Raw genomic sequence first — 72,089 nt, forward strand, 5'->3', positions numbered from 1 at the left:
TTGTGTTCAAATGGAGGACATTTCATCACTCCGCCGAAAACACAATTAAAAACACGCGCACGCTGCAGTCGGCGGCCCTCGAGAGCCAACCCCTGTCGCAAGTTTAGTTACTTTGAGCGTGCCTCATCCTCTCAGATATTTACTCCCTGCGGTTGAGTGTTTGTCAGTTAAGTTGGAAAGTGCTATTTTAGTGCAAACAAGACACTGAAAGAATAAGAGAAGAGCGGACCGGCTCAAGGCTGTTCTGTCTGACAGACATTTGCTTCCTTTGGTGGACATGTAACTTCAACAGGTAGCTGATAATAGTTAGTTGTTTCATATATACTGAGCTCATGCAACAAAATTTCTCAAATTTACATTGTATAAGTGTCTGTCTAAGTCTAAGTCATGTGATTTACATTGTATAAGTGTCTGTCTAAGTCTAAGTCATGTGATAGTGTGCTAGGTTCTTTCTTTTTTTGGTGCTTATGGGTAATTTTGGTACACACACACACACACACACACAGTACACACACAAACACACACAGCGAGCAGGAGCACAGGCAGACTGATGGCTATTAGAGTGCAACGATGCTCCCTCTTATCTCGCACCATGATAGAGATCTACAAAGAGCTTGAGAGAGATTATGAATTCATTACCTTGATACACAAGTGAGCGCTGCGATAGATGGGAGTTTGAGAATGGAGATGGGAGCTCGCTGGGTATACTGGGAGAGGAAGGGATGGGAATGCATTACATGCTGCCGTGTAGAGAATAAATCTGTCGAATCTTTCTGTACTTTTAGGAACTTTTGAGCTCTTCAGATGCCTTGATGAAACACACACGTGTATGTGTTTCATCATGGAGTTCACTGTCTTGCTGAGCTTCAGCTTCAACACAAAGAAAATGTGTGTGCTGTTGCAAAGTTAAAATCTCACCTCTAATCAAATATAATCAAAACAAACATCTGGCCTAAATATCACACGATTTGACTCCACTGAGTCAGTCTGACCAGTTTGCATGCTTCACATGTTCAGAGCAATGTGAGCAAAATACTATTTCTGTGCAGTGAATGCATCCTGACCGAATGCACGATAAGAGTCCTGTTTAACAGGTCTAAAATAACCTTTGTGGAGAAGACACTGAATAAACATCTAAAATATGGAGTGTGATTTGTTAGCATACACTATTAGAATCAGTAGAACTTTTCTGTTACCAAACACTCACCGACTCCAGCCTCGCTTTCTCCTTCAACTCATGCATTTCTTTTAACCGGCTCACTCTGAATAAGGCTTTCTCTCTTTCTGAGAGTGTTTTCCCTCCAGCTCTGTTGAACTCAGCTGGCATTTGGAGGCAGGTGAAAGAGTGCAGCTAAATAAACCAAAGAATTTCAGAAGAAAGAGTGAGGGCAGAGGGAGACAACAACACAGACACAGAGGGAGTGTTTTGTATTACTGTGTTTAACTGTGTGTCCCATGAATCCAGTTAAACTGACAAGCATTGTTTTATATGGTGCCCAGTGCTGCTTGCACGATACATTTCAATTTCATAGTTGGCATTACAGCACTGAGCAGACAGTTAGTTTAACTGGGAATGTTGTAAACTAGCCATTCATATGTTCTCCACTGGCAAGTATCATGTGGTGGGTTAGGTTAGTATTTGCCTTTTACAACTCCCTGTATATCAAATAGTCATGTCAATACTTGATGTTGATGTTCCTCCATGACTGCAGCTACTGTTTGTAGAAGAAGCGTCTTTAAAAACTGCAAGCAAATCAGATTTTATTGATTCATTTGATGAGATAATGCAGTATGGTTTATTGAAAAGTGGCAAACATAGTTAATAATAATTTAATTTGTCTGGAATTTATATCTAGATCAGTGGTTCTTAACCTGGGTTCGATCGAACCCTAGGTGTTCGGTGAGTCGGTCTCAGGGGTTCGGTGGAGCCTCCGCCTTGGAATTTTTTATACCATTTGTTACAACATATCTTTGTGAGCAATCGTTTTTTGAGGATGCTGGACATAAAAACTAAGAAAAGGAACAGACTTTGCTGTGAAAATGACATGAGACTGGCACTTGCCAAGGTGAAGCCACGCATATCTGAACTGGTCTCTCAAAGGCAACAGCAGAAGTCACACTGAGGTAAGTTGTTGTGAGTTCATGCACTGTGTTGGTTTTGTTATTTGAACAAGGTGATGTTAATGCACGGTTCATTTTGTTTTCATATTTTATTTTTTACTAAAGAAGGGTTCGGTGAATGAGCATATGAAACTGGTGGGGTTCGGTACCTCCAACAAGGTTAAGAACCACTGATCTAGATCCTGTATGAGAGACCCTTTCCTATCAGTTTGGGATGAAAGTGACTCCATGTAAAAATGATCAGATATCATTGATGTAAAAGTATAATTTCTGGAAACGGCCATCTAAAAGTCTTATTGCCTTATTATGTTCAATATTTCCTGTGCTGGCTTGTTTTCCATGTGGTAATAAGGACTTTTACTGGCTGCTAAGTACCTGTAATGGTATAACATCATATACATCCATCTCTCAACAAAATTAGAAACACATCTTTGATTGTTTGGTGGCCTCCGCTCCAACAGCCTAGTGTATAATTTATGTTGTGTGTAGGGGTGTTTTTATGGCATCATATATCATTACTCAGTGTACATGTTGTGTGTAGGTGTAGTATCTTGTGAATATGTCTTTTGTACGTACGTGTGCCTCTGAGCGATTTTTAATGTGCTCTGTGCCTTTCAGTGTGTGTACGTTCAAGCATATGCGGCTTTCAGTGTGTGTCATTCATTGTATACAGGGTACTGTGTCTGTGTGCATTTGAGCCCCTTTAGCGCTTTCGGGTTAGTGTGCACGTGGTGCTGTGCACAGAAATAAGTGTGCCTTTCAGCGACCGTGCACATGACATGCGTGTGCATTTGTACACAGCCGGAGAGGATGGTGAGGCCAGAGAGGCTGGGAGTGATGAGTGATGCCAGAGGTGGTTTTCTACCAACCTCTCTGCTGACTTGCTGGCTCACTAATGGCCTCCTCAGTGGGTTGGCTGACCGACTTGCTGGCTCTCACAGGCTCCGTCTTCCTTATTTGGTAGTGGAGGGATGGGGGGGATGGTGGCAGCAGGGTAGTGGATGGGGGGAGCAGCGGTGCTCTGTTTACACGTGGGGTCGGGAGGTCAGAGCGCCAGAGTGCCATGGAGCAAACACAGATCACTTAAAGACAGTAAGAGAGCGAGCGAGTCATCGCTTCACGGCCGTCAACCGGATGGATCGGGCCAGATTCACTGTGAAAGTGTGTGAAGGAGTGTGTGTGTGTGCGAGAGAGGGAGGATTGTGGATAACAGTACATAGTTTGGTGAAGCCACTAGAAAAAAAAAAAAAGATAGCTTCTTCAGGTAATTTCACACACGTACACTTTGTTCTGTCTTTACCCTCTCTTGCTCTCCGGCCCTGGACAGTTGAAGGGAGTCAGTAGAAAGGAAATTAAAGGCAACCATCCTTATAGTTTTTCTCTTGCCCGCTTGACTGCCTGCATGCCTGCCTGCGTTCCCTGGGCAATGTTTATGCTGTGCCCTGCCCAGGACAGAATAGATTCGCCCACACAGCACTGTGCTCTCAACCAGAACCTAAGTAGGTCTGGCAAGCCTGAGCCACACTCCCATTCACTCTCACTCCTCTGGATTAGGCCCTACAGCCTGGGGCAACACAGTGATGATTGCATTAATAGACTCAAGATAGCATCTCTCCACCCCACCCTAAAAATATATATATCCAAGTCTTTTATATTAGTACACATCAGCAGGTTGTTTATGTTCATCCATCAGCTTCCACAAAGTTTAGTATCCAAATTACTTTGGCCAAAGTTTGTTCTGGGTCTGTAGCCCTCCAGGTGGTAGAAAATGCCATGTAAAGATGTGCTCAAACTCAAGAGTAACAGGTTGTCAGAATTGATGGTTGAGCTGCTCTGAACAAGCAATTACAGGAATCAAACTTACGTTTAAAGTTTTTGGAGCAAAATGGAAAATTGTGTCATTATCATACAAAACATATATAAAAAAAGAGGACCTTTATAAAGCATCAAACTGCACACTGCTTTCACTGTGAGGAAAGTGTAATAGGCAGAACATCTTTCATTCCCAAATACCATGAAATTACATGCGCTGGCATAATCAAATTTATTACCTCCAAACTTGAGGTCAATTTACATTTCTTTAAATGCTGCTGCAAATAAGTGGAGCGAATATAATTGAATAATGCAAACTCATTGCTGTGTTTTTGTTTTCTGTTTTTATGATGTATATTAGGGGTTGTTTCTAGTACAGTCGGTGTGTGCAGTGAAGGCACTGCTGTGATGAGGGTGGTGGCAGCTCGCAGGGCACATTATCCAGCCTGTCAGACTCCCGGTGCCGTGCAACGGATAACACCGCTTTGCGAGAACACAGTGCCTCTTGACGCCAGCTGTAAAGATTAGCAGAGCTTTGTTTAATTGTGCTTCTAACATCCTAGCAGCCACTTAAAAGACACTGCTCACTTTTCCTTAGAAATTCTCTTTAAAGCTCAGCCAACAGTTGCTGCTGCCTGTTCGTTCAGGTGCAAAGGCCTTAGGGATTTGCCCGAGTCAGGTACACTCAAAGAAACTCTCTCCCTGCAACAATTGCAGCGCTGACATAAATTGCCATCCTTAGAACCAAACACTCCTCGCACTAGTTGGAATGAACAACATCAAACATTATAGTCAATGACATTTTGTCCAATTAGACGTTATTTTTTTCTCTCTTAGAGGTGGATATCTCATTTTTAGGCAAAATGCAACTTGCAAATTACACCTGCTGGCGAAGTGCAATTTAACACGTATGACCTTTATCAGTGGACCACCAAGGGTATCCTCAGAGGAGACTTAATGGCAAGGTTTGTAAAAGACCTGAAACAGATCATCAAAATTGTAGTCCTGGTTTCTAGAATATTAGTCAGGAACCTGCCACATTTTTCCGAGACGTGTGAACGTGTTTTGTCTGTAGGCAATTAGGGTCATCAACATGGAAGGCATGCATGACTATCTAGATTAGCCATAACTAACCTCTACAAGGCAAGACAAGCCATGACAAACATTTTTTCAATTGCTCTGGAGAGAATAAAGGTGAAACTAAGATATTAATCAAACACATTTCCAGAGAACAGCTTTTCAATAATCACTTAAATTGAAAGAAGTGCAAATGACACACGGTCAGGCAGTAAAACCCATCAGTGGATCTAATGTGCATTGTCTTCCCTCTGTGCTCCTACAGTTTCCAGCTTGTTGAGCCCATGGTGGGGGGTCCAGATGTGCTATCTCGCCTCTGAAGTCAAATGAAGCAGGTCACTGAGGCTTCACTATTATCGTGGCCCAATATGTCAAATACAGCTGTTAATATGAGGCTGGTGGCCTCCGGCGGCGAGGTGACGAGAAGCAGGCCACCCCCTGCAAACAGAGAGGGGATGGCTAGGCCCACATCTGGTCTGACACCCATTAGCTTACGCTCATCCACAGTTTCTGCATGTCTGCCGCTCTGCCAGCAGCACTAATAATCAAGAGATGATATGGAAATGAGGATGGGGTGTGCAGTGTTTGTAATGGCAGTGGAGTCAACTACAGTAGATAATTCAGCTCAAAATGAAACTCTCCACCAGACTGGAGCTGTGGAGAGGAGGACATTGACATTTTGCCAAGTATTTTGACCTGGTGGTGTAATATCTGGATGGATGAGATTAATCTGCACAGACACATAGTGCACACATGTGCAGTGGATGAGTCCAAAATTGGATATGGATGATTCCAAATACATTAGAATAAACACAAACAGATGAGACGATTGTATTCTTCTGTAAAATGATACCAGTCTGTGACAATAGGTTGTCTTTTTGTGCATGTATTTAATTTTGGAGATTGGCCATGAAGATGAGTGATAAGAATGTTAAGATGATCAAAGGGCAAACCATGACTTTTCAATTAGTCCTGCTTTAAGTTAAGTTTTTAATGCTCTGAGGTTGCGTTTTGGACTTGAATAAACTGAAGTGTTATGCTGAATTTTCGTGATTTTTTTAACTCAAGAGACGATAGGATGAAAGATAAAAATAAAACATGCAGAAATATTCACATTAAAAGAGACTGAAGAGGATATTTTAGAAAGCTTTCAATCAATTTCAAAACCTAATTTTTCGAAAAACCTAAAAAAAAGTTCTGTACTTGTGGTATGTGTGTGGTATGCATCAACATTGAGAAGAGTGAATATGAATGAACTTGGAAAAAGTTAAGCAGCTGAGTACATTACTCTTCTAAGCTGATGCGTGACAGCTTCCAGGTCTGAAAAACCTCAAATGCGGCGGGTTGAATGAAAGAACTGCACAGGTACAGGGGGAGCTCCTCAGTTCCAGCTCGTTGTGACAGGTAGATGATAGCTCTCTCACATCCTCAGCTCAGCTGTCAATATGGATGGATGGGTTTAGTGCCGGGAGGCCGGAAATACATGCAACATGATGACAGTTTATGATGTGTCATGTTATGGTGATCATTAGGAAGTAAAAAATAAGGACACTGGGCCTGCACTGTCACCTTTCAACCAGACCATGATAAACTTTTTGCAAAGTTTTGTGGACACAAAATTGTTTACATGTTTACACACAAAATCTACAGAGCATACATTATGAATTTAATGGTGACTAAGCAGAGGAATTGATTGTGGATATGTCCATCTTTCTCTGGGTAGAACCCAAGAGTGCATTTTGTATTGTCTGTTTTTCTCTGCAACGTGTGAGAGTCCATTAGTGACAACAACACTGTAGTTATTACAGAGGTTATCTGCAGCTTCTCAGTTAGGGCATACGATGCTCTGTCGCAGCCCCACTTTGTGAATTACAAATAAACAAGTGTATTTTAACATGAAAAGGAATGAAATGAAATCTGTTGTTGCTAAACAGATTCAACAACATAGAAGCATAGTTTTGCTTCAGACAAGTATTAAATGTGATCAGTGCAGTGCAGTGGTGTGAAACCAGAGATGGACATGGATAGAAAATATCTTATTCACCATGGGCGACACTGTGAATATCAAAGGCAGAGACAGAAAGACAGAAAGGCAGAGCAAGGAAGGATGGAAGGAAGGACGCAAGGAAGGATAGACTGAAAATCAGACCTGATAATTAAGAAAAGCACAAATTTATGCCTCACAATGTAATTATGCAGGCCGTGAGACTCCTGGAGAACAGAATGACTCTCCTAATATGATGGTGCACTCACCGCTGGGTTGTTTTCAAAACCTCTTTAGCTTCATATCTTCAGCTGCTCCAGCGGCTTCTTCTTCTTCTTCTTGTTCCTCGCTCACTTGTACCTTTAAAGTAGATAGAAAAAAGGGGTAGAGGGAGAAAAAGAGGGAAAATGAAAGAGAAACATTAATGAAAGGGACTACTAAATGAACTGCCTTCTCGAGTGGTAGGTGGGGGAATTCGACAAACTCTCAAACAATCTCTCTCTCTCTCTCTCTCTCTCTCTCTCTCTCTCTCTCTCTCTCTGTCTCTCTCTCTCTCACCCTGTGTGACCACAGGATGACAGTTCTCGGGCGAAGAGCAGGCTTGCCACTGATTGCCTGAGAGCAGTGGAGTGCAAATCTGCATGAAATCCCTCCTGACTTTTTTCTCTTTTTTTGATCATCTTCTCATTCACATCTCTAACGAGCCTGTTCCAGATCTGTGGGGATGTGTGTGTGTGTGTGCGTGTTTTTGTGTGTGCTTTAGGGGTGTGAATCGATTTCGATTCTTGACACGACGATTCAAAATTAGGGCCGCAACTTCTGATTCATTGTTTAGCAATTCATCAGATGATTGTTTTTTTTGGATCAGATATTAATGTAAGAACTAATTGATTATTCTAGTTTTAATATTTCAGTCAATCATGCTCTCTTAAAAACAAACAGATATAACAAGAAACATAATGCAATGTATGTCACAGTAGCCCTTCCCCAGAACTGGAGTATTTCACTTAAAACTTAAATGGTTATGGCATGAATTTATTTCATTGTTGAAATAATGTTCAGTAAAGATAACTGCTAGCACGTAAATTTTTTGCATCAGTGAGGGGAAAGAAAACTAATTGAATCAATTTACATACTGCAACAACAGTCTGAAAATTTAATTTCAGCCATTTTCTCACCTAAACATGGCCACTAAAGTAAATATAAAATGGTAAAACGGCAATGGTGTTATGTTACATTACTTTTAATATGGGGTGTGAGAGGAGCATTAAGAAATCCAATTTTAAGTGACTATTTAAGTGACTACTATGAACAGAAACACGAAACACGTTATTGATAATCCGAATATATCATACATGGGTGAAATGGGTGAGCAAAATGTAAACACGGTGTAGTCTTGCTTTCACTACTGTCTTGACAGAGCGCTCCGGTGATGTTGCTTTTGTCCGTGTATAGCCGTTGTACTACTGTGATAAGCCATTTCCAATTAGCAGAGTTCAAAGAGCACCACATTGTTGGGTCTCTGTCTAAAATACTACCATGATCATGAGCGAGGTGTTGTAAATGCAGCTTGTTCTCTGGAATAAACCCATGGATGGTGTTAGCAAATTAGCAGCAACTGACTAACCACTGCTCTGGATTCTATAGTAATATGTACTCTTCAGCTACAGATTCATGTAATCTACAACTGAGGCCTGAAAAGGGTGCGGGTAGGTCAACATTGCCAAGTTTTGAAAAATTGATTTTTGGAAGTTGTGAATCAATTCAGAATCGTAGAAGAAGAATTGAGAGTCTAACATGAATCAATTGCTTCGTAACACCTGATCGATGTGTGTACACCTATGTACTGTGCATATACAGATCCATAGATTCATATGGAGGGATGTAACCATATTTGTTTTTGTACGCTAGTAATGCTTGAATGTGCACTTCTGTTTGTAATTTGAACTGCTTCAATATGAGTGCATACTATATATTTGAATGTGATTGTACATGCGATTGTTTTTGTGCTTGTGTAAGTTTCTGTGCATCTGGAGGCCATGTCGACTGCGCCACAGCCTCACTCGATACTCAGTCGATACTCTCAGTCATGAGATGTGGGCAGCCATGAGCCCACCCTAAGGACCTTCCAGCTAAGGAAGGTTATCTCCAGTAAAAGGTCAGAGAAGCTTATCATTACCCTACACCCAGAGTCTCCTTCTAGATAACGAAATGAATATTACTGCTGAAACACATGACAGAGATGTGATCGATTAACATGGACACTGGGGCTCCTTTAGGAGAGCTTCCTAACCTTACTTGTAGTTAAATAACAGAGTTTGGACTACGGCGCCAAGTTTTATGTTGAAAACGGGAGGTTAGAAATACAATATTTATGCAAGCTCTGCATACCGAGATCAAATTACTATGCTGATACTGTAGAGTGCAAGTAATGAGAACACATAATTCATACCAAGTGCTAATGCATAGCCAATGATATGATACGATATTCTTATCCACATGCATACCATCAGATCACTGTATGTTTTCATACTTTGATTCATGAATTATACTAACTGCTGTTACTGTCAAGTGCTCTGCATATTTAAGTAATTAAAATATGGACATTTAAATTATCTGGAAGTGACTGTGTGCTGAAATTGAACTTTGTCTGACATCAGTAAGACAACTTCATGCTGTGTTAAAGGAGAAAAAGGGAAATATTTGGCAGCAGAAAGTTCTCAGCCTGATGTTACTGCCTTCTTTCTACTTCCCCCCTCTGTTTTTGTCTCCTGAACTGGCCGCTGCTCCCAGCATCCTCCATAGGCATTATTACCTCGACAGCCGATGGTCAACATGATCCTTTATTCTGACAGGCCACTGGGGTCAGGTTGGCCCTTGCTGGCCAATCAGTGTCAACTAACAGGCTGGTTGCAGAGGGATCCCCTGATACACCAACTGCAGCACACAGGAGAGTGGATGCGTGAGTGTGCAGGGACACGAATGTGGGTGTGTAAAACATTTTGCATGGGGTGGGTTTGAAAACAAGCAACACTGATTTCTGAACAAAATTGTTGAGAAGTAAATGCGTGTGTGGCTTCTTACGCTTGCATGCATGTGTGTGTCAGTTAGCGAAAGAGACAAAGGAAAAAAAAAAAAAGTGGCCGATTCTGCAATACTCCCTCCTCCCACACGCCTGGCTGCCAAGACGAGCGCGGGGGAATTTGTTTAATGTACAGCATTTATTCACTGCACACACGCTGTTGCACTACCGCTTCCTCCGTCGCATGAGACACTCCCTTGGCTGGGCGAGTCGCCATTAATCAGCCGGAATGAAGGTTTAGCGGAACAGCGCGGAGGCTAAAATTCCTCCTAAATCAACGTCTGAGATAGTGGAAATCTCACCCGGCATCCTCACAATAGAGCGCAGGTGAGCGTGTGATGCTCAAACTCTGTCAGTGGTTTTTGCTGTGGAACAGGGAGGGTTAAGTTATGCTTTGGTCCACTCATGTGGAAAGCAGCTCCGGTTTGTTTTCTCATGACCCTGCAACATATTGGCGTTGAATTTAGTTACCGTGCTGAGACAGATGGCCAAGCATCATGGTGCATGGCGAATTGGGAAATGAAAACATGCACGCTCAGAAATGGGTCCATGTATTTTTCTGACCACATAGGGTACATTCAGAATAGAAGAACAGGGAACTCACGGAGCAGATACATAAAAAAAAATAAAAATAAATGGAAACACAAAAGTAAGAAAACACAAGACTGTGCTTCATACTACTGCGTAAATGTCAACAGATCTGCTACTTGAGAAGTAAAAAACATTGCACATTTCAACCTCAGATGATGAAATGTCAACGCTGATAGTTTTTTTTCTTTGAATGAATAGCAGCATAGCAGCACCTGGTGTCCTCCTGTCTTGTCCTCACCTCACCTCCACCCACCTCCTCATTCTTCATTGTTCTCAAGGTAAAAAAAAAAAATCATTCATATGGCCTATTAAAAAACAGATATTCAGTACAGGGAGAAGAGAACAAAGAGGAATACAAAAGAAAAAGTAAAGATGTGAGTGGAAAGGAGGGCAGGGATGCGAAATTCAGGTGATCAATGGACAAAAAAAGGAAGGGATGTCTCAGAGAAAAAAAACAAAACAAAACAAAACAAGAGAAGTCAGGAGGAGAGCAGACAGTGACAGGAGGAGGAGCACTCAGGTCAAGAGGAGAGGAGGAGGAGGAGTCGGGAGGAGACAAGTTGATGGAGCTGAAAGCTGCAAGGAAACGACAGACTTACACAAGCCAGAGGGAAAGACAGAAGAGAAGTCAGGAGGAGAGAGTTGAAAGAAACTAGGAGGAGAAGTAAGGATAAGTGGAGAGGAAAAGACAAGAGAGGAGATAATGGGGAAGGAGGTGATAGAGGGAGCCAAAAGGAAGAGAAGAGTGGTGTGGAGAGGAAAGGACAAGTTGTGAAATCAGATCAGAGGAAAAGAGAAAAGGAAGAGAGGAAGGAAGTCAGGGGAAATGAGGAAACAAGAGAGCTGAGGTGCTGCGTCTATGTAGGTGACTGAATCTGAGCTATCAGCAATTTAGTTCTCTCACATTCAAAAATGACTAAATTGAAGTAAGAAGTTATTAAATTTAGTAAAAAGATAGGTGAATTAAAGGTGCCATATGTACGATTGTCAGGCAATTTTACATATTCACAACTTTGTTGGTTGCATATAGCATCCTGTGGACTGATTTATGTTAACAAATTTTCCTGGGAAAATCCCAAGGATGTTATGTCAGCAGTATGCAACACTGATACTTGCAAATGGAAAGCTGGTTAATATCATGGAGCCAATGGTCCAGCATTCAAGCGTTCCTGTGTATGCCACTGATGTCCAGGATGATCACTTGTGCCTATGGAGTGCAAGCAACAGGATGCTGACTGCAGTTCACATAACGACCAAAGGTGTCATTATTAACAAGAATATTTCTGAATGTTACACAGAGAACTTAAAGTCCAGGCCATACATCCATTTTCCATAACCACTTATCCTTACAAAGGTCGCGGAGGGGCTAGAGTCGATCCCAGCTGACTAGGACTGATTGGGGCGAGAGGTAGGGTACACGCTGGACAAGTCACCAATACTTTGGCCATAACAGACAAAATGCACTGGATTTGTCAAGACATTAGAGTGGATCAGGTAAAGCTCCAAAATTTTGTTGACATTTACCTTTGAATAGTTTCACAATTTTATATCAGCGTTGTAATGTCGACACACATTCCAGTTTGCTCATCTGCTCATCATATTGGATCATACAAGTGCTGTCTTCACCTGACACAAAATGTGCTGCAACAAACACAATTGTAAGTCAATAATTTAACTAGCGGGTGTCGTTTAGCTCAGTCGGTAGACCAACCGCCTCATGTACAAAGGCTCAGTCCTTGCCGCGGATAGCCAAGGATTCGAATCTGACCTGTGGCTCTTTCCTGCTTGTCATTCCCCATCTCGCTCTCCCCATATTTCCTGTCACTCTTCAAGCTGTCGCTATCAAGGCAAAAAATATCTTAAAAAATAAAATAATAATACTAATTTACCTAGTAGGTTATAGAAGGTTATTAAAAAACACTTTCTGTATCTGGCACATGCATTCCTTTCTCTATCAGCAATGCAAGCTTCCTGACCTTAATGGTGCAAAGAAAGATGTACTTCACTGAATTCATAAATTAATTGACCTCAACCCATTTACAGCACAGTGTCTTGCTGCATTTATTATTTTCTGAAGCACTTTTTCTTTAGGTCTCACAAAACAGGCTGCCCACGTGTTAGGAATAAATGATAATAATAAGAACAAATGCAACACAAATGTGATAGGTCTTTAAGTGGTCATAATGTCAATGTGTGAGCTCTGCTGATATAGTGTCCTTGGACAGGTCTCTACCTGATCGCTCACTGTAAGCTGCTCTGGTTTAGAGCATTGGCTAAATGCCGAAAAATGCTAATGTAAAAGACGGAGAATCAACCTCATGGAAATTACTGTTTCAATTCAAAGCCATGTAGTAAGGCACTGAGGCACCAGTCAAGGCCCCTTTGGGCTCTGAGAAAGAAATAATGAGACATTCATTGGATAATAACCTCCTTTAGTCATTCAAATGTATTCCAATCTACTGCAGGCTGCATTCTGACCCACAAAATACTGGAAATGACCAAATGTCTACATGTCTTGCTTGTACTTTCTTTGTTTTGCACTATTACATCTACCCAGCTATATAGGGAATTAAACCAGCAGCTGTAGTCAAGTGCTGCTGTCTAAGATCACTGTAATACATTTATTATCAGAATCAGTATATCAACTAGGAAACATGAAAGAGACCATATAAAAGGTGCGCAGAGATCGATCTTCTCACATCAGATCAGTAAAAACAATTTTCCCCACATGGTGCAACACTAGAAGAGATTTAAAAACCCTCCTACAAGAATAAACATGCAGCATGTGAGCTATGGAAATTAACTGTTGGATATTGTGAAACAGTCAGCTGAAATCACTATCAAATAACTTTAAATGATGAGACGGATGTTAAAGTGCATCAGTAGATTCATTGTTAGAAGCGGTGGCAAGTGTCCCTAGCAGTCATGAAGGTCATTAAGACTTCAGCGGCTTCAAGTTTTAAAATCCATCAGTGATGCAGCCTGGGAGACAACAGATATGTGCTGTCATGCCTGAATGAAGCTGTAGGAAACAATAATGTAAAAGTCATTCATGTTTGAATGACAAAAAAATGGCATCACTTTAATGGACAGATAAAGCCAGCAATGTTATGTTGGTTCTTTTATCCACCAATGGCTCAATTAAAAACCATGTGCTGTTTTTCACAAAATGACCACAAACCTATCCAACATCTTAGGTTTTTAAGGTTTAAAACACTGTTTCAAATGGACTAAAATTGGCAAGAGCTGCCCTCAAAACAAACATCAGACTCAAGAGTTTATTTGTCCTGCAACCTCATTATTCTCCATGGTTGCTAACTAATCCTGTACCTCTGTGCTCTGTCAGTGAGCCACCACACACTCATACAGCACAATTCACAGATGAAACGCTCCAGCAATGAGCCACTCTGACTGAAGTTTCATTAGTGGGGCCTGTTTCGTGCAGATAAGTACAAGAGCCTCTATTATACCAACATGCTCTCAGCAGAGCTCCAGTCATGATTACTGCCATGCAACGTTGGTTAAAAAGGCTATAAGGTGACCTGTCTGATGTACACCTGCACACACACTCTTAATGCTTACTTAAGTTTAGAGTGAGGTCACGCGCGTCTTTTTTTTTGCATGTGTAGTTCAGCGATTTGTGTGTGTGTGTGTGCGTGTGCTTGTTCAGTAGGTGAGCGTCTATCGGCACGCTGTATGCAGTGACTGATATTCAATTAGTCCACCTGCCACCTCTACACGGCCCGGCATTCCAGCTCTGAGTAAATCAGCTCGCCTGACAGCACACAGGTCGATATTAATATTAACGCCTCCATAAATAATGTTATTGTAGGCCCTCATGTTAATGGTTCATGATATGATGGGCATGATAAAGTACAGCGCGTGTTCTATTGTGAAGGTTCGGGGGGTTTAACAGGGAGGAAGAGAGATAGACGGGCTAAATCCTCTTCGATGTCCTTCGATAGGGACGTTGGTGACATTGGGTTGGAAAGGCGCCGAGGTGGTCACAGCTGTGTTCCCAAGCCTTACTGACTAGGGGGTGGGGAGATTGTGAGAGTGTGTGTGTGTGTGAGTGTGGTGGATTGGTGGGGGGTTAGAATGGGCGGCTGTTGGGACTGGACATAGCGGATTAATTATGATAAATCATCTCCCAGGCCACATGTCTATGGCTGCTACTCAAAACCGTTGTCTGTATGACTGTCTCGTACACTGCAGTACACTGTGTGTAGATATTTGTGACAGGAGAAGTCTAGGGTTAAATAAAAGAATGCGTTTGCTGTTTTCTGACAGTGGCCCATATTTCATTCTGATAGCAAACATATCACTATAACAATTGCCTTAAAAGAGATAACTGTCTTTAAACAGAGATGACAGGGTATTTGAAAACTCCACTTGTTAAGTTGACCTCATGGTCAAATCTAGGGCATCAGTTCCATTTAGAGATGCCAAAGCTTAAGGACCAGTGAACCCCCTGTCTCTGCAACTCCCTGCTGATCTTGGAGTCTATCTATATATGAAGGTTTTGGTTTTAATTTCAGTCATTCAGGGCTAAACTTTGCAGAGGATGCATGCTTTGATTACCACTGCCCTGCTGCATATCCACATAGTCACAGACATCTCTTCCAAGTAACTTCTCAGTACACACAATCCTCTACCTGCCAGCCATCGAGCAGCGTTACTGGTTCAAATGTGGAGTTCAAGAGAAGCTCTTTTAGTAGTTGCTAAGGGAGAGAGCAGTTTGACTCATTCGCATGCTCCGCGTCCACACGGACGTGACTTAACTTCCAGCATGCAAATTCAAACTGTTGATGTTATGGTCACAAGCTTCTCCCAAGCCTCTCTTAGCTGTGGCAGAATTTGTGCTGCTGAATGGTAGCGCACTCAATTCATGCCTTAAAGGTTTAGCATTATCAACAAAGCATCCAAAAACACTGTGCATTCAAATCATGAAATAATCATTACATTCTAATTCCCATTCCCCCTGTTTTTATGCTCCTTCTTTATACAATGTAAAGAAATGAAAACAGAGCGACAAACATGTTTTGTTATCCCCTTGCAGGCAACAGCTCGCAAATAATTAAATGAATGAATAAATCACTGCGGAGGAATATTAATCAGCGCTTATGCTCATCTGCGAGGGAGGAGGTGGCCGATGCACTGCATGGTGATTGGTAGGGAGAGGATAAGATGGGTGTCCACACACAGACGCACACACGCACTCGGGGTCATCTAATGTATTATTATTACACTTATCTGGCATTGTGGAAAATTCTGGGAATGATTTTGAAACTGACTTTGGTGTGAGTCATGATGTCTCCTCCCATCGCTACACACACACACACACACACACACACACACACACACACAACCTCCACCAGCCCTAGACCAGAGGTTTTGCAAAGCCCGGATCATCCCCGCTAATCCACACTCATTAAGGATGAACTGCATGATAGCGTGCCACCACCATCAGCTTCCATGGGCCGCCCTGTTTACCCCACTTTCACACGTGTGCACACTCACCCCACCATCGTGGATAAGTGGCAGCTTTGATGGTTATTTTAATAAATTACTGCGGATTGTTGCATGCCCGTTTGTTGCCGCTGCTTGTGTATACAGAACACCAACCACACCTGTCGGCACTAATCATGCCCAAATTAATTAAGAGTGACAAAGCTTTTATTTCACGCAGGTGAAGGTGACGTGTTTGACCACGGGAAGTGAAGCACTCTTCACTACACTCTTCAGAGGAGCGTGTCTTCAAATGGTAGAGAAAATCAAGATGAGACCAGCTGCGCAGTGACAGAGCCGTTTAATCATTTGACTGTGGTAAAATGTAAAAGGATACAGAGTTTTAGCAAAACTTCAAATCAATTATTCAAACGCTTCCATTGTTCCTCAGGATGGAAGAGAAATAGTTTCTGCACTCAACATTTTTTACCCGAGGATTGCAACATAAATAGAATGTTCATCCTCAACGCTCCTCCACAACGCCGAGAAGGTCACTGCCGAGTGGAGTCTACCTACAAGCCCCTTGGGCTGAACAAAAAATGCCACACGGATACTTCCCTTTCAGCTCTCCGCCTCCAAAATAACTCTCCCTCTGTGGGATTCTTAAATAAATTACAGATATGCTATCCTCCCAAGATGTGATCTCTGTTCTCCAGCGCAAATTAAAAATTTAAGCCCATTTAGGATGGTGCCCAGTGTAACTTGAAGCAATGTGGTTGCAAGGGACGATATCCAACCAGACTTGTGTCACAGCAGTACATAGTAGTGATGCTTGTTGCTCTGGGCTCTGCATCCGGAGAGGAAGCAGGGTGGCCTTGATGTTAGAGAGAATATCATGTAACTAAAAAGGTCACAGGCTTGATCTCACAGCACAACAACATTTCTACCCGCAGCTAGTCGTCGTGTTGTGTCAAAGTGTCAAGACACCAAACTCTTGCTTGCTCATGCTGTGTGAATCACTGCATGCGACACCATGAGCTAAAAACTCCAAATGTAAAATGTGCAACTTCAAAGACTCTGCTTTGAGGATGACTGAACTATGTGCCAGTTTATTTTCAATCAGCCTACCCTCCTGCTCTTCAAAGTCATACTCATAAAGTTCAAACACTCAAAGTTCAAACAGTCACAGGAAAATGAAATGAAACCTCCCAAGCTGGCTTCTACGAAGATGACCCACTTTTTTTTTAAATTAATCACAATGAATCAACACCCACACAGATTTTAGTGCTTTCAAAATAGTTGGACATGATATCATTAAACTTCCACAATATTCAATATCCACTAAAACAATGGAGTAGATGTAGGTAGAACAAGAAGACAATGAAAGAAGACAATTCGGCATTAAACCATAGTGACTGATAAATAAAAACACACACTTTCAAACTAAAACTGCTGATCAACATTTCAAATAACCGAAATATAATGTATCCAAGGATCAAACCCACAACTTCAATGATTATGTTTGATATAGAAATGCTGGAAATACATAGAAAGATATCCAAATGCTCAAAAATAATTGATAAACTAAACAAACTCATTTGTCAATGCAACACGCCAAGAGTAACAAGATTACCACCAACCTCTAATGCTTAATTATTAAAAATAAATAGTCTATTAAATACACCAGAGGATTGCCTGGGAGGCTTGCATATCAGCAAAGCACATGCTATTTATTTGGTGTTTCAGAGATGGGTAGGGACCAAAAAAGCTAATTAGGTGGGAACTCTTTACAAAAAAAAAAACATTATCCAGTAGAACAGGAGACACTGTGTGAAGTTAATGTCCTACAATCATTAAGCAGCCATGTGCTAAATTGTGCGTGCGTGCGCACGCATGTGTGTAGACCCCTATAAAAGCACAGAGAGTGTTTTGTCATTTGACCTTCATTAACATTTTCTATTCATTGCTCCAACTCTGGTGATAAATCAGAAAATGGCTCCCATTGTATCTTCCAGTGGCGTTAAGTAAAGCATTCCCCCCTACCTGACTTTCATTAGCCTTTGTCTCTTTAAACAATAAGCAGAGCCTCGATCGAACACAGGCTTTAGAAGCTATTTGTTGTGTGGAAACTTTATTAACAGAAGTTAAAATGAAATTAAATCAAGAGGCCAACCAGTAGAGATCCAACCAGGGAAAAAAATAAGTCTACTTCAAACGCTTTTAAGTAAGGTGAGCCATGTGATTACGAGCAACACCTTTAACCTTAAAGATAACCATGAAAGATCAAAACGGAGCCTAAAGGAGAGAAAAGGGGAAATATATAAAGTTCTCTTGTGAGACAGGAAACTTTCCAGAGGAGGATTGCTTCCCTCCACTGAAGCATTGCTGGATTAAGCTAATCAGAAGATTAATCAGACTTGAAACACTAGAGGCTGTGCCGGTGGCCTCTTTATCCGACTGTGCCGGGCAGCAGAATTTGGATAGAGCAGGGAGATGGCGTTCCCACAACCCCTCTAGAGGGGTTCTCTAGAGCTCTCTGCTTGCCAAAAGGCCTCAGAGACAAAGAGGGAATCAAAAGCTCAGATTTTTGCCCCAAATGCCTTTTTAAGACTGTGTCCCCCATGCAAACGTCTCATTATCATTCAGACAAGATCTTGGAAATTTAGAATTTGAGCTTTACTGGTGGTATATCATGCAAGACAGGGGTATGATTGAGTATTGCTTGGGTTGGAATATCAAGTTCATCTTGAAAAGAAAAGAAGTAGCAGTCAGCAATACCCCCGTTTACTTGTGTTAAACACAGTCTAACACCAGGTAACACCAGTCATGTATACCACTTCAGCATCTTCAGTCTTATCTGACACCTGCCTACAATGCCTTACTTGCATGCTAACTTTTGAAAGGCAGCACTCTGCTGTGAGAGAGTATTAGCCACTATTTAAATACAATCCTCCTTACATGCAGGGATTTAGAGACATGATGAGCCGATTGCCCTCAAAACTGGCAGAAATTAGCTCTTACTGTGCCATGTTTGTCTGACCCTGTAATAAAGGATCAAATTAAGAGAAGGCCAGGCGTTTTAGATTTTTTTTAAGCTCGTGGCCACGTGTTTATGAGCAGCCCTTGAAAATTTGGCACGCGGAAAAAAGGTATTTGCAGTCAATCTCCATTGAATAAATAAATAAATAAAACTTAGTGAAGTGCTTATCTTTCTCCATCTGTCTGCCTTAAATTATGTTGCAACTAATCTCACCAACTAGGCTCAGCAAAGACAAAATAGGACTGTAGTGCATGCCTATGAGAAAAAAACAAGAGAAGCCTGCAGTGTGAACAGGGAGGGCATCATTGATCCCAGCTCTCTGGCAGCCAGGTCATCGATTGCAGGATACAGCTGTGATACTTGGCACACCTTGCTGACTCCAACCACAACTTCGAAGCTGCAGGTAACAGCGAGCATTTTTCTCCTCCTTCCTTTTGTCAATTGACCAAAAGACGCAGAGATGAAGGGGAGGGGGGGGGAATCCTACACTGTCCTCACATAATTGTGTGGGAACATCATTTTTCAACCACAGCTTTGCTTCTCCATCCCCAAGAGGCACTTTTCTCTAACAGTAATCATTATGTTATGGAAGCTGCTGCCGGGCAGGGTTGAAAACACAACTGGAGCCAATGAGTAGAGGCTTACACTCCTTGGGGTACACAGGCAGACACAAATGGAAGAGCCACTGAGGAGATCGGGAATAAGCAGAAAAAAGTAAAAAAGAGGCGATTTCTGATCTTTTTTTACTCCCTGGAGATTTATTGATCCTGGAATCTCATCAAGGTTACTTTTAGAGGGTTAAGTAAAACAGAGACATCAAAGATCAGCTTGTTTTTCTTCACACCCCTCCTCCAAACATGCCCTTCCTACACCCCCTGTTCTATTTAAAGATTTGTATCTGCCAACATTCAATATGAATACACTTAAAAGAGCATATGTGAGAAGAGAGGAGGACGAAAAAACACTTAAAACGAGGAGGATGCAGCTAATGGCCGTCTGATCAGACAGTGTTTCATCTTCGCCACATTATCTCCAAATTCAATATTGGTGCTTCAAACACTGAAAAGATGTTGTGTCTAAACTTTCCTGCTATTTGCGTATCCAGTCCACACTGAATTGGCACTCCTCTCCTGTTGCTGGTGTCCCCCCCGTGCATTCTCAATCCCTGCCAAAACAAGCCGTAATATATAGAGAGCTGGTGCATAGACATCGATGTGTAGCGAAAAATTGCAGTTTCACTGTACGTTAGAGACTGTCTGTCAATGCATAGCCAGTCTTGTTATTGACTCTGACAAATTCCGGGATGCTACTGATAACTGCTTGACAAATGAGCTTCACTCCTTCTCTTCCAACAACCAATATATCTCCCTATGTCCCACTGTCGCCCACCTCTATTAGATTCTATTATATGATATGATATCACCCCCTGCATGAGTGAAACCAGGAAGTGCTTGTGAAAACAGAAAGGAATTTTGGGTATGATATAAAAATCTTGTGTATATTCAGGTCAAATCTAAATGGATAAGATGCCATCCCTGTCACTTTTGAAGTTTTACGCATCGGTTTCACAAGTCCCAGGGTTGACTCAACAAACTCAACTTTTGGAATTCAGAAGAAAAAAACCCAACCTAAAACGTAGTCAAAGGAGGATCAGGAAGTACTGTAACTCTGCAAATAACTGTGCTAATAAACCAAATTTTAGGCTTCATTTGCATTTGTCATCATTTAGATAAAACAGTTTTTATAACCAATGTGCAGGGATTGTTAAAAAGCCATGTTGAGCAAAGCTCTACAATTAATCATGTTCATAACATTTTATGGAATGGGTATGTATATGGAAATGAAAGTCCTCCTGCATGTCTTGTCTTTGTTTGCAACAATGACTATAAACTTTAATATATTTCTGCAGCTTGTGGTTGTGTTGCATAATCTCTTTCACGCCGGAAGAGATTATGACATACCACTCAATTTAAACAGCAAAGACACGGCAAGACATTACTTATTTTTGAAATTTTGTTGATTTACTGACGTAGCCAATAACTAACATAAGGTTTTTGTTTGTTTGTAGTTTCAAGTAATTCCAAACAAGCCCACTCTTGGGGGCACCCGTCATGGTAGCTCACCTGGTAGAGCGTCTGCCCTATGTATCAAGGCTAAAGCCCTCCTGTAACAGAATTTCATGTCCATCTCTCCAGCTGCCACTATCCAATGAAGCAGAAAATGCCAAAAAAAACAACAACAAAAAAACGCATGCCAACTTTTAAACTTTTGAGGAAATTTCTACTCATATTAGCACAGCGTCAAAGCGAGGTTTAGAGGTTTAGAGAGAGGTCTGGTTATGCAATTTCCCCACATGTGTTTATTTGAACATAATTAGCTAGCACCTGGCAGATGCTGCTGGATTCACAGTGAATGACGCCCTCTGAGAGTGATTTTTCACCGATGCACACGCTTCGAAACATACAGACGAATGTGCAGAGCTGGTGTTGCCATTCAGTTGAAAGCTATCATCACACCATGGTAGTTTTCTTTACAACCCATCATCACAGTGGGGTAATACAAGCGCGTTTGTAAGTGCATGTCACATTTATCTCACAGTCAGCTGGCTAACTAGGGGATTCATTCAACACCTTTTCACCTGGTGAGTGGCAATAGCTCAAATTAAAACACTTTCCTCAACACAGTACAATGCTGTAAAGTGCAAGGGACACCTTACATGGATAGTCAAGACAACCCTTGCAATGTTATTTGCATATGAATATGAATATGTATATGAATGCCGTGGTATATTGACCTTGCCTGAAAAAAATAAAACAACCTTAAACCCTGTAGTCCATTTTCATATGCAACAGTGAAGAAATTAAAGCCTCTGCATTAGCTATTAAGACCTGCATGTGCTCATGAGTCTCAAATGACCTTTCAGTAGCTGCAGACTGATGGCCCAAAGGCATGACAGCTTTAGAAAGGAGTATGCTAATGTTAGGTGTGGTTTGTGCCCCTTGGTGCTATTTAGCACAGTGTGATGAGAGTTCATCTCCTTCACATCCTGCTTGTCTCTGTCTGAGAGAGAATACAGAAATAGTCTTTGTCACCAACCACCCAGCAGGGCACCTTTCACACACCATGCCCAACATGCCTGGATGAAGGCACCAATATGTGTGCCAAAGTGTGTAGCTTTGAAGGGTTTATTGTAAGCTACTGAGTGCATATCTGTGTGTGCCAGTGAATTTCTCTCACTTAAATATTATCTATTTGAACCAGGCGAAACTGTCTCTGTGTTTTTGAAATAATTTAATTTTTTATAATCAATTTATACGATTAATTAGCATACTAAGAGGGGGGAGTACTATTGCTTTTGGCGCGGTATGGCACAGTATCAATACCATTTTGATTTTTCTCATTTTCATTGCATTTCACCAGTGTAATCTGAACTGAGCCAAACTGTGCACAAAACTCAAATGGGAAAACATTCAGCACTGTGCCAGCTCAGTATGGCATGATACACTAGAGCAGAAGAAAAATGATCTGTGAGGGTGAGGGAAGCAGCAACAGATAAGAGGATTACTCTGTTATTATCTACCCCAGGGGCTGTTACCCCAGAGCAGAGGAACACGATTAAAAAGGGCAAGACCTTGATTTCCCCCCGACATGCACATTTGAACGTTGCTATATGACATACTATCCCACTCTGCGCAGTGCAAAGACATGTTTTTAGTGTAAGCTCAAATGCAGCATCCTGAGGTGTGACCTTGCTCTTCTGTCCAGTCTTCCTCTAACCTTCCTCCAGAGACACCAGATGGACGGACCTGATATCTGGTTTGGAATTTGAGGTTAAGTCTAATTTCAACAATTTGGGGATTTTTAAAATCTTTTTTTGGGGGCAAAATGTTTGTTCTATAATCAGATAAAAACATAACTGGAAACTACCTGACATGGATATCTCAGAAGTAAAGTAATACTTATTGAAGGCTAGATGGTTAAAAGATTCTTGCCTAACAGAAGTATTATTTCTATGTACTGAGTTTAACTCAGAAATATTGGATATTAGAAGACCAGAGGTTTTAAATTTGTGAGTCAAAGAGAGGCAAGAAAAGAGGGATAGCTCATGAGGCAAAAGGCCACTAAGGTATTTTAATATCCTCCCTGAGTCATAACTGAGCTTAAAACTAAATACACAGGCATTTCACACATTTTCAAATTCAACGTGACTTACACTTTCTAATCTCTGATGTCCATGAATCATAGAGTAGTAATTTTATTTATAATTAAATGAATACATTAGGCAGATGGTCTGCTAATAGCTAATTCTGCATGATGCTGATTTGCCAAAATGTAAACAAATTTATATAAAATGTAAAAAGAGTATTGGCTATTGTAATTTATTAGGGAACGCTTATAGATTCTCTCTGATTATACACACAAACAGTATTATGCACAATTGGCCAGTTAACTGTGTTTAACAGTTAAACTTGAATCACGTTTGTGTAGGCAATATTGAGGCACAGCTCTTGCTTTAGTTTAAACAAAGACATCAAGTGTGCTGGTGTCTCCATGTCAAGACTGAAGCGATAATTACTGTCATTCAAGCAGAAAGCTCATAGCACAGGCGGGGATTAATGTTTGTTAGCTAGTGACTGTGTCTTTGTAAGATAAACTTACACCAGCTGTCTGAGGGCTCATTTCAGAAAATGCAACCGTCTTTCCAATCCAATTCAACCGTATTTGCCTCTTGGCTACGGTCGTGCCCCAGCCGCGTGTAGCCTTACTGATGTTCCCGTCCTGATTTATAATCAATTTACAATGAGAGAGCAGGTAGAACTTCACCATTTTGCTCAAGGACAGTTTGAGAGGACATACTGTTGATGGAGGAACATTGGCAGTTATGTATGATCCTAACTACCCCCTGAACCATTAATAAACATTTAACATTTGGATTTTAGGCATTTACCCGCTGTGTGCAGGTGGTGGTACAATGTGTTTGAATTGATACATTTATGGTTGCAGAAGCTTTACTGGCTTTGCATTTCAAAATACTCAACTGGGACAGCTTGTCCTCGCATAAAGGAGGCCATTGACACCAAGCTGAATGATGAAGTTTGAATGCACAAACTTTCTATGACCATGTCGATGCATGTTGTGGCGAACTAGAAAACCTGGTCATTAGACAAATGCTGATGCATTTCGTTCAGCATATTGACAACGATGACCTGACCCAAGCAATAGATTAACCATTGACACTCCTCACATTACTGTCACATAAGCTGAAGTATCAGCTTGGGACTACAATGCATGATCATAAGCGTAGTCACAACGTCCAAAAGAGGTATGGTATGTCTCCACTTTCTCACACTCTACAAAAATGAAGTATTTATTGGACCTGTTTTTTGAATTCTTTGTTTGGCTCATGTCCCATCTGCTAACTCGAAGGAGGAGGGGTTTATGACCTTTACTGCAGCCAGCCACCAGGGGCCAGTCAAGATATCTTTGGCTTCACCTTTGGGATGCTGTCATGTCGCTCATCTTATTATACAGTCAATTGTCCAAAACCCATCAGGCATTCTTCAGGCAGATGGATGGCACTGAGGTGACAGAGCATGACCTTTCACCATACTGTAAGTGCCTTTGAGAATGATATTTCAGTTGCATTTTAATGTATTCAAATTTTATATTGTCTTATATTATCAACTGACTAATGGGCATATTAAAACTTTCTGACAACAGAGTCCTGACTCTGAGAATACAGTATAGTAGTGTACGTAGAATAACTCTCCTCAGGCACCCTGTTTAGGGACTTTTTCCTGCACATTTTTGTTTTAAAACATAAACAGTTGACATAAGCATAAACATCTGCTCTGCCAGTAATGACTAGAAATGACTTAAAGGTTTAGAGCCATAAGAGCCAGTCTGTATCTATCTCTGTTGTGACAGAGAAACGTAGGACTATATAAAAGCTGTGTAAGTGTAAGAGGAAAGATATAGGACAAGAGAGTGTCATTTTGTTGTACATTGCACGCTCTCAAGCAAGTCAGCCACTTCTCTTTACAAGCAAAAAGAAATCTCAAGCATTTCAATGGAATTTTGGAATACAAAGATGAAGACTCAAGTTACATCACACGGTGACTTGAGACTTGATTTCAGACTCATCCTGATTTTTGGAACTTGTGAACAATCTTTATTACATTTTTTTGGCATGTTATGTGTCCAACCACCTAAATGTCATTCCCTTCTCTTATTATCGTGCACAATTACACATCTTTGAATGGGAACTGCAGCAACAACAGTACCTGCAGCTGTTTATTACGGCTGTATATAACTTCACACAAGACCCAAACAAAAGAATCTTACATTGCTGGAAAATGTAGCTGGTTAGATGTAACTTTCAAAGCTAAGGAGCTCCTTACGTATGTGTAAGTGGAAGGAAAACAGAGACAGGCGTGTGGTCCGTGCATTTGGGAGTAATGTATCCAGGAAAATGGAATTTCCTTTTTCTCTTTTACAAGACAAGTGACCTTTGGCCTCTTCATGGCTCTCTCCCCCTATTTCTCCATTAGTACATGGAGACAGACAAGCACAACACACACAAAGGCATTTGCAATTTCTCTCTAAAGCAACACTACTAATACACACAGGCGCTCACTGTCCAACAGTCAATATTTTCTGAAGGATGGCCTCCCTCGAGAACTAGCAGGCAATCTGAGAGGGCCCCTGCAATGAAAGGCCCTGTGATTGCATTCGACCGTAGCCCTTACAAAGATGTCGTACATCAAATGCCAAAAGATAAAAAGCCATCCGCGAAGAGTTAATCAGCAGAGTAGCTTTCATGGCCACGTTGCAATTTGTCTCAATATCATGAAAAGGGGACAGGCTCTCATAAAAAAAAGCATAAATATAAATAAATACATAGCCGGATTAGTGTTTCATTTAGCGCTGAATGTGATGTTATCTCTACTACTCTATGGCTGCATCTGCTTTTATCTTACCATTTACCAATACCGCCTGACCTTGAGAGTGAGCTAGGTGTGTGCACGCGTGTGTGTAAATGCTTTTTTGTCTGCTTTTATATGCATGTCAGTGTCTGAGTGCACTGATGTCCCTTCCCTCCCCTCTTATTTCTTAGATTCAGTTGGGTTTTGAGGGCCTGACCGATTTGCATTGTGAGTCACCGTGGAAATGCCTGACAAGAGGCTGCTTAAGCATTTTGCATACTTGCCACCTCATACCTGATAGGATACGCTGGTGTGATTCTTATGGAGTGGCACACTGGGTGAGAATGAGCCTTAATCATGACTGCTGTTAACCCCTGTTTCTGACCTCTCTTACCAGCCACCACATTTCATTCAAGTTAATATGCTGGCCTCACCAATGCTAAGACAAAAGGATCAATGGAGGAAAAACATATTTAAACTTTGGCAAGAGGCTCGCCAAATACTTCAAAATGCAGAGTGAGCCACTTGAGAGGCTTCCACCTGGATGACTTGTTATTATCCACAGTGGAGAATACTAAATCAATATTACATAATCTTGCAGATGTAGCAAGGTTTGTGATTCATTTGCAAAATGTATTTTATGCACCAAAACTTTTACATCAAATGAGTTACTCATTTACTCATTTACATACTGCTGCATGTATACATTCGTACTTTAGAAACTGCAGTAATCACAACAGTAAACACAACCTTTTGTTACCAGCATTACATTTGTTAAATTACTTTTAGGGATGCAACAATTAACCAATTTTATGATTAATTATGGTTTAAAGTGATTTTATAACAGTAAAGGCTCTTCAAAGGCACTACCGAGTGTTTTCGTCACCTCACAATCAACTAAGTACTGGTGACTTAAAACTTAATCTTTCAGAGCAACATAACCAAATGACCTAAATTTAATGCTTACCAAAATGACATGTAATCCCCTCAAGGGCATAACACCTGCATGAGAGAGGTTCTTAATTTCCTTATTTTATTTTTTTGTATATCTGCAAGACAAAATATTTCTGATTGATTTGATCATTTGATTGCATCTGTACTGTTGTGGAATGAATCAACACCACACAATCACATAATTTGAGTCCAAAATAACTTTCTTACTTTTTCACGTTTCTAAACCACAACCAGCTTTTTGAGTTCCAAACTTTTGTCTAAAAATTCCAATATTTCATCATTGAACGGTTTTCATTTAGATGAACTCTTACATTGAAATTATCGGAATGATACATTCAAATTTAGGTGAAAAGGCCGGTGTCTTGTCTTGTCTCTGTTTTGTTTTTACCTATACTCAGCAATAGCCCAAGCTAACCTGCTATCACTATCAGAAGTAACTACTGTTCCTTGCATACAGTTAACATTTGGTATGCTATCCACACTCTAACCTTGTTTCAGCTCTCTTTGGAGCAGTCCATCCATGGAGGCAGTGGACAGGCTCGATTATGTTCAAGGCTGAAACATCCCGGGGGTAGAATTCTTCATTTCTACCTAGAAATCTAGACACTACTTCCTTTGCTCTCAGGACACGTCGACCCCAAGCGTCAGCATCAGTTGTGTCAGTCTGCACTGACACTAGCGTCTGTCACCATTCATTTATCTGTACAGTGAAGGCAGTGTACAATCCTACTGTAAATATTAGACTTCCTTATGTGGTTATGCTCATATGACTTACACAACCTCTGCATTATGTTGAATTCCCTTTTGGGTTTGGTGAGCTAGCACTGATATAAAATACTGGCTGTGGTGCATTTTTAGTGTCCTCCTGTGTACGAATGTTACCGTACTTATGTACCACTGCTGCGGAGGTTCTGTTTTTCTTCTCTCTCTCCACCAGAGCCACCGAGACAAATACCTGTAAACACTGATCCAGATTTGATATTTCAAAATCAGATTCTTCGCACTCGCACACATAAGCATGCACATCCCGTCACAGATCCCAAAGGTACTGTGTCCTTGGGAGATCGAAGTTTCGTCGAGCTGTTCATCAGACATCTGCTAAGCGCCTCATCATGAAAGCGCTGAGGTTTATTCCCTTGCGTTGCCTTGCCAAGAACAACTGGCAGGCGCCAAGAAACCTTCCACTCTGCCACCAAGGTTAGGTGAATGACAACGCTGAGTTACAGAGACACAAGAGAAGGAAGGAGACAGTCATAGAGGGAATAAAAACGGGAAAGGTGGGCAACACGTCACGTCTATCTTTTTCCTGTCCCTAGAATTCCAAACCATTTCTTTTGCCTCTGCGTTTCCCCCTCGGGTTTTTCTTTCTCTGTCTGTTTATAATATTTTCTTATTGTTTCTCTCAAAACACTCACTAGACAAAAACAATGCTCCTCTCCCTGCTCACAATTTTCTCTGCCTTATTTCCCTGTCCCCGTCTCTTTCTCTCGCTTCAGAAAAAAGGCGAGCTAATGCTGCCTCTGCATTATTAATTGTCAGACAACAACGGGTAACTGGTGCTGCAAATAATCCAAACGAAGGTCAAACGGGAGCATTGACCAAACCAGAAACCCAACCCAGCTGCCCTCTATGCTCTCTTACATTCTGTCCTCGTCTTTTCACTAATTTGGAAGAGACACAGAGGAAAGAAGATGTCTATGCTCAATACTGGGTATTCCTACTGTAAACAACTTGCCAAATGTTTTCTGACTTTTGCACAGTTATAGAAATGTCAGCATTGCCAGAACTGATCGCTACTATTGCTGTTATCTGAATGCTGCAATTTCAAAAATTGCTGCAGCTGTATTAAAGTGACAGCTGGCAATCAACAGCAAAACAAAGTCATGTTTGATTTTCATAGGAATAATTCAATAATTCAAATGGATTACCTAGCAGAGCATCCAGTGACACATAATCAGCATCATTTGACAGATTATCTGTTTTCTTTGTTTAGTGGGGAAGACATTTGTATTTTGGGCAGCTTGCTAATGTTCTTTTCTAGATTGATTTTCAATGCCTGTAAGGGCCTAAAACACCACAAGTACAAATAATGTGGGTAAGGTGTCCAGTGCTACATATCTGTTGATGTGAGTATTTATCCATCTTCTCAGGAGAATTGACAACATAAAGAGGAAGACGTAATCAGAGAGAAAATAATTTAGAAGGGGAGGAAAGTGAGAGAGTTAATGAAATAATGTGTTTCTCAAAGAATCAAATTTTGAGGTTCCTCAAATGTAATATGATGGCGTATCTGGGTTAGTTATTCAGGAGGGGATTGTAGGCAGACGGCATTGTTGGAGATAGCCAACCCAGAAAATCTTGTTTTCACAGAAACATAGGGGACATCTAATGATCTAATGGTGTGTTAGTTTAATTTCCTTCTTTTCTTAATAACACTTTCACAATAACACAGATAAGACTTTTAAACAAAGTACAGTGATCCCTCGCTATATCGCGGTTCACTTTTCGCGGACTCGCCGTTTCGCGGATTTTTTTCAGTGTCATTTTGCATGTTTTTTTTTTTTTTACAGCGTACTGTACAGTATGAACGCGCATTGTGTTCTGCGTCCTGATTGGCTAAGGGAGAACCGCACATGTGTTCTGCGTCCTGTTTAAGGGAGTACTGTACAAAATGTGTGTAAAAGGGTGTATAAAAGTGTGTGGTTAGGGGTTTTACGGCCTTAAAACATGTATAATAATTGTAAAACTCACTTCGCGGATTTCGTTTATTGCGGGTTATTTTTGGAACATATCCCCCGCGATAAACGAGGGTTCACTGTAGCTGTATGTCGAAGAACTACGGTTCACATGAACTAGTTCACGACCTCGACTTGCAATAATAGTATGCTGCCAAAGTGAAGTTTAACCCAATAACAGGACTGCAAAAGTCCTGATAATATTACCGTTTACATGACTACTCATAAAGTATCATGGCTTGTCCAAACTTCATGATTCAGTTGTTGGACACCATTCTAAAAAAATCTTTACATGTTAGATTACTTCAAATTTGGCTGCCACCCAGTAGCTCAACTGGTAGGGTGCATGCCCTTGTCCTCTATACAGCAACCCAAGTTTCATTTCAACCTGCTGCCTTTTCTTGCACGTCATACTCCTGCTCTCTCCTCCTTTCCCCTGTATCTTCAACTGTGTCTATCAAATAAAGGCATAAATAAAAAATTATTGGCCTATATTCAGCGTTTTACTCATTTGTAATTACTCCCGCCTGTAGGAAGCAGAGCATCAAAAATCAGTTGTTGGCTATAAAACAAGAAGTTATTTGTCAACGTCATGTTTTACAGCCAACAACTGATTTTAATTCACCTGCTATTCAGAGTGATGTTATGTTTTACGGCAGATGACGGATAGTAAAAAAAGAGCCATTCCTTTGGTGCTTTTGTTTCTTTGCTATGCAAACACTGCAGACACTGGCCATTGCACCCATTACGTTACATGTCAGTGGAATGTGTGGTATGGAGTCAGGTAGGTGGTCTTGAGGCGCATACCAAATACATAAAAGCTTGTATAAACTATGACTTCATTCATGCCCTTAACCTAAACACAGCACTATCAGTACATGCAACATATCTTATCAAATAGTATGTCATGAATCTGAATGCTCTGTCTCCTTGAAGTTACATTCAATGGAATTTCTCTACTCTTTTCAGATTGCTGGTGGCAGGAACGGTCAGTGAAAGAACTGCGTACATAGCTAAGGGGTAAAAATTCATGAGCAATTCAGATTCTCTCCTAAACAGCAGTGACTCTCTCCAGAGAAAGCTGGTCTCACCAGTATCAGAGCATCAGTATCATTCATTGCTTTGATATACTTAATATAAATGATTCACAGAGTGGCAGGTGTGGCAAACGTAGGCATGAGTTTGCAGCTTATTGACATTGGTTGCATTCAGAAAACATAATTAAAGTAGTGTCCTTTAGGACTGTCAGTGCACTGCAGCTTTAAGAAAGGGACAGTGCATCCACCATCTGTGGAATAAATACATGTGGAGCGCACTGAGTGTCCAGAGATGTATGGCCTGTAGGGTAAACCAGGGATTCCCCTAAGGGGTCTCTGGCCCTCTGGCCCATCGATAGGCTACAACCTTCCTGTTGGTATCCAGGCTGAGAGATGAGTCATCCATCAGGCCTCAACTTGCACTACATGAGGCGGAGGGAAAGAAAAAAACAGGATGATTAATGTACCTTCTGTGTGGTCAGTCTCTGTCTTCAGCACACACACACACACACACACACACACACACACACACACACAGCAGTGGCTCAGATGTGAATGTACTCTCACGTAAAAACGAATGGACATTTACACGTATGCCAACATACGCAGGTATTTGCACAAGAGCAGAAACACGCGCATGGACACACACATTATTATCACAAGGCTATATTCCAGAGGATAGCAGATGAAAAATGTCTGAGCTCAACTCCTTTCTTGGCTAACCTCCGTGGTGAATGGAATGGTATTGACTAAGAGTGAAGCAGCAAACTTTTATTAATAAAAGCTGCTGCTGAGATTACAGCAAGCATCACAGCACACTGAGCACACACAGTCATCAGAAATCTCAACTCGCCATAACTACCAAAACTAACCATCTGATTGTTGCTGAGCTCACAGGTACATATGAAAGGTTTTATTAAAAAAGTGCTTATTTGGAACATAATTACTATGTGAAATGTGAGTTAGTATTTTAGAAATAGGATTTAGTATTGAGAAGCCACACCATGCCAATTATGTTCTCCACAGACAAAACCAACCACATCCTATTTTTGAAAGAGCAAAATAAAAATAAAAAAGAAATCTAATCCTGTTATCGTAACAAAAATATTGTGATGCAGGACTTGGGCTATTGTACCACTTAGTTTTTTGTCCAAACCTCTCCCACAATTCGTCTCCTTAAACACTTCCATTTTACATTTGACGAGGGTCCAGGAGCCTGTAAAATAAAAACTCACCTGATTCTTCCCCAACGGCCCTTTTCAAAGCTTTCTAGTACAACTGAATGAATACAATGGGGATTTGTTCCATTGTGAAAGAACACGGTAGTTTGGCCATTAAAAGCTCTACACTCAAGTGGATTCATTTTTGTCTGGCCACAAAAGGATGCCGGCAAGCTCATAAGCCACACATTAATATGACCACAGATCAATGGTGCTGCGAGCAGTCTGAAGGTATTGTTGATGTATTGGCTGGATTTATGGGGCTGCACAGATGGATATGGGTTAGGGATGACTGGAAGACCTCTCATCCTTCGGCAGTGCTAACTAGTATTATTGATGTAAAGGAACAATTTATGGGAAACAGGAAGAAACAGATTACATTCTCTAATTTTAGAGAGTACTTCACTAGAATGAATTGAGTGATCACAGAACACATGGCCACTCCATTTCCTGTGACCATTCAGCTATTTCATAGACAGGACTGTAGACTCTGATATACACTATGAATAATTTAGTTTGCATTGTGTTTTGTATTGTGGTTACAGCAAATGGCATTTATTACTTTGAAATTGTTTTAATGCCACTGTGGTGCAAAAGGGAATTTCTTCTTCTTCCTAGTGTGAAGGAAGAGGTATAGCGGCTGTGAGATGCCCTCTCTATAGCCAGTGTTTAGTTTGTCTGTTCTGGGCTACTGTAGAAACATATGAATTCAATATGGCAGACTCCATGGAAGAGGACCCATGGCCTCTGTAGATAAAAAAGGTTCATTCTAAGGTAACAAAACCTTATTAAAATTCTTATTTTTAGATTAATGAAAACATAGTTATGCATATTATATTGCATTTACAAAAGTGCAGAGCGATGTACTAAGCAATTAAATTACTTAGTTCTAAAAAAAGAGTTGACACAACCTTCAAAGTGCATCAGAACCTACACGAATCAATGTAATGACATTTCAAGACTCATCACGTGATTACAGAAGGTGTTAAAAGGTGTCTAAAAAAAAAAAGTCAATTATCATTACAAAACCTTATGCGACAGACATTATATAAAATATATAATTTTAGACTAAATGTCACACTTAATGACTTCCTCTTTGTTTCCATTCTCTGTAATAAGCACTCACTAGGTTTTCTGTGAACCGATTTCCAGAGATCACCTGTCAATCAAACAGCATGAGTGCTACTTTGATAAATTTTCCTCTAGATTTTCTCTCTGATCCTACACAGTGGATATTTATTTATAAGAAACTGTTGTAGGTTGTTATTTTTAATAAGCTGTAGTATGGAGCGAGTTTTGAACCGGCACTGAGTTTGACATATCAGAACGAGTAATGGAAAAATCTCCAGTGGTACCCAAGCTGGAGTGGTTTTTAGACCATTCTGTCTGTTACTCTGTCCCAGTCTGGGCGGAGCTATGCTGGCCCGGACTCTCACTCAGGCTGATGTATAGGTCCACAGGGTACAAATGAAACCTGTCACAACAAGGGTAATGATGTCAGAGTCACTATAGCTCACCGCTGGAGGAGCAGAGGAAGGGAGATGCAGTGATAGGAGGATGTAGGGGGAAAAAAAGAGGGTTGAGGAGGGACACTGGAAAAAAAAAGGGGGAAGGAGATTGGCTTAAATGTAACGGAGGAAGCAGGAGAGATGAGGAGGTACAGAGGTAGGGAAGGCAAGAGGGAGCATAACAGAAAAGGAGCTTAGGAAGGAGGAGGGAGAGAATGAGAAAATACAAGAATGGGAGCATGGGAGCAGTGACAGACTAGAAAGAGGAGAAAGAAAAGTGTGAGAAAGAAGTAGGCAGAGATGAAAAAGCTGAGGAAAAAAGAAGTGAACAAAGAGGCAATAAATAGAGTGAGAGAGGTGAGGGTGGACAGATGAATTGAAGGGGAGCAGAAAAGGAAATGTGGACAAAAGAAGGAACAGAGTGATATATAGATTGAGTGTGGAAAAGGATTTGACAAGAGCAGGGTAGGAGGTATTGGAGGGAAAAAGGGAGAACAGAGTGAGAGACAATGAAGGAGAGTGGAGAAGAAGGAGATCAAAGGAGAAAAAGAGAGAGTAGAGAGATGGAGAAAAAAAGTTTCTGCCTCTTAAAAGGAAGTTTTTCCTTGCCACTGTCGCCAAGTGCTTGCTCAAGGTGGGAATTGTTGGGTCTCTGTAAACAAGTTACAAACAGTACGGTCTAGACCTACTCCATAAGGAAAGGGTCATGAGATAACGTTTGAATGTGAAAGATAATTTTTGACCTTGAGAGGAATAATCGTAAATCTTTTTGTTTGTTTCTGGAGCTGATTTTGGTTGTTATTCAGCATCCATTGATTTTGCTGAGCAATCAATCAATGTCATTCAACATAACAAGATAACAAGAAATTCTCATCTCTCACGAACACCCTAAAATAAATAAAAGTGGAAGTACAGGATATGGAATTTAAGGCTATATTTGAAAAAAGAAAAATGGTTGTTCACGTTAATTGGTCAAGAACGTAAAAGAAGACATATATATTAAAAGGTGACATATGCGGCTGCATTTATCCTACGATCTGTAACCTGTGTCCTATCTCTCTCTCTCCCCTCTCCCTCCCTCTCTCTGTCTCTCTCCCCCTCCCTCCCCCCCTCTTTCAATATCACTGCATCTCTCCCTCTCTCTGATACCTCTGCGGTGCCTCAACCTTTCTCTGTCTTTCTTTCATTCTTTCTCTGTCCTCATCCTCCATTATCATTGACATCATCCTTTCCGTTGCGCTCTCTCCACCGATCCCACCCCATTTGCAACACACACACACACGCACGCACACACACACACACACACACACACACATGCACATACACTGCCTTCATCCTCCTCCCTGCATTCTCCTCTATGGCAATCTCTCTCCATCTCAAGACGTGGCCACTAATGGATTGAAAGTCTTGGGGAAGAAGCAACAGTCATTTAAAGATTAATGTCAGGCATGTTATTCTGAAGGGCAGTCAGCCCAGTCTCTATGGGTATGTGTGTGTGTGTGCGTGTGCGTGTGTGTGTGTGTGTCCAGTAGAGTAGTGCACATGTCATTTCTACAAAGATGCCCTCTTCATTATCAGCCATTAGGCAAACACTCACAGAGAGAGAGGAAGTAAGAGAGAGGGTTAGCTGGCTGGCCCATACAAGCACATATCACAGCTTGTCACTTTGTTCTCAATATCTTAATATCCACGACCAGATAGCCATTAAAACCAAGGACTTTCACTAATTAGCATACCTTACATAGTAAGTATGAATATGCTCTTCAGTCTATGGTCTTTACTGCGACAAACATCCAATGTAACCAGTGATTAAATCTTCTATTCAGCCTTAAAAGCTGCACTAGGTATGTTTTCTACTTATTTTATTCTGCTTTAGCAGAATGTAAAGTATTTTATTCTTCTGCTGTGGATTTATTCAATTTGCTTCTAGTAGGAAAATCTTATCCATAAGTATAGCAGCAATGAATGAGCACTCCAAACCAGAGAGAGGTAGACTAATGGACTACACCACAATAATTGCTAAGAGGGGAAAATCCACACATTCTAGTATGGTTCCGTTATTTGGGTGTGGTGGGGGTGTCATGACACTTGATTCACCTTCATGTGTCATGACTCCTTTTTTTGTATTTTAACTTTTTTTTAACTAAGTTTTTTTTAAAATAGATCAGATCTATATATCTATATATGTATATAAATAACGTCCACTTTGTCTGTTAGCTCAGTGCTAGGACATTAGGGCATAATAGGAATTCCATTCACATGTTAATGGAAATTAGCAAGTAATATTATCTTAACAAATTATCCATTTTACTTCATGTGCTACATGCAACGAAAAACAATATTTGTGCTTACACTTAACATAAATATATTTTCTGCTGACATAACATTGAATGCTCAATATGCTACTCTACACTGACAAGGTACAGCAAGCTCTAAGGCTCAAACTCAAAATTCCCAAGAGGTTTACAATTACACCCAGGTGGAGACATTGCATGCCAGGAGAGGGCAGCACCTAGGCTGTACATACTATATATATATATATATTCTAGGGAATGTATTACTCTTAAAATACTATAAAGAGCAGAAACAGCTACATGTTTTTCCATCCATCCATTGATTAACTAAACTTCAGATCCTGTTTAGGTTCACAAGGATTGTAGCTTGGATATCTAATCACACATTAGGTCAAAGAATATCCCCGACAGGCTGCCAATCTCAGTGCAAACAAAATATAGAGACAGACACACACATTTACAATTTGGATTCTCCAATTCAACTAACCTGGCTGTCCTTGGACTGTAGGTGGAAATCATCCAGAAGTAACCCACACAGACATGAGAGAACATGAGAGAAAACGCCTCGCTGCTGCTTAGTGTTTGAATTTACTTGGTTCTAAAACTAAATGTGAGGCTCCAACGTAAGCAGGCAGGTCCATATTTTAAGACATCACTTGTTGGTCAGAAGTCTCGCTGCCCTGTAGTGTTGTCATTGGAGTAGATGTGTTGTGAGTCCCCTGCTGTACTTCCACATGACACATAACTGTGTAGCCACTTTTGACTCCACCAGCAGCATCATGTTTGCTGACGGCACAGCTGGGTGGACCAGATCACTGAAAACAATGAAAAGGCCTATCTGAAGGAAATAAAGAAGCTGATCTACTGGTGTCAGGACAACAACCTCCTCCTGAATGTTAGCAAGACTAAAGAGATGATAGTGGACGTTGAAAGGAACTACATGCCCCTTACTATCAACTGGTCCTCGATGGAGATAGTGAGCAGCTTAAAATACCTTTGTGTCCCCATCACCAAGGGCCTGATATGGATGCTGCATCTTGACTCTATAGTGAGCAAGGCAGGGTAGAGACTGTTTCACCACAGACCCTTCTTATAAAATAAAATTGATTTAGATAATAATAAAAAAAGTAGCTGCATTAACAGTCCCTCATCTTTAAAAAAAAAATAAAATGAGAATATTTGTATAGCATTTGTTTTCATTTAGGTCTTCTTGGTCAAAAAAAGATTCTGCTAAGCCTATCTGTGTGGTGCCAGTGTTATTATAACATTGGATATTTACCTTGGTAACGAACACGCTATATAGTTGGAAAGCCGTGGAACTGGTGCAAATACATGACATTTCTGGAATTTAAGGCTGTTGCTCAATGATCAATAAAAGGGAATGGGAGCTTCGAGACATATGATTGCGATTCAAGACAATTTGGAACCAGTTCTCAACTGGAACCAGTTCCCAATTCCTATCCCGATAACTGGCACACATCACATTTCATTTTTAGAACAGCCAAAACATCCTTGAGCAAGACACTGAACCTCTGACTGCTCACTGTGTTCAAATCCTTTTGAATAATAACAACTGAGACAACAAAGCTTTGCAATGCTGCAAGGACATGACATTTAACAATACATGTTAAAGACTTTCAACCTGTAATTTTCTATTTTAGGGAGTCCTTGGTCAAACAAACATCTTATTAATTTAAGAATTAAGCGCTTAACATGTTTTAAGACTGCCCATGACTCTAAGCTGAAATGACATTAATAGGAAATCCATAAGACCTTACATTGGTGGGATTAAATATTAAGTTTTTTAGCTGATAAAAAAACAACAAAAACAAAAAACAAAAAAAAAACCAACAACACCAAACACAAGAAGAGAAGGGACTGGAGACTGCAAAAATTGATTTTCAAACAAAGACTTTCAAACAAAGAATATAAAGTAACACATCAAATGTATCTTCTCTTGTATAGACATTCCATGTCATACCAGAGTGCAATCTCTTAGATTTCAACTTCATTTGTAAATGTAGGGGTCAAAGTAGAGATAATTTGTGAAGCCGTTGTCCCACAGTGTCTTTAGATAAACCAACAGCCAAGGACCTTATTTATCGTTCTCTCTAGCAACTGATCATTCTAATTCTTTCTGCAGTGGAAATGGAGGATGGACTTGCGAATAAATTTTCTAATATTGAACGGCAAACTAATCTGAGGTGCAGTCACTGAAAAATACACACACACAGCAGACAGAGGAATGATTACAGCAGTAAACATGGCACAAGGGTCATGCATACACAATGAGAAATAAACAACATGCACACAAGCACATCAAGAAATCTGTGTGTTGATTTCTAAAGGACAAGAAAACACGCGTGCATGAATACTGCCCTTCAGACACAAATGTGTGTGTCAAATAGTGGCTTTTATTCAATTGAGCGCCTGCCCCTCTGAATACCTGCACACATCAATGCTGCAGAGAAAGACACTTTGAACATCTGTGGTGGCTGTTCCTGTGAAGCCAGTGAAAGCAGCAGCCCGAGCTCTGCTAAATATTTAATGGACCTGTCTGATGGTCATAATCGCTTTTAAGAACAATAGATGAAAACAAAGGCCGGCAGTGAAAAACTGCACCACAGGTAAAAGCCCCACCACAGTGACAGAACAGACTAGTAAGAGGGAAAGGGAGAAGAAAAAAAAAGAAGAAGAAGAGAGTGGAGTAAAGGAAAAAAAATGGAAAGACACTCTGAGCTACAAAAAATACATGACAGGTGAGTATCAATGTTAAGCGGGATTGGCATTTGACCCAGGGACATTATATAAGGTCCCATGACAGGCTGTGCACTTCAGAGCTATTTTTGGAAGGCGGCATACAGAAAAAAAAGTAGGATATAGTACACATACTGTCTGAAAAGCGGTGGAATAATCCAAAGTTAAACTATGCAGTATGCAAAACAGGTTCTATTAATGTTTTTCTTGTGAGTTCTTTAGATATTATGATGGATTATAAATCTTTTGACAAATTATGTTCACTGTTCACCAGCAGCAGATACTGTGTGCTGCTATAACATGTGAGTAATTCCGGAAACCATAGTTTGCTCTTATTCACAGTGGTATCTGTCCAACCAGTCAGGGGGTAATTTGCCAAGGTTGGAAGGTGACAACCATAAAGATGTCTGATATCACTGGTGCACAACCTCGGTGACATTTGAGGTCCATAGCACTCGACATGCCAAAAAGAAATGCATTTGAGCATCTCAACCGCAATGTCACACTTGCTCAAAGTGATCTAAAGACCTGGCTGTTAACAGTTCATTGAAAACCAAATTACACTTGCCATCTGTCTATCAGTCCTGCCTCCTATTGCCTGCAGTCATGGATGAAATTCACCTGCTCAACACCACACTGAAAAGCATGAAAACACACAATGTTGAAGTAGGGAGGTATATACCAGGTGGCTATCTTAACAGATCTATTTGAAAATGTATTACTTTCATTTTCAGGGCTGAAGGGCCCGAACATAGGAAGGACGTACATAAGTGTCAGTCAAACAAAACTCTTCATGCACTGCAGAGCGGAGGATGAGAGGAGAGAGCTTTCTAGTGCCGAGTTTATCTCTGTGATGTCAGATGGATGTACAGATAGCACAGTAATGGAGGAAGTGTTGGTCGAAGTCAGGAGTGCATAGCTTGGCAGGTTGTTTTTGCTGGTTTAGAGGCTATACACAGCCACACAGCACTGATATTGCTTAGGCAGTGTGATGAATGATCAGTTGTAATAAGTCATTTATTAAGCATTACATAATTAATCAAACATTATGTAGGCTTGTAAATAATGGAAAATGTTTTGTTGAGCTATTATTTATTTTGTTGTAAGTAATTTGGAAACATTACACATTTTTTTTGTAAATGAATACTAAATGTTATGTAAAGTACAATGTGTAAATTATTTTTTTCTAAATATTATAAGCTTTTTTAAATTAATAAATTATATTTATTGTGCATTATAAATCTGAGAGAAATAATCTGTTGACAATAATCTATGACTATATTATATTAGTAAAGTGAAATGTATGTAAACATTAAAATTATTTGATAAGCAGTTAACATATCACTTTTTTATGTTCACCTAATGATTCATAACATTCATCACAAGTATGAAAGTTAATATACAAAATGTAAATTATACACCTTTTACTAATATTTAGTTATTTTCATTTTTCAACAATTCAATTCTTGATGAACTTCCACTGTTTTGTTTGCTTGAATCCACATTGTTTGGCTGAGATCTTTATTTTATCATTTGCGGTGCAAACGTATAAAAGTCAGAGCCAAGGAGAAAGCGAAGACGAGTTGGGAGAGAGGGAGACAACAGGGAGATGTAAATGACTAGACAAGGAGGAAACAACACAGGCAATCAATGGGGAATGGGATGGCAGAGAGAGAGAGAGAGGAAACAGACAGAAAAGGATGGGGGGGAAACCAATTCTTAAGAGAATAGAAGGCACAGCTCAAGAACGACACAGAAAAGAGGACTGACGGACAGGGAGTGGGAGAGAAAGGGAAATTAACTCAAGTGACATGAAACAGGAGTAGGCAGGCAGATAACCAGAGAGCTTTTTTTTCCTGTGTCAATTAAAATGGCGTTTTACAAAAGGTATACAGGAAGCAGAGGAAAAGGAAGAGGATGTAGTTGAGCTGAGGTTGTGGACAGGGTGACATTTCAGCAAACCCTATCCTGCTGCTGTCCATCTTTCTGAGTGTTTCAGGGCCTGCAGCCAGGCCACTGGTGCTGTACTCAAATGCTTTTCTTTTCAAACACTGAAGTCTGAATGCAGTGACCTAGCCTCATCTGCTAACTCACTGACCGCAAATGTAGGAGGGTGGGGGGCTGGGAGAAAAAACTTGCCTTCTATCTGTGGGAAGATGAATCAAACTGATGAACAGGACAGTTTAGAGAAATTGGCAGTCCTATTTGGTGTTTGTCAAAGGTCTGACTGATTTATTTGGCGGGAAGTGATGGAAGGCAGAGTTTCCGTGTTTTCTTTCCAGACAAGAAGGGCATGCCCTATTGGCCTTAGTTTGCAAGCTAGAGGCGACTGGAAAGGATACTCTGTGTGTTTCTTGCTTTTCTGACTGAAAAAGAAAGGGATGGGTGTGGAAAGAAAAGGACAGAGAGGGAGGTAAAAGAGGTCATAAAAGAGGTTGAGGAGAGAAAAGCGAGAGGGACAGGGGCAAAAAGTGGAAGAAAGTAGGGAGGCAGACGGAGAATAAGAAGCAGATAGGTTCACCTCTCATTAGCTCGCCTGCCACACACTATGCCACAAAAGCACTGCACCTCCCAAGGACAGAGAGCCAACTACCTCAGAGGAAAGCAGCCCTGCCAGCACTTAGCTAGGCCTCATAAACAACCCAGCTCGCATTTGTCACTTCCTCTTCACCCAACAAAGCGACAGCAGAAATAAATTACCTTTAAGTAGAACTCGTTCTTCCTCTCTCTCAGCATCCTGTTCTTGCATCAGCAGCTGGTTTGAGCTAATGGCGCAAACCGATGAACAGCGAAAAGGTAAAAAACAACACAAGTTAGTAGACTGGGTCCTTAAGTTAGTTGTCAAGGTGGCACCTGGTGGAAAAGTCCTCCTCCCTGTATTTATCCTGCGTCGATGCTTCATTTAGATGCGTATTTATGCATTCAGGCCCTACCGGAGGATTATTGAAGTACAACATTGGATTTCCCACAAGCAGTGCCCTAACAAAAGACATGCAGTTGTGAAATTATATGTAAAGGCATGTAGGATTGAAGGAGAAAGCTATCTATCTATGTAACAAGAATAATTTGGCAAGGTACTTTGTAAAAAATATGTTTTCAAGCTGCAACCAAAATCTGAAATAAAACACCAAGAAACTAACAAGCTGGGGTGAAGCAATACCCCGCATTAATAAGAGTTCAACGGCACTGCGTTTAAAAAAGAATGAGCAGTGTGAGTGATGCAGACTCGTTCTGGATGTTGATGCAGAGCAACTAGACAAATATGTGGTAGCAACAAAATGTTCTCAGCCTTTCAGGAAGCAGAGTGTTCCTAGTAATGACAGCTAAAGAAAAAAAATTATCTTTCCATACACTTTCTCTTGAGATGAGAGTCAGAGTTCAGACAGGGTGTCGTGGGAGTATGGAGGGAATGCTAAGTTCCCTACAACCGAAAGGCACTTCATGAAAGGTAAAGGTCTGAATAGTGTCACAGCTTATGATATATCTGAGATATATATGAGTAATACACAAGCATGCTTACCTCCCTACCCGTATTCCTCGACTTCATCCAAACCCCAAAGCTTTAAAGCATGACCTAAGGTTGTTGCAAAAGCTCTCCATCACCCCTTCTGCTCCTCCTCCTCCTCATAATGTATGTACTCCTTCACAGCTGTGATTCTCTCATTTTTGCTCCACATCCCTTAACAACTCGCCTGAAAAAAAGAGAGAGGACAAAGACCAAGACAAGAGGCAGACTACTCAAATTCCTAACATGCCGGTGTGAAAATCCGCACGCATGCATCGATCATACTGCACACTGCTGGACAGAAATCGTGCAACACAGAGCACCTGGATGCATCAACCAGCAAGGCCACCCGCACACAAAAATTTGAACCATTCACTGAACACTGGCACCTCAGTTATTGAACTCTGGTTTCTCTTTGGGGTGAAACAATACTCCCTCTTGATCCAAAATTCTGAAGGTTTTTCTTCCCCTATCTCGCTGATTCTCCACTGTGATCATGGTAAACATCCTGTTAGTGTGGAGTTTGGCTGGGGTCCTGCCATTAAAAGCTGCTATTGAGCTAGCCTCTGGAGAAAACATGGGTTTGTTAATCAAGCGAAAGCAAAACAATTACTAGAATCCGATAATCAATGGCTGTAGACAAACAATAAATCTTTGGTGGCTGCCTCAGAGAACGAGAAGTGGTGGGAAATAGGGTCCTACTAATTAAACAGAAACCTGCTGGTATGCTGTTGTTAGTTAATAGCTATGCCGCTACACCATTTAGCCCATCTGATTAGGCTCCTTGACACAGCCAATGTAATGGCTATTACAAAGTGCTTTTTCCTTTTTCTTACTGCATGCTTGCTGAACTACTGCAAGCTCCATTCCTTTACGGCTTCTTCTCCATCTGTTAGCTGTGAGAAATTAATGTTGGTGTCTAACTTGCCAGAGAATTTGCATTGTAATATATGATTATGACTCTAAATATCATTAAAAATGAAATGTTTGCAATATTAATGTAAAGCAGATAAAAGATGCATGCAGAGGGACTTCTAAATGACTTTCACTGTACAGTACTAATGCAAAATATATTAAATGAATTAAAGAGGTACTTGTATTTGCTGTTACTGCATGAGGTAGAAAAAGTCCTGGTATGGTTTCAGCAAAAGCTTTAAAGAGGTCTTAAGGGTTACTACTCTTGTGAAATACACTTTCAAAACGTGCCAGACATAATCAATGCAACGTACAGAGGGAAATTTCCATTCCTATTGTCTTTTGCCGGATCAGAAATCCAGCAATGGGTAGAAATCCTAATACGGTGCTGGGAATTACATCCAAAGGAGGACAGCTTGATGGTGAACTCCAGGGGAATCAGGTAAGACAAATCCAGCTGGATTTATGAGAGCCGTGTGTGAGCTGCTAATAGTAGAATATAGACCAGGCAAACAGAGGGGAGTATATATATATGTAGCTCTGAGTGTAAAGTCTGTCTGTCAGTACACTGCAGGAAAATAAATTGTGATATATGCAGCCCTCAAAGCATGAAAGAAATGTCCGTGGCAATCGTATGAATTCATCTTGTTTCTTGTCATCATCTGACTGCACTGGAAGGTGATGTTGTCCACCAAAACCTACTGAAGGCAAAACAAATGGTACTTTTTTTTGTAAAGTGTAGCATTAAAGGTGAGTGTAGCGGAAATAATGATCGACTGCACAGGCAGTCAAGCTGACATGTCTCCACTTAGCACAATAGCAACCATAACTCTGCCATGATCAATAGTTGTTCATGACTTGCTTTAAAACGGTCCGATCCTCCTCCACCCTCTTCCTATCCATCTATTCCTGACTCATTTCCAGTCATCTCTTCCTCCCTGTCTCATCTATAATTCTACCTTGTTTCCTCTTGTGCTTCCTAGCCTCATCAAGCTAATCTCTCCTTCCCAGCCTCCCTTTCCTTCTTCAACTACTTGTTCTTCTATTCGTACCTCTTATCATCTGATTTCTTATGGCATAGTAGTTTTCCTCTTTCCTTCTCAGTTTCTTTCATCTACTCATTCCTTTCCCTCTCGATCTTTTCCCCATCACTCTTATCATTAATCCCGTATTCTTTCATCTCTTCATGACCATACATCTCATTTCTTTTTTCCCTGTAATCCCTTTCTTCTGCTCCTCACTTCATGTCATCTTTCGACCACTGCCTCACCTTCTGTTTCATTCCTAGTCCAGTCCATTCTTCAATGTATTCTCCCTCAGATCTGTTTTTTCAATGCTCTCTTCCCAAACTTGATCATCATCCCTCCTCACCAACCATCTATTCCCTTTCTGTCGTGCATTGCTACAGTACTTCCCATCTTTCTAATCACTCCCTGTCCTCACCTTCCTGTCTCCCCATCTGTCCCCTCTGTTTTTTCTGACTCCTCGGCTACTTTCTTCTCAACTACCTCTCCCTGCATCCTTTAGTGCAATTTACCAGCCCTTTCATTTTTTTCCTTCCCATCCTTTGTACCCCCTCATATCTCTCTCATACCAGTCCTCTCCTTCCATCTGCCATTCCTCCGTTTCCACGCTCTGTGTCTACCTTGCTCTCCTGCAATCCGCAGTTCACAGGTTTCCCAGGGCACATTGTTGCATCCCAACGGAAGCTTGCACAGCATTCTGCCGTAAATAATTGAAGAGGCCCCACATGGCCAGGCACGCTCAGTCTAAATGGATTATTCTGGGAGAGATCAATGCTGGCCTGTGAGGGTTTTATTAGGGCCTGCAGATGAAACGTACAAGGCCACCGCCAATGCTCTCCTCTCTCTGTCTTAATTCCACCCTGTTCTAGCGTGACATTCTCAGCGCCTCCTTCTTCTCCTCGGCTGAACCTTTAACCAGCCGCCCACTCCCGGTGATGCCCCGCCACACCACCAGACCATGGCTGGCGACGGCTTTAGTATAGTTCTGAATTAAACATAAATGACTATCCAAGACAGTGTATGAATCATTTATTCTTTATGATGCGTTTGAGTATGATGCAAGTGAGTAGTAAACAGGCGGGACAACGTTTTGTTATACCTGCTTTTGTCTTGATTCATCATGCAGACAACCATCATCATGAGACCCCACTCACTAGCATGGTGGGAAACATCCGGCGATACCCACTGGAGCTGTTATGTGGAAGTAAATGGAGGAGGTGAAATGCTAGCGTGACCTTCAAGAATTATGACCCTTGGGGGCGGATGGCGACTGCAGTGGCGAATAAGCTAACAAATAAGCTCTGTTATCTAACTCCCCCTGGGAGATTTACATCTGTCTCATCCAGTAAGAGCTTTTCTAATTGTCTGCTTTCTGGGAAACACCCTGCCACGTTATTCAGATCTACCAGGTCCACATCGTTTGCTTTCCTGCAGTAACAAACGAAACCACTCAGTAATTGTTGGGAAACTGAGTTTTCTTAAACCAAAGTGCAGCAACATTCACATCCTTAGCTTCCTACAATCTTTGGACGTACAATACTAGCTCAAGGTCTATACAAACACACATATCTTCAGTCACTTCATGTTTTTATGTTTTATTATTGTAAACCAGATATTTTTAAACTGTAAGATGTGAAGGTTGGGGTGCTACCTGAGGCAAAGTTAATGCATGAGGTGAAAGGCAACTAAGGTGGCTATCTCCGATGTCCATTTTGAGTACATGTCCATGAATTCATGTAGAAATCACATAAAAATTGTTTCTGTATAACATCAGAGCATGCAGGAGAATCATCATTTTTAAGCTATATTCAGTATTAAAGAAATCTAGTTATAGTTATCTATACATCTATGGGTATACTGCGAACTGGAAGCTCTAATACATAATGGGTCTTTCACTATAATTTTTCAACAACAAATATAGGTTATACAGTTTTAATAGATGGGGCATATTCACATTGCACAGATTGTGGTATGCCACACAGTTTCCACCACTGTTCCCTCTGACTGTGTATTTTAAACAACACCCGAGCATGCAATTTGTTTGCACATTCTCAGGTTGTCTAAAAACACACCACAATTATCTTTGAGTAAAGAGCCCTTGAACCCTTAACATGCTGATAATCTGAACTGAGTTTGAATATGATGTATTCTCTTCCCCAGTCATATTGAACCACCCAACAACGTTACATTTTTGCCAACTTCCAAGCAGGAAATAAAGGTGTGCAAGATACTTCCTATAGCCACTTTAATCTTTTCACAATGTTTTGATTGGGATTGTGGCTGGCAGACATGAATAATCATTGCTTTATGGTACGGTGTTTAGAAATGAAGCTTAACATATCTGACAGGGAGAGAGGGGCCCTGAGGCTTTTACCCCACACCCATCATACGTGTGTGGCCATACACTCCTTCCTAGGAAAGGAGGAGAAATCTTGCATTACTCCAGGATCGCCCATCTTCCCTCTTCCTGTCATCCTGGCGTGTACCAGGAAAATGTGTACGCATCAAAGCCATTAAAGTGTCAAGCTCCACGGTGGGTTTAAACCAGGTCAGAATGTTCATGGGAAACTTGTGAATAGTGCATTTTTTGCCCTCATTCTGGCAGTCAAGACTCCTTCTAAAGAGCTTATACCTTATCCATTTGAAATGACAAACTATTGTTCAGAAGAAGCAAGGCAAGGACAATTTTTTTTCTGCTGTTAGAATATTCCAGCGCTCATTTGCATACGGATTTGAGGACCATATGCTTCCTGACAAGATTTACTGTACAATATGGTGTCGTTGGACAGAAGGCTGGATACAAAAATGCTCTGTCACATTATACAGCCCCTCCTTTGCTGTTCTTTATTGATTACCTCAATCTGAATTACCTCAATAGTACCAACTATCAGGTTTATTTATAGATTTCAATCATTCACGTGTATTATTTAACACGATCGTTGACATGTATTAAAAACAAATTATTTTGGTGTGTTTTCAAGTGGATCAAGGGGTGGCAGTGGGGATGGGATAAGATGGGATACTTAGAATTTCAGATTCTGTCACAGGCTGAGAAAGCCTGCTGTTTATCTGGAGGTGCCAACTAACAGGCACTATCCTAGTAATTACACTGCCGCAGTGCACATGGGTGAAGCTCTCCCATAAAGCGTGCTTATGATTAAACATTTTCTTCTCTCTCTTAATTTTTCTGTCTCTTCACACTTTACGTGTTTGGGTACAGCTCTGCCAGCCATCCGCATCTTTTTCCATCTTGACTGCATTAACGACTCGGTCACACACTTAGGCATGGTGGCCAGTAATGAGACTGCAGCATGTGACTTATGGGCCATTTTATATGTAATAAAAGTATATGTGCATGTGTGTAAGCAGGTGCATGTCTTGCATTTGCAGTGTGTGCTGACCCTCTATCACGTGCCTGAATCTTCACTACGCAGCGGGTGACAGGTACGCATGATTGAAGTGCAGTTGTGCAGGAGAAAACAACGGATGCTTGAGCATGCCACTGTGTCAACCATCTCATAAATACAGAGAGGATGGTAGATTGATGTCAAGTTTGGAAGCACTGAAAAGCTAACCTGCCGCATCTCCATTACCAAGAGCCACCTCACTAAAAGGTGACCTGTGTTGCTCTGCACTCTTAAAATTAAATAGGCTTTAGAGTGAGAGTTTGAGTATTTAAACCTTTCGAAATTTCTCTGAGAGCTGGTGAGAGTGCAGTGTGATATGAAAGGTGTGAAAAAGAGAAAGAAAAAAAAAAAATCACCTTGCACCTTAGCTACCTGAGCTATGAAGCTTCTCAACAGGGTATCTTTACGGTATTAAACTCCCTGAGGGTTTCTCTGATGACCCCTTTCATTGGGTGGTCTACTGTGTGGCTACTCTTCAAGAAATCCTTTATTTTAAGCAGTAAAGAACCTAAAAAAAGTCCTCATTGGCTCAATTCCTATAATGAACCAGTACTTTTTAGAGTGTGTGGCCTTTATGCATGTCCAACACGTGTATTTGATTGCTTCATGAATACACGCTGGGCAAGGTGACGCTTCATAAAATGTGTCCAGCCCATTAAGTCTGAGAAAAAGACTCCAGTAATAGTTGTCCTTCCACAGGCCTGTCTGTTAAGACAGCAGAGTGAGTGACTCCCTCCTGTCGTAGTGTTCATCGGGTGGCACCACATCTTGATATCAGGAGGAGGACTGGAGCATACAGACAAATCTGTTCCGGAGTGGGAATAAGAATTGTAATTCTAACTGAAATATTAACATCTTACAAATTGTGGCCTAAAATCCCATGGGTACTATTGTGCATAAAAAGATGTAACATTATAAAGACAAGTGGGGAGGGAATGCAAATCTCTCTCACTCTCTCTCTCTCTGTCTTTGTGTGTTAAGCTGCATACACCAACACATGCATTACATCATTTGTTTCATCGCTGTAGTTCAGCTCTACATATTTTAATGTCTTCCTTGCAAGAGGCCAAACTTTCTTGCTGTTATTGAAAAAAAAATAAATGTGCATGAAATATGGAAAGGCAAAACTCAAGAAGCATATGATTGGTTGCCAGAATAAATCTGTGGTAGTATAAGTCTGCATATAATTTAAAATGGACTGTGGACTAGAGGCTGGGTCCAAGTGAGGGGTGTGTGCTCCCTCTCATACAAATCCTTTGATGGGTATTACGTGCCTTGCTCTGATGCTCCTGGACCTTCTCCTGTATGATTGTGTGTGTGCGTGTTGGGAAGTGGAAGTAGGGAAGGGTGTTGTGGAGGGAGGGGGGGTCACTCCAAATTTCTCATGTGACGGAGCATAACAGAGAATTGTAATACACAGCAACATCATAAATTTGATTACATTACATTGCATTGCAAGCCTGTAAGCCATTTCCAGGCACCATAAAAAAGCTATAACTAAGTTACCACGGATACAAAGAAAAATGAATAAAGCCATTTTCTTTTAACAACCCAGGCGCTGGCCAGATATTGTTCTCTCCTCTGGCTTTTATGAGCTTTGCAGACGCGCGATGCGCTCATTGCGATCGAAACAGGAGACGGAACAAAATGGAAAATGCACCGGGGGAAAAATAGACGATTTTTTTTGTTACGATAAAACTGTTATTTAATATCTTTATCGGACATCATACATTTAAAATGATTTATAACGAATCTAAATGATGCAGAATTGTTTTTTTAAAAGAAATAATGGAAACAGAGTTCCTCCACATCTTTTAAAACTTTTCATTAAATCATGTTTGCTTTGTGAGTCTTATTGTGTGGCAGCATATCTGTGCGTAATTTCCAGGAAAAATAAATACATAAGGACAGCACAGGCAGTAAAATGATAACTAATTTGAAAGTTTGAAATTGAAATATTCTTGATCTGGTCTTTTTTTATTTCTTGGACATTGAAACAACATCAAAGGTATCACACATATCCTTCGATCTGCACACACGGGACCGAATTTAATAAATAGGAGTTTCCAGAATTCAACAAGGACACCGCCGCTACTTAGAAAAAGTCAGTGTCATTGCCGTTGATGGCTCCACCTCGGTGAGGCTGTGGAAAGCTCGAGTGGCGCACCTCGAAATAAGCCAAACTCCTTTCTGCACGCCATTGACAGTGTGATGCGCAAATCTGGTCCAGGGGTGTAGACTACAGTAGTCTGGAAAGTCCAACGTGTACTGTATACCTTAGGCTTCAGCATCGCATCAAACAACCGGTCACCACACAAACACTTACACACACAAGCAGACGGTGAGAGAGATGGGGAGGGAGAGGTGGGGGGAGACTGAAATATTGAAAATGGCATTTCCGATTTGATGCCTGGAAGAAGAATTGAATGCCTCATGATCTACGGGCATGTTCATATCAGTGGATCGTAATGCACGGTTGACTTGGCTAATGAAGCACCCCCCCCCACACCCGTGGAGATGCACTTGTTAGGAGGAGCACCCCCTCCACACACACACACACACACACGCGCGCGCGCACACACACCTCCGCCCGAAAAAAAAAGATGATTCACAAATATGCGTTATGCTCCAAAGCTATACAGCGCATACAAGTGCAAGAGACATTCTTGACATTACTTCGTTCATCTTTCTGCTACAGAACCACCCAGGTTCTCTTTTCTTTGGGAGATTAAAATTGTAATTAACTCTCAGTTCAGTGAGGGAATGAAAGGAAAGCCGTGCCTGTTACGGCTGTCGTTCACAGTGATGGATATCCTTCGCGCTCAAGCAGCAGATCTGCTCTGCTCACCAGCAGCAGCTTTGCGGTGGCAGAGTCGGGTCTCCCGCTGAGTCCGGGACTATCGAGCATCTCTATACATCGCAAATCCCGTGGCAGGTTGAAAAAAAAAACCCTCTTTGCAGTATTCTAAAATCATGCTCCTCTTTGGGCAGTTGCCTGGGTCTCTGTGCGGGTGTTAAGACAGCAGAGTAACGCGCGGCTCGTGCGCTCTGTAACCAAATGCCCACATGCCTAATTTTCGTTTAGACAATAACTGGCAGACAAAAGTAGCCGGACAGAGTCAAGAAGGAGAGAGAGAGAGAGGGAGAGAGGGAGAGGGGAGAAGTATGTGCCTACCTTGTTGTCAGCCTCGGAGTTCCTCTTTCTTTCTTCTCAGCTTGTAAACCCTCACATCTTCATGATTAAAACAAGCAATAATCCCCGGGGTTTGTATTAAATGTGGTGCGTCCTTGCGGCAGGTCCAGTGAGGAGCGGTTCACGGGTCCCTCTGCCGGGTTAAATAATATATATTTTTTAAATCCACCCCAAGAGCGCAGGTTGCTCAGGACGCGTCTGGGTACGGCAGGAGGAGTCGCTCCCTCAGCAGCAGCTGCCGTGCGCACTTGGAGAAACCAGAGCTCTGTCCGCGCAGGGAAGCTGAGGGAATGATGTCATGCGTCCGGCCCTCCCTCTCCAGCCACCCCTCAACTCACGGCTCCCTGTCTCCTCTCTCCTCTCATTGCCCCCCTCTTTCTTTATGGTACGTTGTTTTGACATTTCCACTGAAAAAAAAAGACAACAATTATATATTTAATCTTTTACTGATCATTAAAGTAATATCCCCCCAAAATCAATATTTAAAGTCAACAATGCAATAATGTAAAATTTCAATGTTTCGAGAATTCAAATCAACCACACACCATCACGGAATTATTTTTAATAAGCAGTGGAAACATTTTTTCCACATGTTTTAATTCGGCTTTATGCTGGGACACGGGGCCGTATTAGTTGCTTTAGAGGACATGTTTTTGCAGCGCTCCACTTGACGCGATGAAGTCATGCCGTTCCCCCACGCCTCACTGGAGGTATCATCCAGTGGCATCGTCAGCCTGCCTTTACCCGGGATAAGAGGGGAGGTAAGGTAGCATGAAACAGACCAATGCACGCTGCGCACTGAGTCAATTCAGCCCCCTCCTCCCCGGTGCAGCCGCGCATCTTAAAGATAAAGGAGCATATCTTCTTATCAGAGTTAGAGGTGAGGATCATTGAACATATCACATACTACACTGCAAACAAAATCATGTTTGGAGTGGCAATAATTTAGGTTGTTAATGGGAGTATGGATGGATTTAATTAGTTACAGAGCACAACATGCTGATATATCATTGCCATTACTTCAGGAAAATAAAGACACAACAGTTTAAAGTCATTTGTTAGTAAGTAAATAAAAATTATGAATTAAATTATTTATTAGTAAGTTATTTCCTTGCCGTTTTGTCTTCTTTTCTATGGAGTATTAATTAAATGAACATTAGATTAAATCTAATTCATTATGGATCATCATAAAGATGTATTTCATGTAGCAGGTTTAACAGTAACTTACAACCTGTTTTTTAACTGCCATACTTAGTATGTAAGTATCTTTCAAATGTATTTAAATTCCTCACATGGACGTGCAAGCTGTAAGGTATTTTCTGCATCCTGACTTTGCTGCTGGCTGCTTGCTAAAAAAATACTGAAAGAAAAAGACTGTGAAGGCTTTTAATCAATCAACTTCAGCTGCAGGTTTTACTTAATCAAATCTTTAAAGTAGCAGAGCTGCTTTCCTCTACTCTATGTATTGGTGCACAGATGCTCTCAAAGGGACAAGCTGAAATGAAGGCCACTGCTGGAGCTTGGCTTGCTCCTTAAGGGGGGCACTTAACCTCAAGTGGCCAAAAATTGCCTGTGGGTGGATACTGCAAAAGACAGGTTTGTTCACTTCATTAGTGTCATTTATCAGACCATCCTTCCATCCATGCAGTTTAGTATTTATATTTAAATTCCCAGGGTTGGGGAATATGGACAGATGATAGGACAGTCCTAGTGGACCAGGAGGAGCGCTTCAACGGGAACACTATGCAAGAGGTGTAAACACGATGTAAGGTATAGCTGTCCTTCTAAATTAAGCTGTTTGAGGTGTAGTGTCCCATATCTACACACATGTCTAAGGGCAGACAGACACGTGGACATAGATAGGTAGGTGGGGATTGAACCAAACCCTCAACTTGATGAATACATCTGACCACTCTGTCACTTGTTTCTATTGTTTTTCTGTCTTTTCATTGACATATTAAACAAACTGAAATTTTGGCGATGATGAAAAAGCCAGCCTCATTTGTCAAAAATGGATGAAAACATGACACAATGGTCCTTTAAGATGGCAGACCTCAATCAATTTCTGTGTCAGGAGCTGGTAGAACAAAGAGATGAGGATGCATAAATTTAGAGCTGGAAAACACCCCACAAGAGCTGACAAATTCATCATTTGTGGCCCCAGCAGGGATCAGACTCACATTCTCCCATCTCTACCCACTGAGCTAGAAAAGACCATGTGTGACCTTTAAGCCAGACTAAAGCATTTAAGTCGCCTGGGCTGATAATTTGAGTATCCTTTGTCTGTCTTTGCCTTTACTTCAGATAATTGGACATTCCTTTGATAATGTGTGCTCACGTCAGCCGTGGGGGAATCAGGTGTCATGAGCCAAAAGTCAACAGAGTAAGTTGTAAATTCAGGATTGTAAAAGGGAAGCTTCTGACATGCTCTATGTATTTCAGTATTCATGCTGACTCCTGTAAAAGTGTACTTGGTATAATATTTTACTACTTTACTTTATTGTAAACAAATTTGCAGTTCATCTATAGCTTGGTTATATAATTTGTCATAAAAAGTGGCATGTAGTATATTCTGATATCAGTCAAGGACTATGTATAGTGAAATAAGAAAGCAAGAAATAAAGTACAAAAGGAAGGAAGGAAAGAAAGAAAATTAGCATATTTTGCCATTGCAGATTTTGGGGGATTGTTACAATTTCCTGTCACTGTTGCCATTTAAAGAGGTGCCATTACATATAAATTGCAACATTTCCATGCATTCAATTTACATCAGCAAACCAACAATAAAACAGTTAATGCAATATTTGGTGGGTAAAACGTCTGTTGCAACCTTGCCATGTCTTCAAGGTGGATGAATCAGAAAGAATGAAAAAAGCCAGTGACTGCAAAGCATTAATAGAAGCCAGCGCGTCTCAGCGGCAGTAGCCCTTTTCAGGGTTACAGCATTAACAATTGAAAGGCTGTTGCTGAAATCCATTGGCTTCTAATATAAATCTCTCTCTGTTAATCTCAGAGTGAGAAGAGCAGAATTATTTCATTTGTATTGTGCCTTGAGTCAATTAACTTGTCAATTTCAAAAGCGTAGTAGAAGGCTATCGCATGCTCTCCAGTTGTGCACCATGTCGTGATCCCCAGTCGTCTGTAAATTTAATGTAATAGATTAAAGAAGGACAATCAGAATCCTAAGATTTGCATTTGCTATATGGCTAAACGCTAGCAGGTTATTACTACCCTCACCCATCTAAGTGCATGATGGCCAACAGCTGACCTCAACTGAAGGGAATCGAGTAATTAAACTTTAAAAAGCTCTTTCTGAATAAAGACTGAGTGAATTCACTGTTATTCATACCTTTGAGCAGGGCTGAGAGTGTTGTGGACACTTGATAGAGTGTACTGCGAGAACAAGTGATAAGTATGACATTAATAAGGCTGATATGTCTCCCTGTTTCCTGATAAAATTGCGTCTGCTTGGACCGTATGCCCTGAACATTTTCTCTGGTGTTTGCTTGAGCCAGTGTTTGCTGTGTCCCTCTCAGCCGTCCTGTCTAAATAAAGATAAGAGAAGTGGTGCACCCTCTAACCTTTAAAAACAAGAGACCGCTCCTTGCCTTTATCTTACAGCATCTCCCTGCCCATCCTAATTCATTCCTTTTTTTCCCCAATCACTTACTTTACTTACTACCATTCCATCAATCATCTGTTTTTCTTCTCTAACATTGCCCTGCTCAGTTGACCTCACTACTCCCTACATCGTTTTCTCCTTTTTATAGTTACCTGTGTGTGGGAAACACACAGTCGGATGAGTGGTTTAATTAGAGGAGTAGTGGTCTGTCACCTTGGGCTGAGCTCTGGCAATCAAGAGCCACTTGCTTGAAGAAAAGTCGGAAAAGGCCATTCATTGATTGGTGATTGTAAGAGTGTTACTTAGTCTACATTATACACTAAAAGAGCTTTGGTTGAGGAAACTGATGAAGATAATGCACTACACTGGAATTTAGTGTACCAAAGAGGAGCCAAGTTGCAATTCCAATTCCACTCCAGTTTTATGGATGTGCTACACAAGAGTCTGTCTACTGAATGTGCACTCCAAAAACAGAAATAACTTTCTGTCACAGGTGTCTGTCTGTCTGTCAGGAAGTGGACCCAAATGCAGACAAGGAGGTATTGTGAATAAAAAGTAACTAATAACTTACTTAAGCTGGGGGATGAAAACACAAAAACAGCCAACGGCAGCTGATATTCCAGGCAAAAACAACAATCAGCTCAAAAATCCAAGATAAACCATAAGTCCAACAGAAATCCAGCAAACAGAATCCAGAACTGAGGGCCCCACATTTCAAACTAAAGAGGATCAGGTGCAACCAATCAGAGTAGCAAGGATAGGAAGTAAAGATACACATGGCACAAGGAGAGTGGAGAATACAAAATAAAACAGGAAGTAGTAAACAACAAACTTAAAACATGACATGTTCTCATATTTTCTTATATTGCTTACATTTTCTAGTAATTGTGTACAATAGCAGAGATTTATATGTTCAAAATAGGCAAAGTATAACATCTTGAAACATCTGCATAAACAATACACAAAAGTGTTTCTAAAGAAAATGTGAATATCATGCACATATCTATACAGTACTGGCTCAGATGTGCTTTTGTTCCGGTTGTGAGTTACCAGTCTTCTGTACAGCATACAGTATGTTACTTAGAATTAGTTAGCAGTTTCATTCCCCATAGGTCACCACACTAAAGTGGCACTCCTCTTACTGTGTGGTGATTTGAATAAAGTGGCCCCCAATTGGCATATGCACTTTACAGCTGTCTGAATGGCCCTTGATTAGGCACTTATATTCACTTATGGGTGAACTACCTCAATAATATCTAAAGCGTTATTCACTACTACTTTAAAATGAATAAATGCATCAACCTTAATTCAATAGATTTTATGGAGATGAATGTGAAATTTTCCTTTCTACAGTATGTGATACTTAGGGTCAAATAAATAGTGTCTTAGTATAGTGCCATGCTGACACTGAAAGATACATTTCTTAAGATAATTGAAACTTTTGAAAACTGCACCACACAGTCAAAGATATACATTTCTTAAAATAAACCTGGGTATCATATAAAAATAATGAGCCAGTGAGTGACAGTTCATGGAATTAGTCTGGGCATATTGTTAAAATCATTTTAAAGAGAAATCCATCATTACTGCGGTCCTGCTATGCATCAGATTTTATGCTTTGATGCAAACCAGACGATGTAAACAAGAGTGTTTTGAAGAGAGAAGAGACTGCAGCGTCGAATGAGCTGGAATGCAGAAAATATGATTGGACTGGATTAAAAACAGCATTTGAGTCACAGCCTTTCAATTTTCCTGGGCGATATTGGATTTCCATTTGTATTTGTTTTACAATTTGTGTTTACTACTTAATTTACCTAAATAAAATGCCTTGGGACATTATGGCAAGTGACTAGTTGGTTCAGATAGACATGACATGATCAGACACAATGGCAAAGAAGACATATTTTTTTTATCTTTATATTAGTGGAGCTCTCCCAATTCCTGGGTACCATCAGCAAACAGCTGATCAGCTCACCAAAAATAGCACAACAGAGGATGTACTTCCTGCAGATGAAGAAATTCAACCTACCAAAGACAATGATGGTGCACTGAGTCCATCCTCACCTCCTCCATCACCATCTGGTACACTGCTGCCACTGTCAAGCACAAGGGCAGACTGAACATATCATTTGCTCCACCCAGAAGGTGATTGGCTGCAATCTTCTATCTCTCCAGGCGCTGTAGTCGTTGAGGACCATGAGCTAAGATTGTGATTGACCCTCCCATCCCAGACACAAACTTTTTAAGATAATTCCCTCCTATAGGACCAAAACGTCAAGTCACAAGAACAGTTTCATCCCATGTGCAGCTGTCAATAAGGCACACAACCCTCTCTGACACTGTTATCCACTCTCACGGCCTTACATTAATGCATATCTCTCTATCTTGTATATTGCAAATATTAAATTAAAGTTTTTTCCATCCATTCTCCATAACCACTTACCCTTATCAGAGTTGCAGGGGGCTGGAACCTATCCCAGCTGACAGGCAAGAGGTGGGTACACCCAGTTGCCATTTTATTGCAGGTTTGACAAACAATCGTTCATGCTCACACCTTCACACCTATGGGCAAATTAGTGTCACCAGTCAACCTATAAACCTGCACGTCTTTGGACTGTGAGAGGAAGCCGGAGTACCCGGAGAGAACCTAGAGAGAACATACAAACTCCACACAGAAAGGCTTCAGCCATTCTTAGCAGAAACCAATAACCTTCTTGCTGTGCGGTGACAGTGCTAACCATTGTACCACTCTGCCAACCTTTGCAAATATTCTTTTAACTTAATACTGTGTACTTCACACATTCCTGCATAACTGTATAGCTCTAGATTTGTGATTAAGTTGTGTTGTACATATTATCTTTTTATATTTTACACATTGTCTCCTTTTATTGCCTTAATAACATTTGTTCATGTTACTGTCAATTTAATCTTCTTGCCTGCAGAACTTGTATTTATATTTTTGTCATGCACCAATATACCAAGGCTAATTCCTTGCATTCGAAAACCTACTTGGCAATAAACTGATCTAGATTTGGACATATTTATAGTTAATACATTAAAAAAAGTTATTCGTTAACATCCTTGGTAGCTCCTTGCACATTTACCTGAAGCTTTGTTATCCAATAAAGAAACTAGCAGGCTAATTTACCAATTGAAAATGAACAGTGAGATAATATGAATTGCACAGCTTCTTCCATTAGAGCATTATCTGAAATCTCACCTCCTACTGTATGACATCTGAAATTGAAACTTCACAGTACCCTTAAAAAATATTCACTGTTAGTGCGGAAAAGTGGCAGGAAAAAATGGGACTCTGGGGTTGAATTATATAGAAAAACCTTTGGAGTGACAGTGGTGTTTATATGTTTGTTTTTTTCTATTAAATCATAGATTTACAAAAGAAGAATGGCGATAGCATGATTATATGTATGTGTTAGAGTGTGTTGGAGGCTGGCTGTAGATTGGTGTAATGAAAAACAGTAATGGAGATATGGCTTTTGAAGATTCTTTGTTACCATGGCAATAAAAGTAAGCCCCATCCACTCAGCAACAAGAGTCTCAACAGTAAAAAAAAAATCTTAGGCCTATGCAGTGCAGTGAGTAGATGGCATGGCATGGATGCTACCAGGGTTAGAGTGATGTGGTTTGCTGCAACATTTAGCCGAAAGAGAACTCTGGGTCTAACTCTGAATTGACACCAGAAGCAACACATTCAGCAACCATTTCTTCAAACTCTGGCTGTTCCTTTAAAAATTAAAAATCCAGCTCAATCCTAACCACTACTTTTTAGATGAAAGGTTCTGAATGGGTGAATAAAAGTTGCAGTTCTTCCTGGGAATTTGTGATCCAACCAGTCCCTGCAATATTTATAGAAAAGTTACCAGTTTTTGACAGAAAAATCAATTCATAATCCGTCTAGACTCATCTCCACAAATTAGCTAGTGACTACAAAGGGGATGTCTTTAGTACTTCTAAAATTGACCATTTTTAAAATTACAAAAAAGGAACCGATTTGATGATTAATCAAGTAATCAAGGTAGTGCCACACGGTATCATAGGAAGCACTAGGTTACAGTTACATGCTCAAAGTCCTGCCTAGCAGCAGATACTGACCACATACTGACTCCATTCCTGGATTCAAAGAGATCTCATTGTAATGTATCTCATACAATAATTTTAATGTTGTGAAGACTTTAAATAGTTAACTCGAGTGCAATTTAATATAATAATTCACCAAACTTGTAATAAACTTTAATGCGATACTTACAGTACTTTAGTAGTTGAATCAGTTTATTTTGATTTCCTGACCAACTAAGCTGTCATTATCAAGGTGACTAATATAAACACTTTCAAACAATTGTTGTGGGGAACATGACACATGGCAAGTGTATTCATATAGCATACTTCAAATACAAAGATAACTCAGTGCTGCAATAATATGGAGATCCAAAAAATAACATAGTTATAACCTGAATGGCTGGTTATTGCAGTCTCTGATATTATCAGTATGCTATTCATTTAGCTGTTTGTCTGTCCTTGACCTGGAATGTGCCACGTCTGCTGTCCACCAAACCAATTTGGATCTTGAGTTTCAATGAAGGCAATAAGAACACAATAGAGGTAAAGAGAACACATGTTAACAGGTGTAAATATAAATATGCAAGTCTCACATTAATACCGGTGTAAATAGGCAATGGGGCCCAGGCAACATGAATAACAGCCTATAGCATTTACTATTAAAGAGAAAAACTATTTCAGAGTGTAAAAAAAATGTTGGCTTAATTTAATGCACACATGTCACTTATAGATGGTGTGGAGTTTCACGTTTGTATCATTGACAGTAAAAAAAACTGGACGTTGTATCTGTGACGTCACCCATAGGTTTCTTAAGAGCTGTTGTGAAGCTCAGTACTCAGCAGTCCTGTTTCTGCCACCTCCCAGCTAGTCCAGGTGGTCCTAACAAGCCTGATATCCTACAGCTCCCATTAAAATTACCCATCTACCCAAGTGTATTCGCCCATGGTATTGTAAGGTGTAATGGCTAGAAATCATCCACCAAATGGCATATGCTGTGGAGAAAACCAGTGAGTAGGTAACATGACAGTATGAAGGGTGCAGGTCGTGACAACAGCGAATGGAAATAGAAGCACTGCTGTACAGGGTGATAAATTGTCTATAGCACAGACTTATAATGGCTGTGTGATAGTGTTGGTGTATACAGGAGCCATTGAGAGACACTTGGCTCATTAGGTTGAGGCATTGAGGGGATGAGTGGGTGTGTGAGCGGGTGAGTATATGACACGACAAGGCTTTGATGCACTGACAGGTAGAGAGCTCATTCTCCTGCTTTTCCCCTATCATCATGTCCTCTTTTCACTTCTCACAGATTCTCTCACTCTTGATGAACTCACTACCGGCTGGATTATCATTCCGGATTCAGTGTCTTCACTGTTTCACTCTCTCTAAGCTCTTTCTGCTTCCTCTCTCTTTTCTGCTGCATCTCCACCTCATTTGCTTCTCCTTCTCACTTTTCCTCAGCCATTGCCTTCTCCCCCTCACTGTGCTCTACGTAGATATCTATAGCAACAGCCTAACAGGACATTCAGGTGGGCGAAGGTGCGAACATCATTCAAAACAAGAAAGAAAAGAAAAAAAACTCATAATAGATAATATCTGCGTAAATACAGGATCATCAGAATATGGGCTTGTCATCATAGCAATTTAGTGGATATTTAGGGTATTGTGTGGTTAAAATAGTTATGGGTGGGCTTGTTTGGATTCATAATATACTTACAAGCAGAAAATAGTGTGAATGAGCAATCTACACCCACAGTGGCGGGTTACTGTTGGTCCTGTCGACCAGTGAGGCACGATTTTCAAATGATCTTCTTGTCTTCGTATTTGTAACATTCATTCCTTCACAGTCACGTACGGACATCAACACAAACAATTTGTGAGTGCACACATATTGTATGTTATCTACACACAACCTCACTCATTTGCACACTCTTACCTGGAAGAGGGATCCCTGCTGTGTTGCTCTTGTTGAGGTTTCTTCTATTTTTCACTGTTAGGGGTTTTTATAGGGGAATTTATCCCTATTTGAATGACGGGTCTAAGAATAGATGGTGTCATGTGCTTTACAGGTTGTAAAGCTTCTTGAGGCAGACTTGTAATATCGTGCTACATGAATACAATTGACTTGATTTGACAGGGTCAGAAAACAGTGTTACAGGCAGGACAGGCTATTTACAATAGTGGGTGTGGTAATGGTCAGACTTTTTGTGGCATTGGACATTATTCAAAAAAACAAAAACAGTCCTGTGTAAAGTAAGAAGCTTGTTGCATCTGATGTTGTAGCCTATTTACAAATGATGTGATGGAAGAATGTTTGCACTTTTATTTTGCACTTATGTCCTCCCAGCACAGACAAAACACAGGTTGGATAACACACACTCAGGGTATTCAGATTAAATTACATTGTATTTAACAAGCTCACAAAGTTGAACTGTAATGTTTTACAGCAGGCAGAAGCCATTCATCAATTCACTTTTCCAATATTGTTTTATAGAAGTGCAGTGTTGTGAGAACATTTAATGATGTCACAAATAAAAAGATATTTTAGAAAATTATCAGTGACATTCAACAGGTGCTTTTATCCAAATTACCTTACAGTTCCAAACACTGAGAATGAAACCTTTAACACTGATATTAATAGTGTCATGCTCTGCTGAACAAGGAACAAGAGCTTCCATGAACTAAGACTATTTATACAGGACGGAAGAAAAAAAAAAGCAAGCAGTGAGTCAGTGAGTTGGACTGTAGATCATCAGTACATTATCACCCAACCTTTGCCTGCACTCTTTGCTCCACTACAACTGTCTGCAAAACAGCATCCCTCTCGCTCCAGCGGTGTGATAAGATCTGACTTAACCTTGGTGAGGTGCATCACCTCCAACAATAACACTACCTTGTCACAACTACAGAACATCACCTTCAGGGTATAGAGGTACCATTAAGGGAGGAAATAGGCTGAACAGATAAGGGCAGATTTCAGTTTGGGCTTACATGTAGCATGCAGTGTTTAGTTCAGCATAATTTCTTTTGCTTTTTTCGTGTGAAAAATTATGACTCAAGTCATTCTTAGCCTTTATGGTTCATCTTTCTGTTTCACAATAAAATATCTGAACAATTTTTGAATGGATTGCCATGAAATTTTGTATAGCATCACTCATCGTTCATGAAAGATGAATGAATGTGACTTTAATGATCCTCTGATGTTTTCTCTAGTGCCACCATGAGGTTGAGATTTTTGTTTTTTAGGGTTATCGCAAAATATCTCTTACCATGAAGTTTAGTACAGATACCCATGGTGTCACGGTGATCCATTAAGCCAAAAGCATTGCTGTGCATAAGTACAGCCTCACAGAGGGAACACAGGCTGTACACGCTTGTCTTGTTAACAAGCGGCTTGATGCCCCACATTTGTTATACTCAACTGTACTGCTTTACTGTCTGATCACAGTTATGTATCTCCTGACAGACATCCTTTCACTGACTAGAATGTCTCAATTGAAATCGACTGACCTTTTGAAGGCGCGCCTCCCATGCAACTAAACCTCCTTCTCTTCCACTTCATTGTACATCTTGTGCGATTTACATACCCTATAGGTGAGTAGAATGACAGATATGGAAACAGCTGAAAACTGTTAAATTATTGAACATTAGTATGTTCTCAGTTGATAAGGGTGATAAAATTAACATTTCTGTATCAAATTAATCAGTAGCAACCAGGCGGGGTATTTAATCATTTTAGAGGCAAGGTCACTTGGACCGCAGCTCAGTTGACCTCTTCAAAAACTATAGTCAGAAGTAGCCTGCATTTCATACCAGGCTTGAAATCAAAGCCACCACTTGTAATATGTGCAGCATTTAACATCATGTTGCCTAATAAGAATTCAGATTTTCAACCACCGACACTGATATCTAACTGTGATCGCAGGGATTATAATATATTAAGGGGTGATTTTCATACAGTTTTGATCATAAATGTGCACTATTATTCATTCTAGAGAGAAGTTCCACCCCTTTAACTTTAACTAACAATTCCCAGTACAGACTGTATTCCTGGGTCTGACAAGTAATGATGACGGGGGTTGGGCTATTATTCAAGGCTTTAATAACAGATCAAACCTGAGAAATTGAAAATTGAATGGATCCCCTTTAGCGGGTATGGTAATTAAAAGTTAATGGAAAAAATGTGAGAGTACAGATACAGCAGCAGTTGTCAGATGGAATACATTACAACACATAATAATTCACTTTGGGATGCCAGAGGTCACAGTACAGCCTTCTGGAGGTGTGCAGGGTCTGAATCTGTGAAACATCTGTGATGAGAGGTGCCCACTTCATAACCTGGTGATAAACCACTGCTTGCTACTCAACATTAAAGTTATGCTGGTGCCAGATAGTCATGAATAAAATTTTTACTTGTGACATGTTTTAATGTTTCACTGTATAATTCACAACATAATGAATAAAAAAATAAAATAGCTACTCTTATGTACATTTTTCAGTAGCTATTTCTGGCCTTTTTCTCTAAATAAGCTAAGACAGATCAGTCACCAATGTATTGCCAGCAGCCACTTACTTTGTGACTGAGGTTAAGATGACTACTGACAGAGAGATATGTATACGTTTTAAAAGAATGGGACCTGACGCCCATGTGCGCTTAAACTGTGATAGCACAAGATAAAGCATCCAGGCTGCTGATAACATCTGAGGATGGAAATAGCTTTCACTTATGAAAAAAAGATACTGAGCTCTGTGTGTAAACAGAAAGAGGAGAAAAGGGACTGAAATTATATGCAGCAAATATTCAGGGGAATGTATGAGGGTTAGAATTTGCACATTATGTAAAAAAACCCAAAAAGGCCATCACCATAATGCAATTAAAATTGCTTGCAAAAAATCTGTTTTTGGCCTGAAAGTACACATTGAAATATACTCGCACATTGAGTCACTCATCAATTCATTCACAACAGGAAATAAAGCAGCATGTTGCCAGTTTGCATTTTGATACCGGGAAAGGAAATACCTTTTATAAATGGGTGGAGAAACATGATGAACTCCAATGCTTCCACATAGGTTCACTGCATCATGCTCTGTGGCATGTTTCAAAATGCTGAGAAAGCCCAGTTGATTTTGATTTTGTATCAAGATGACAAAGGAAAATATCTAAGTCATTTTAAAAGAGGGTTTGTTGTTGGGGCTCGAATGGCAGGCGCTCCCCTCACCAGATCTCCTACAGTGAAGGGATCTGGTGGCCCTGATATGTTATGAGGGGCTTTAGGTCCACTTGTCCCCTTAGAAGGAAAAGGTCAATGCAAATTAATACAAATATGTCCTAAGTGATCAAACATGTGACTGAATGAGTGATGAAACATGGGAGTGGTCCCTGCCAGGATGACAATGCTCTGAGCCATAGGGCACGAGGGACCGTAAGATCAATGCCAAGCCAGGCTAAAGCTGTTCTGGCCCATGGTGGCCTTACACATTACTAAGACACTTTAAAGTCACCCCTGCATTCTTAGCACATAAATAATGGTACTCTCCACATCTTGTTTGTATCAGATTTCAACAAATATAACAATCAGTAACGCAGTTTTATCACCTCATTAGTGTCCAGCTTAGTTATAGTTGAACATTAAGGATCAGGTAACTTGAACACAGATACTATTTAATTGGCATTGTTAGTCAGAACAGGTGTGATGCCCATGCCCATTTTTAAGAAAATCACATAAAAGTTTTACTGTGATACTAAATGGGAGATTTTAATCCTGAGGAGGAATGTAAGCTTATGAGTGTAACAAAAGGTTCTTATCATATATATGTTAAAATAAAATCCCAGCTGGGATGATTTAACCCATGTCATGCACACTGCTATCTGGTGGGTTACTCTTCATTTCATAAAGTGCAGTCTCTATTGGCTCGGCCTGTTTGAATATTCTTCTGCAAATAATTAGCTTGAGGATGACTGCCCACTGCTAATGCCATTGCTCGTACTGATGCCTGAACTCTCTTAACCCACAAACTCTGGTCATCTACATTTTCCAGCATTTCACCAATGTTTCTCCCGTTCTTTCTCTCTCACACAAATTGTACTCTTGTAACCCTTTAAGGAAGCGGTCGTGGTGAAAGTGCCTTTAAAGGCCTATTATCTACAGCGTCTGCAATGTTGATATGGGGGTATTTAACTTGAGCTTCTCCCTCTGCCTCTATCTGTCTTCATCTGTCTCACTCTGTCTGTGCTTCCCAGTGTTTGTGTTTGTGTCAACAATCATTAATCATCTGTAGTCACTGCAACGAATGGCCTGGGACACTCTCAGTTAGGTACAGTTTTGACGAGCACACAGTAGCACACATACATGTCTACACAGACATGTAACACACCCTTAGGTACTTACTGTATCCCTCACATCCTACACAGTAACTGACTTCACACTGATATTTATAAAAGATCAAACACATGCACACATTTCTCACTATATATATTTTCAACACACTGTAATGGCCATGTTTTTCTCGTTACTGCATTTTAACACACGTGAAAAGAGAATATCTGTATAATCCAACTGAGTTGTTGTCACCTCAGCAACATGAATAATGTTTTACTTCCCCTTCATAAGAACTGACATGTCTGTTTAAAGGCACAGAAAACCCATTTTCAGTTTGTTTTATAGGTTTACTTATTATGCTCTACAGTGTGAGCATGTAGCTTATTCTTGCTTTTCTGAAAACATGTATTAGGATAGGCACTTTCCTTTTTTATAATTAGAATACAACCCAGAAGGCCACATAAACGATGCAAATGACCTAAAGATGTCACACGACAGCAAATGGTTGTCGTTGCTAGGCGACAGTGGCTGATTAGAAATAGAACACATGAAGATGAAAAAAACACTTGTGGTTTGAGAAAAGCTTGTGACAAACAACTTTTTGTTGTAACCAATGGCACAGAGTGTTATACACTGTAGGCCTACAGTGGAGCCAGAGGAGTTTTACACGTCATTGAGAAACTGATAAGTGACCATTTTGTTGTAAGTGAGCATGGATTGTAATTAGCAATAGGGCCACTGATTAACCTCACAAATGTAACAGCAAAATATCAGCAATGTCACCATTTAACGACACGCGTCAAGCAAAACACTTCAGCAGAAATGTGCTGTAGCCTCTCAAGCCCTGTTACTTCATTATGATGAATTGGCTGAAGTCACGGCAAGAGACAAGACCCAGACTGTGAACAGTGTATCATCGTCTGTTTGGAACTGTGTGTGAAGATGAGAAAGAGACAAAGAATGACAGTATTCTTTTGGAACACGGTGGCTAAAAAAGTTTGCTAGTTTTTGGCTATGACTCGGACTTGGCTCAGACCTGAATGTGAAGCCTGTTGTGCAAATAAATTGAAAAAAGTGCAAGTAAATTGTTCATAATTTTGTGGCTCAGGTAGGCCTTTCAGCCAATATGATTGGAATGCTGTCTTAATACACCAGATTACCAGTGTGTTTACTTTCTAAATTCAGTTTTAGTAGACCAGCACAGTCTACTCTAATGGGCCATTACTTTGGGTTTTACTAATATACAGTGTTTCTGTCTCTTTCTCTTCAACATGCACATGTTTAATAATGATTTTGCTTTTAGATTGCATTGTTTATGAATCTATATGTGATTATTGTTTGTGTCAGACCTCTGATGTGTGAACGTCTGAGGGCATAATTCTTCTTGAACATCTATTGGATCATTTCATCATCAACTATGCAAAGATATACCTACATTGTGCTAATTTTTGTTTGGTCCAGTTGTGGAGGTCTTTAGTTCACTCATAGCTGTTTTTTAAATAACATCTAATTCTTTTTTTTTCTTTTTTTTTTTAATGGATATCATCTTTGCCACATATGGTTCTGATCTTTAGTATATTTATTTGCATGCGTGGTACCATTTGGATAACTGAGCTAGCTTGTAATGGGGATCCCTCCCTGATGCTGTCAGACAAGTTTGTTCTGGCTCATTTATCAAAAAAGCCTTTCTTTAATTCCTAACCATGTCGTTGACTACCATGTCTGTGTTGTGTCTGTTATCTTTTAATCCTCTCTTGATAACTCACTTTTTAATAGCCTTTTAGATTTTATATCCCCTCCCTTGTCAACCTTCTTGTGGTTTCTCCTTAACTGCATTCAGTTATTATGTTATTCCTTTGGATAGCTCTCTTGATAATATTCTTCTGTAAAATACATTTTTAGAGTTTCGGTTTTATAGGATTTTCTTGTGTTGTGATTTTTTAATGTGTTCTTTTGTTTTATTCATTCTGTTTTTATTATTTAATTTTATTCCTTTAGTGCACTTTATGGCTTGTGTCAAGAAGCATGCTCCACACAGTGAAGCAGCGCACATATCTTACATCCTGATCTCCATTGCAAATGTTAGTAAAGCCATCTACATTTTATGACCAAGTAAGATATTTATTTATGTTTTTATTGATGTTTTCAACATTTACAAACATATAAAACTGACAAATGAACATGTAAACAGACAAACAAACGTATAGACAAAATCATACAAAATATAAATACCAAAAAATGTTTTGTTCCATAGTCTTCCTCACTGTTTTGGGTCTTGAATAATGTTGTTAATTTTAATTTTTTTCCAGATGTGCTTGTTGCAATCTCAAATGATGTGTCAGGTTTTTTTTTTTTTTCATTATGTAGATTTCCATTGCTCCTGGATAGGGTATCTACTCCACCCTATTTCCTTGTGATAGGGAAAATATCTATTCCTTGTTTATGATTGTAATGCAATGTTTATGAGTATCTACAATGCGAGCATCATGATTCCTAAATTACACAAGGTCTGTCTGTATTATTTCTTATATTTGCTCCTGGGAAGTGTAAAATGAATAAAATGTTAATTATACTCATATTTTAAAGACTACAGCAGCAAACACTAACCACTGGAGAATTTCTGCACCTGTTGCACTCATTATAAATCTCTTTATCGGTTGCTTTGATTGACAATATGTTTTTAAAATCTTAAAATGTTCTTTTGACATGTTAGTTATACCGACCTAAATAATGTAGTTATGAGAGGCAACATCAAAATGACACAAAATACCTGATTTTTCAGTTTGGAGTGGCGGACTGCTAATGTAATCAAAGCCTTTCTTTGCCTACACCTGGAGTCTACCATTACGGGCAATATGGTCTCATGAACACCAAAGGACGCGGGAGGGGAAAAAAAGATGTTCTGCAATGTACCAGGCTTGAAAAACTGGAGATTGCATTGATAATATTTTGGAACACTGTGCTGCACAGCTTTAGGTTTACAAGCTATAGCTTCTGAAAGAGGTTCATGAAACTAATGTGCACCTTTTGGAATCACTGTGCCCTACACTGCTTCACGACGTGGGCAATTTGCCAACTTTGAGACAACTGCATGTGCTGTTACAGGCTGGTGTACAACATAATTGTGCCTGCAAAACACAAGAATTCCTCTGGTGCTGCCAAACGAAAAATTAGAAAGAAAACTAAGACAGAGAGCAGAAGCCGAGATTCAAGTATTTGCTGAATTTACAAAAGGGACAAATAATTCATCACAGACAGTATTTCACAAAGTTGATGAAGTTTTCCTTATGTCAGGAGTCACACAATGGCAGGCAAGAACCCACAAGCATGACACAGAAAACAGGAGAAGTTGTGACACCCTAACTCAACTACTCACAAAACTCAGCAATTTTTTTTAAGAGAGTCTGGGGACTTTCTCCCAGGGGGACAATTTTACTTCCATCATAAATTTTATTCCTTTTAACAAATGGTTGAAATTAGTTTAAAGAGTGTTCACAAATATCGTCTGCTGCTTATCATGGGAGGTAAAACACATTTTAGACACAAGACTCCATTGTAATGCGTGTTTGTTAGCCCCTGATTGGCCCCAGCTAACGAGGCTTGGCCACCTGAGTCATCGCTTCCTGGAGTCCCGGAGAATCTGCACTGGAGCGGAACCTGCCTGACCCACCAATCGTCAGTCTCCAATTTGATGAATGAACTTTATATAAACGAGGACTGACAGTCAGGCGACCTGTTTTTGTGTGTGAAACTCGTGTCCATTGTACTTGTAAGCGGATTGTAAATGTTAACTATAGAGTTCACTTGTCTTTTTTCCGGTATTGTACATGGTACATGAGCACTATAGGGTCAGTAATTTAGGTGTGCTGTTTCACACTGGGTTTTTTTCGGTTCGTAGATATAGTGAGGTTTTTCTTTCTCGTTTTGATTTTATTTAGATAACTTAGAATTTGGTTTTTAGAATACTCTTTTGGTTAATTTATTTGTTGTCTGTTTTCCACAGCATCTGCTTACCCTTTGTTCACTTGAAGATATTTGTTATAGTAATAAATAACTTTGTTATACGAAGGTTTGATTTTACTTCCTTTTCCCCCACAAGCTAGGACATAACATTTACATAAACAAAAGAATAACTTAATATATTAATATATTCACAAAAGGAACTGATTGATGTAGACAGTGCTTCACAAAGTATGTAAAGTTTCCCTGAACAACTCATGAAACTCTTAATAAAAAAATGTGCTTAAGAAATAATGTATTATTGGGTTTTCTTGTGGCAGATCATTATTTAATTTCTGTATGCAATTTATATTTTAAAGTATGAAAAGTAAATTCTTCTGATGCCAGACCTGTATTTTGTTGTAGCAATCCTGGGGCACTTGCCAAGATGTGCACTGGAGAGTCTTTTCTGTTCTTGATAGAATTTATTAAATAAACCAAATGACTTACATATGTATGTGGATGGGAACATTGTGAATAGGAGCATTGAAACAACATTCTTGCTTTTGAATTGAGCTTGGGGAATGATCTTGATCCAAAAGGCACTCACCCTGGTGTCCTTGTGTCGTGCTTTGAGCAAATCAGATGTTCCCATCTACAAGATCTCCATCTGAAGAGTTGTCTCATCTATCGAACAGCCTTTTGGCCTCCACAGTCCACTGGCCATCAGCCGGAACTAAGAACGGCTGAGGATGTCACCCGAGAGCTGAGCGGAGTCTTTAAATCAATCCTTAAAGTTTTCTACCAGGCTCATTACAAATTCTGTCATGTCTGGATCCTCCTGCATTTTGTTCTCACAGTGCCCCCATGGATGTGGAAAGTAAAACTTTCTCCTCTCCCTTGTAAATGTCCGCAACAGTATGTGTTTTGCCCTGTAATTGCTGATTAAGGTGATTAAACCTCTGAAATTCTTGGGCTTTTTTACTCTGGATAAAAATGACACAAGCTCACTGTGCAGGTCACTCTGCCTGTCTAACACATGGCCTTTGCTCAGCTAGTGAACGTCGTTATGCACTAAAAAAAACCTTGCATTCTGCTGACATTTCCTACAGCAATGCTCTAAAAAGGCGATGTTACAGACTTGTACTCTCACGAACAAGATTTACCAGTCTTGTCACACTATCCATCACCTCTTTTATTTCATTTTGTGAATAATACAATGAAATGCCAGGAGTACTGGGTTAACGGTGGCAAGCCTGCTTACCAAGCCCTTGTGATGCCTCACCATTGGCAGAGCCCATTGATGGAATGGACACAATTTCACTCACATCCAAGCCATTGTTCTCGAAGAACTGTGTCAGTTTGTTAAAGATAATGTCCCCAGTTATGGCTTTGTTTGTTTCCTCAAGCAGAGGAAGCAAACAAAGTAGCTCTTCCCCGATGTTTCAAAGAATCTTGCAATCACAGCTGTCCCATATTGGTTTGGTCACAGGATGAGTCACTGGCTAGTGATAGGGATTCTGCTTTTTTTTTTTTTTTCAAATTGATCAGTAGACTTGAACACTCCCCTACTAAAACTACCATTGTCTTAATTGACAATGCTACCTACTTTAAAAACTTTACAACAGCTTTCTTGTTTTTTACATAATGACCTAAAAGCGTGCATGTTTAAATTAACTCAGCATCAGCAAATGGCTTCTTAGCTTCATGCAATGATGTAGCTGCTGCACTCTCTTGTGATTTTCATTTGAAATAAATGTGCAGATAGAAGAACCAGAGTGCTTGTATGATGTATTTTTATCATATTTTCTTTTATCTGATTTTGGTAAAATTGGCAGCATACATAGTATTGAAGTGTTCCTTTCACTTATCTGCTATGGTCTACATGCATATTAAACACATCGGATTAACATTAGCGTGATCCGGTAAAATAAAACACAACTGAGCAGTGGATTTGAACTGATGGTTTTCCTGGTAGACTTTGTTCTTTGACCCATGTTTGGGACTGTTATTGATCATTACTGATATTAGTCTACTTTGATGACAGGGGACTAAGCTTCGCTTAGCACTGTCTAGTTAAGAATTTAGGGTCAAGTCAACAAAATACAGTAGACCAGCACACTCTACTCTAATGGGCCATTACTTTGGGTTTTACTAATATACAGTGTTTCTGTCTCTTTCTCTTCAGCATGCACATGTTTAATAATGATATTGCTTTTAGATTGCATCGTTTATGAATCTATATGTGATTATTGTTTGTGTGAGACCTCTGATTTAACGTCTGAGGGCATAATTCTTCTTGAACATCTATTGGATCATTTCATCATCAACTATGCAAAGATATACCTACATTGTGCTATTTTTTATTTGGTCCAGTTGTGGAGGTCTTTAGTTCACTCATAGCTGTTTCAAAGTTGCCAAAGAGTTACTGCGTCTAGCCTTCAGTTGCGTACCATGAAAATATCCACTCACTTCTACACATACGCTGTTTTCCCACATTTGTTATACCAGTCCCCATCAAACCTCCCAATCTTGCTCAGTCTGACTCTTAGTCTGATGAGGTCTGGTGAGGCCTGTTGAACCCGGAGGCCAAATTTTTGACATCACATCAGATGGCTGATGTGACCCCATGTCCCACCGCTGACCTGGCAGACCTGCCTTATTACACAACTGCCATGTTAGTGCCAATTGAAAGTGGCAGCAGAGTCTGTTGCCGAATCCTAATCCCAATGTATAATTGGCGACCGGCTCAGTGTGCATGTCTGGGGTTTATGTGTATAATACATAAAGTGTGCATGGCACTGTGTTAACATCTATGAGTAAAAATATAATGAGTTTGATTTACTGTGAATGTGTGTGTGTGAGAGACGGTAAGAAAGAAAAGCCAGCGGGGGCATGTAACACTTGACAAAGAGCTGGGGATATGCATTAACATCGCTTTAAACCTACAGTCTGGAAAAATCCAAGATAAAATCAAGTTCCCACACAAGTTTCGAAGGGAAAACCAGTACTGAGTCAAAGCCTAGCCAAAGTAGCCAAGCTTGCTGGGGGTGCAGGTCATCTTGATTAAAGAAAATGATATATGTGAGTGGCAGTGGTGCATGTTAACAACAACAGCATAGCAGAGTGAAAGAGTGAGCTTGACAGTTTTACCTAAATGCTGACAGAAGAGGCCTTCATGATTTGTATGGTTATAGTCCCAAAGAAGCTTAAGAGGGATCATTAGCAATCAAATGGTTTGAATCAATTGAAAATGTTAATATTTAAACATTAGATTGATTAATACTTTATGAATATGAATACATTTACACAGAAGTACTCCATCTGGAAGGATTATCATCTTTGTTAATCTGACAAGTTAATTTAACAAGCTATGTCACACTGCATATTTATACACAACAGTTGCAGCATGGGCCTTTAAGCTTTTATTGAGTTGAAACCTTAACACTACTTTCCTTCCTTTTCAAACAACATCAAAATAATGACAAGTGTTTCAGGTT

General features: G+C 40.3%; 1 long non-coding RNA gene across 1 annotated transcript; it reads right to left on the minus strand.

The window, feature by feature from the left end:
- Nucleotides 1–6,235: 6,235 nt before the first annotated feature.
- Nucleotides 6,236–54,924, minus strand: LOC113747953 (uncharacterized). The gene is made up of 4 exons (XR_003464018.1): nt 54,825–54,924; nt 50,614–51,038; nt 7,264–7,354; nt 6,236–6,447 (listed from the first exon to the last, which is right to left on the minus strand). It is a non-coding gene; the product is annotated as an uncharacterized LOC113747953 (long non-coding RNA).
- Between the last annotated feature and the right edge of the window lie 17,165 nt (nt 54,925–72,089).

This window comes from Larimichthys crocea, chromosome XVII, assembly GCF_000972845.2.
Source record: "Larimichthys crocea isolate SSNF chromosome XVII, L_crocea_2.0, whole genome shotgun sequence".
NCBI classification, from domain to species: Eukaryota; Metazoa; Chordata; class Actinopteri; family Sciaenidae; genus Larimichthys; species Larimichthys crocea.